Source organism: Thunnus albacares, chromosome 16, assembly GCF_914725855.1.
Source record: "Thunnus albacares chromosome 16, fThuAlb1.1, whole genome shotgun sequence".
NCBI lineage: Eukaryota > Metazoa > Chordata > Actinopteri > Scombriformes > Scombridae > Thunnus > Thunnus albacares.
Genome location: NC_058121.1, coordinates 21465582 through 21537670, shown reverse-complemented (window position 1 = coordinate 21537670; position 72089 = coordinate 21465582). Strand labels below are relative to the sequence as shown.

Below are 72089 nucleotides of genomic sequence, written 5' to 3'. Positions count from 1 at the left end.
ATAAAAACAAGATGGGAAACAGGGGAAGAAACTTCCAATGAAAATAATTCATGTGCTAGTTTGGTCATGGCACAGGAGTGGCACTGTGACTCCAGACCAAAGAGACTTTTATTTTTGCCACAACCAAATAAATAATTTTTAAAGGTGACTACACTGGGTGCAGTGTGTATGGCAATTACAGCATACTGCAAGGTGCTAAGGTAACAAACACAGGAGATAAATACAGCAAACATGGCTGCCTCCTGTCTTCTGGCTCTGAATTATTAAAGAACTGCAGGGAAAGAGCAGCTGGCGAGTCGAGTAAATGAAAAGCATTCAATGTGTATTTTCTGTAGCAGCTTTTGAACTCACCTCCTCCATATCTCTAACACACATCTGAGAATTCCTGTGTTTACCGTCTCCAGACAGAGTGAGTGTCGTCTCCTCTTCAGGGCAAACTGATTTGTGGTGAGATTTTGACACAAAATGGCTGCCACGAATCACCCAAGCAGACCGACAGGCTGCTGACGGATGAAGTGCCTCCACTCCTGTCTCACCTCCGCTTTCACATTCTCACATGCCTCACCTTGTGCAGACCACCGTTATGGTTCCAATCATAATGCAATCAGCTTCAGAATAACGTCCGTGGTTAGCACTACATCTTATCACAGCTTGAAAGAGAAAAGTCTTGCTACACGTCATAACTTACTGGCCGACCCTGTGAAATGTCACCATGTGTCACTGTGTAGAGGTTTTACCTTGAGGGATACAGAGTCATAGTACTGAGGCAGATTGTATTATTCTAAATAGTCCTGGTTCTCAATCACTTTTTTTTTTTTTTTTAATCTCTGCTTTCCTCTAGTGTCTACTTATGCTGAAATGACATTGAAGTATTTATTTTTTCTTTCTTTCTTTTTTTTTTTTTTTTCATAGGATGACATCAGGAGCGGAGAGGAGAAATGCCTGGCAGCTTTCTCTGAGGCTGCGGTCATGGCTGAGTGAAGTGCAGCTCTTCCTGAAATGTAGACTTGGAGCCAGGAGGCAGTAGGAGACACAAGAAATGGCACGTTTGACTCATTTTATCAAGTTATACTGTATGACTGATGAACAGACTTTTTTTTTCTGCTGGAACTATATGTTCTATGTGATACATGTGTACAGTAAATGTCCGGAGAGGGATATGAATGTCTGTACCAAATTTCATGGTAATCCATCCTGTAGTTGTTGAAATATTTCAGTCTGGACCAAAGTGGTGGATCAACAGACCGACATGGCTGTCCACGCTGCTAAAAATGCAACAGTACGACCAATTTATGCAAACTTAAACAGTTCCTGTGAGCTAAGTAACATTTTTTTTTAAACAAGTGATATTTAAACCTTTTTTTCTTGGGCTGCATATGTTTTGTCACAAAGCTTAAGCTGTACATATTGCATGGTAATTTAGCAAAATATTGGATTTTAACAGTACAGTAATATATTCTGCATTCTTTTAATTTCTGAAAAGCACTGGTATTTTAATAGGTCTTGACAACAATCTCTCAAGAGTCATTTGGAAATTTATGTTGTCCCTGGAACTGCAACTGTGTCCCAACCCAGCCACTGAAAAAACACTGTATTAGATAATCGCTGGGGTGCGTCTATTAAAGCCAAATGTGTAGAGAGACCCATGGGTGGAGATCAATTGGATAATTCAAGGGCAAACCCAGTTAAATATCTAAGAGTTATGTTTTTTTTTTAAGAGTTGGAAAATGAGAGCACCCTTAAAAGCTGAAAATAGATGATATTACACCGGATGTCAGCAAATGTCAGTACTTTGAGTGCAATGGGGGCCCAAGGCTATGCTTTTAGACTTTTCTTCAGCCAGGTTGAAAAGGAAGACAGACATTAACTCCTTCTTGCGTGCCGTAATATTACATATTCCCTCTCTTAACTGCCAAATATTAGGATGGAAATGACGGAATATTAAAAAAAAGCTTTTAAACATTTCATTCCTGTGTCATGACTGTGCAGTTCCTGATTTCCACACGGTGGTTAAGACTAAAGCAGAACAAAAATGTTAGTGGAGCACCGTAAGAGAAGTGGAAAAGTGGAACACTGTTTGTCAGAGGGATTAGCTTAACATAAACAAGGAAAATCGTGAGAGTGAGAAGCTGCTCACAAACGATTTGGCTGGCGGCTGAAGAATAAGAGTTGACCAGACCAATCAAATGCATAGCATTCAGTGGAGATGAGAAGGCTGGCCAGAGAAAGTAAATCTCTCAGGCTCATAGGATTTGACACTGATCCAGGTATGAAGATGCCAAACTATCAAAACACAGTGATTCAAAAAGCTTTTAAACATTAGAAGAAAACCACTGTTAAAAACTCAAAGTCCCCGACAGCTCATGGAAGAAATGACTCACTGCAGTGGGCTGTTTATCAGCTTTTTCTTAATTATATGCTCTTTTTTTTTCTATTTTCAAATAGCAACAAGAATCTACTCCTGAAATGCTCTTTGTTACTAACAGTAAAAATAAAAATCTATTGTAAATATTATTTCCTCGCATAAATTTGAAGCCCATGTTCATAAAAGGCTGATCCCTATTTCTTCCAACAGTTGCTACAACTTCCATCATGGCTCTGCTATCTTTTCTGCAGTTTATTACTACCAAGATGCTATAAAACTCTGCAGCCCTGTTGTCACCCAAGGTGACGATTAAAATCACACAACAGCTCTGTTGCTTATGATAGACAGTCAGATCTCACAAACAGTATCATAAACATTTTCTTATCAGGTCTTGTCATTGACAGCCTCGTTCAAAGAGCTTCAGCTGCCTCTTCACTTCATACACACATTTTCATAGATAATACTGTGTGCATTCTCCTTTTGGTCCTGCTGTTTGACAAATGACAGGTTTGTTTTTGCATTTACTACAGTCTATGTATAAGTGCATTGGAATGCATACTGAGCGTTGTGTGTGTGTGGTTGAGGAGGGCGGTTTCTGCCTGCATATGTGCATGCGGGTGAGTGCTTGGGAGTATTTCTCTGCAGGAGACGTATACAAATGTGTGTGTGTATGTGTGTGTGTCTGTGTGTGTATGGCACTCTGTTTCCTGTCAGGCTCTGCGGCTCCATGGAAGTCCATCAGGCAGGCAGGCAGGCAAGCAGGCAGGCAGTGCTGTGGGCTTACTGAATGTTGGTTCAGGCCTGCAGGGAGGGAGCGTTCTGGCTTCCTTAATCACAGCACAAATGCCTTTATTCATCTTCAGAACAGTGCAATTAATTTTGGTGCCGGTGTCAGAACCTTTGGGGAAATCTGACCTGTTATTGCCTCTCAGAGCTGTGCATGTTCTTTCTCTCACTCTAGGTGCCAGACAGGCATTCAAAACTAATTTTGAGGCTAATATTGTATTCACATTCACAGCTTCCAGAGACTTGCTAAAGTTTCATTGTGTATATGTACAATAGAGCTGTTCGTCCTCTGCTTTTGTATAAAAAGCCAAAACCAATATTAAAATACAATTTAAAGAACTGACTAATTGAAAAGGTATACTTATTGTAATTCCGGTAACACTCAAGTACTGCAACAATCACATTTAAAGGATAAAGTTGGTGATAAAGCTGATAAAGCTGGTGTTATACAACTATACATTTTTGTTATTTTCAAAAAAAAAAATTTAAATAGTAAAACATCTCCTAAAACATGTGGGCTCTGTAGGATTTAGCAAAATACCCAAACAAATGTAAATAGTGCATTTGTTGGGGATATTTTCCGTCTTGGATTAATACATATTTGTTGCACTATTAATTTTTTCTCAGCAGTAGTATATGTGGGACTATTAAGTAATAAGTAAGTTGTATATTGCAATAAAACTGTCAACAACTGGTTTCTAAATGTGTTCAGCATACTAAACATTTGTATATAACCAGGCAGCATTTTCGCTACTACACTAAGTAATACACAGTCAAGTATTTGCAGTTGATTAACACAATCTGAAAAATGCACATATTGCAAATGTATTATTTGGTCGAACAGCGTAACCCATGTTGTGTAAATGGCTTAAATGAGCATCATCTGGAGCCTCATAATAAATCATAAACTGATGTTTTCTATTTCTAACAGAGTACATGTGCTGTAAAATAAGAAAAGGAAGAAGATAAATAAATACAGCACTCTTGCTCTCTCTACAAGAATTCCAGTTATTTTAGGTCTATGTCTGACTGCTCATGCACCATCAAAAGAAGGCCAGCCTTTAGAAATCCCCGACTTTGCCACTGCAATAAAACAAGAATGTCTGATATAAAATATCTCCATGTAAAAGTCATCATTCTGGATACAATTAAACAAAACTTTCCAAGCTTGCAAAATTTTACAAGGTTGTACTTGTGATCTTCTGGCCGAGTAGAAGCGATTCTGATACACAAGCTCTGCGAGGACCTCCGAGCTGCCGTGCTGTTTCTCAGGGTGAATCATGACAGGGATTGATTTAAATCTGAGAGAAACCAGATGCAGCCACAGCAGTTATGAATAACTGGGAGTATTAGCGGGCCCAGATTTCTGTCCATACGGCTTCAATAACTGCTATAATCATCAGTGCTCTTAATATTAAAGTGGTTCCTGAGGGTCATACAAGGTTATTAAACATGGAACGTGTTATTTATAGAACATGATATGCTGGGATTTATCAGTGCTAGTGGACATGGTTAGTGTTACTGGTTTGAACAATGAAGAGCAGTATGGACATACACTGTGCCAAGGAACATTTTATTTATTTGTTATACAGTTGTGTTAAGTTGAGTATTGGGTTCACATGATCACTTTCCCTCTCTCTCTTTTCCTGCTGTTTCAACACAGGATCTGGCAAGTACAAGGCTTTCAGCTGTGGATCAACCTCTCCCTTAAAATATAGAGCCACTGAAAGCTACTGATCTGTCTAAAAGGACGGGTTCACAATCACATAAAAACAATGTCTCTGGTCTAGCTGGGGACCTTTGTTGTATGTCATGCACTTCCCTCTTCCCTCATTTCCTGTCTGCAACTTCAATGTTGGCAGAAAAGCACATTTGAAGAGGATCTTTTAATAGCCAGTATGAACAGGAGGAATGATTACAGAGAGGAAAAACTCTTTCAGTGTACATATGGACACCTGACTGTTGTTTTAAATCAGCAGCTCTCACAAATCACAATATCCAAAATAAGTTTGACTAAATTCGTTGACATTTAAAGTAGTCATCCGTATTAACAGTACACAAAGCCACCACAAGAGGCAACTTACCTACCCCGCCTAGCGCATAGGCTACTTAAAGTCAAAAACAAGCAACAGCAAAACCACAACAAAATTAAAACTACTTACCACAGAGATAAATACAAGTTTAATCCACTATCAAGCAAATACAATCCCCACAGGCAGTAAACAAACGGCTCAATGGACCTCCATGAAAGACGCACAGTCACTAGCAGGCTAATGGCAGCTAACACGCCTTGCCTTCAATCATTAAAACACCTCTATGGCTGCTACTCTAGCAATAACTACCTAAAATTACCCACACACAAGACGATTAGCACCAACAACTTCACTACCTCAGCAACTAGCAAAATATTAGACGTGCTAGCATAGTGTAAACCGAGCTGAAGGGTCCCCAAATATAGGCATCTGTTTTAGTGACACAGTCCAAACTCTGTACATTCGTCCCTCTAAACTAATACAACATACGATTCTTTGGTGACCTGAAGACATATCCGAGTATTGTATGTCACTAGCTAATTAGCTACTATAATGCAAAGCAAAAATCCCAAAATAATGTTACGAGAACAACACTACCACTACCAGGCAAGACACGTGCCAATAATACACAACCTAACAATCTTTGAAGGCTCCTTTATTAGCACAAAAATAAATTCAATCCTATTTCAAGATGTTAAATATTTGCAAGTGTTTTAAGTGTTTCGCTCAGGTCTGTTCAGGAGCCAGCAGTTGGTTTAGAGAGCTGACAGGACAAATATCAACAAGCAGGCAGGGAAAAAAAATGACTCTTCCCCCGGTGACTCCCACAGGATGTCAAGTGAGAGAGCCTGTGTGTGAGCTCGTGTGTGTAGATGTTATTGTGGATGTGCGGATTTGTGCGAGCATCTGTATGTGTGCACAAGCATGTGTGTGCATGCTGTTTATTAATGTGCACACATGTCTGCCAAACATCTGGCATCACCTCAGTGTTTGAACATTTACACAGTACACACAGGTCAAAACAACAACTGCCAAATAAGTCATTAGGAGTGAGTTTATGAAAGTAACAGCACATGTTCCCGAGAGCTAATCATTACTTACCTTCATGTGTTTCCTTCCTTCGTCTTTTACAAAAATAGCTTATGGATGACCCCATTTAGATCGACTCATCAAACAGATTTTACAGCCTCACTCCATGCGGTCGCATAATATTTACACTGTAATGGAGGGTGATCTGAAGTTTTTTGTCCAAACCCACTCTGTCTCTCTTTTCAGACAAATGATTTTCTTCACCATTGAGCACCCAAAGTGTATAAAAGAAAATTTCATCTTGCTGCTGTCATGGCACAGATCCCACTCATTCCCTCATCTCGTTCTAATTATGCCGCACTACGTATTTTAAATTGCTCCATAAAATGTGTTTCATGTAAAAAGTAAGGGCGCAGAACCCAATTAGTGCTGGAGCAAAGAGAAAGCATGCTGTTCCTGCTCAATAGAGTCAATTATAACTGGACGTGTAGGTGTATGTGTGTGTGTGTGTGTGTGTGTGTATGTGTGTAAGAGTGAAATGAGCCACGTGGGACTCATCTCCACCTGAATTGACAGAATCACACAGCCAGTGCCCAGGCCATATTTTCATGGGGCATTAGGAACTGGTATTTAATTGCAAGCAGATTCAGTAAATTGATTTTGATTTAAATTGACCTGCAAATGTGGCATTTAGTACTAGAGATGAGCATTAAAAAGCCCTTTAAACATACATATCTTGCTGTTGAAAGTCTTAAAGCTGTATTTCATTTTGGTTTTGTAATTTATTCCTTTCATTCTGAACCACACTGTTTTCTTTGAACTACTTTTATGTACAAGCGTTACGGTTTTGGCAATTATGTACGGGCGAAAAACATACTTGTTTATCTTTTTTGGCCATCATTTCTATCAGCAATAGTAAGACTATTGTACTCAACTTGATTGTTAATTACTGATGTCTGGACAAAATTGCTGAGAAGAAATTTGGGCAGGGGAAGAAACACAATCAGACAGGTTTTAAAGAAACCCGCAGGTTAGCCAAATTTATATGGAAGAGAAAACTGGAGAACTGGTAAAATTATTATCCAAACTGTTAGCATCCATCACAGTTTTCAAACCAACTTCCTGGTTCAGATTTGACCCACGATACTTTCTGTAGCTGTGCGCACTCTGTCAACAGGGTGATTATTACTGACATTTCAGGTATGCTTACTTTCTACTTTACCTCCAAACGAAACTAAACTCTGACCACTCATATTTCCTGATCTGTTGGAGGTTGTAGTGGTGATGTCGCCATGTTTCCAGATCTTACCAATTACTTTGTTGAGTGCATGTTATTACAAATTGTAATAAAATTTAATTTTGGCCATTTGGGGGACACAACAAGTTGTTAACAGCACAGTTTAGTTTCCAGGAGTGGATAATGTAAGGAAATGTATTAGCCAACAGAATGTAACTCTATTTTAATATAATTTTTTGGAGGAAATATGTTCAAACAGTCTTTCAAACAGTCTTACAAAAACTTTTCTCATGCAACAGACTGTAGCGATTTCGGATTGAAACACACACACACAGACACACACAGACCTAAACCTACAGCCACAGCCAGAAAAGTTGTAGTTAGCCATTCTCAGGCTGTGCGTTGTCAAGGACTGCTTTGGCTATTGATTTCCACTCTTCAATAACTAATGTGTCTCCTGACCTTGGCTACATATTAAGAGTTTCGCCCATTTAGAGTGGAGAAGGGGAATGAAGCATCAACAACTGATTTGGCACAAACTGCCTCACAGAAGCGATTAGAGCTCCAGATTTCAATGAGCCATTTAGCCCCTTTCTTAGCTTTCGGGTGGAGTGCTCAGTGTAAGATTAATTGTTTTATCTGAGCCAGAGTGCTGGAGATGACTACTTTCCTCTTTCTCACTCTGTAGCAGTGGAGACTACTACTTCTTATGAATTTGTGCACAAAACATGATTACCATAATAGTAGCCAAATTTCAATCATGTTATCGGCATACAAATTTGTTACTTTCTAGCCTGCCAACATATTTTCTGAGGTACAAGTGTTATTATGGTCTTCTGTATTTTAACATCATGCTATAAAGATTTAGCTTGGAATTGAAAAAGCCTGGCATCAAGCATAGCCATTAACAAAATATTTATTGATGTCAGTTCTTTTGTATTAAATAAAAAAATAAAGACAATTAATGCCTTCAGTTCCTTAACTCACCCTGATTGAGAGTACCTTCGCTGTTGTCCGTGAGACAGGAGCAGGTCAGTCGTGTTAATCATGTCCTTTCATTCTTTTTTCCATCTTCATTTCGCACCTCACTTCTCTCTGCCACTCCATTCGCAGGTCAACGGCACTATTGATTTACACCCCTCACCTAATCACTTAGGTAACATTTCCCTGGCGGCTGCTTTTTCCTCCCATGATTCATAGCCAAGCAGTGAAATCTCCCAGTTGCCACTAATTAAGAGTAAGGTCAGCCTTTAATCATCACCTGCTTGTGCAGTGTGAGCGACTGCCCTTGCTGATCTAACGCCTTGCTGAAAAGCTCCAATCTGCTGCAAGATGAGGCCTGTTGGTGGGGGGAAAAAAAGCATATTTTTACTTGAGCTGTGACAAATGATTATAAGTGCTGTCATTTCAGTGACTTGAAAGACATCCATTTTGTTATTGCAGGGAACGTGAGAAAAATGGAATAGAAGTACTAAGGAAAGTCTTCCTTGGATATTTTCAAGGCTTGATAATTGAAGTTGATGTGAGCAGATGCTTAACTGAATCATCTTTCTGTTTATAACCGTCTTTGCTTATTACACACACACACACACACACACACAGACACACACACACACATTCATCCGTATGCATATTACACTGGCTACCAAGGACCAACTCATTTCAACTGACGTTTATGTGCTATAAGTGCCACTTTGGTACTATGTGCAATGATTTAACCGCTTTCAACACAAGCCAAGAACCCCCTCTCCCCCTATACTCTGTCTCACACCCGCATGCACACACATATTAGCCTATCCGCACATGGAACTCTATAATGAGTTACTGTAGGCAGAGGTTTAACCTTTAGCTGTGTGCTTGAGGAGAGAAGAGAGTGAAAGAGTGGCCTTTTTGGAGATATTTTCTATTCCAAGTGGAAGTTCTCTCTTTGCTTTTTCCTGCTCCACAGGGAGGTCAGAGGTCAGAGGTGGCCAGAGAGCCGATTATTGTTGTTGGGGGATTATTGTCACTCTTGGGACTTCCAATAAAAGCTTTGTCTCCCTACTTACAGTACAGCTTATGAGGCCACAGCTGCTCCAGCACATGTCATTAACTCCAAAATAGAGCTTATTTCACCCACACAGCCATACGTGTTTGACATCTGACTGTACACAACTTGCTTTGTCGTTAAGAATCCATGCAGTGTGTTATCTCTTTTCAGATAAATCCAGGTGTCATTTGGGATGTTCTCCTCTATCATTTGCCATACACCATATTTGCAATTGCTCTTATTTACATTGTAGCATGCCTGGAAGTCTTCTCTTTAATAAACTGGACCTAAAATGAGAAACCATGCACTCTGAGGAAGATTCATGTTTCAGTATTTCCAAGCTTTGTATTTGGAGCTTTAAAAGTTGCTGGCAAATCCAGCTGTTTGATCCAAACAAAAATGTTTTGCTGCAAACTAGGTCTACTTCAAAGTCAGAGCAGTTCAGGGAGTTTGGTCAAAAATCTCACTTCACATGTCAAGAGACCAAATATGGAGCTTTATGGAGGAACCTTGTACCAAGGGAGCCTTTACAGCCACATACAGCTGGTGGTCACTGGTCATCAAAGTCAATTCCTGTATGCCAGAACAAAGAAAAAAATGGTCCACCAGTGTCCCAGTTGATCTATGCCTGTGCAGAGGGTTAATTGCAACAGGCAGAGGCAGATGACTGCAGTACACGGAGGCTGCATCCAGCTGAGGAAAGTGGCAGACATGCAGGCGGGAGAACAGGCGTGGAAGTGGTCCATCCGCTGGAGAGAGGACTTGTGATGGATGGGGTGCAGCAATGCCAGACTCCCTCCAAGAGATTGAGAGCAATTCTCTCAGTGCCAAAGTGGCAGAAACAAATGGCTGAGAGAGAGGTTGGGTCGCATTGTTATGAACTCCCAGACACTGATGCTTTTCAGGTCGTGTAGCCTCTCTGGGGGTTTTGGGAAACCTGGCTGACAGGGTAGATGGCCAGTTGGCAACCACTGTGAGTGCTGGTGGAGGCTCACATTTGCCTGTCGAGACACATCAAACCTTCCCGGCAAAGAAGAAGCCCAGACTGAGCCAATATTAAGTGCAATGGATGTCTTCATAATCAAGACCATTTGGCAATGGTTGTAGGGGAGTATTTTATTTTCCTTTCCTTTCCTTTTCCTAATTTCTTAAAGCAAAAAAAAAAAGTCATATTTAAACCAGTGTTCACATGTGTTTGTTCTATGATCTTAGGAAGTTCAGCCAATTTTAAATACAAGAACAAGCTTCCCCCTAATTCTAGAAACAGCAGAGGCAAAAGTCTAGTCTCTGAAGGCATCATATGACCCACATTGAAATCTGACTGAGAATGATTTTGTGGCTTCTGTGACAGCACCCATGGGTGACTGATGGGTGACTGCAATACATGTCTCAAGCTCAGGCCTCATAGAATCAAACAGAGTTGGTTGTAAAAGCTAAAATTACTCCTCAGAGTTAATTTTTAAATTAATATAAAACTACCATTTGACATTTTTGGTTCTTCTTACGCTTAAAGAGATTTATCCATTATTTCATTTAAAGTTATATTCCTTATGTTCTGGTTGATTTGGCAACGCTTAAAACATCTTAATAGTACCAGAGTTATAAAATATTTACCTTTCACTGTAGCTATACACAAATATGCTTCCTCTTCAAAATGCCTGCAACATACTGTAGGCAAAATTTGTAATTTAGTCCAGTTCATGCATGCATGAATCCCTTGTGCAAGTGCATGCCGTTTGAATCCAGAAGTAGTAAATTGCACTGATAATGCAAACTACTATGAAGACAGGTACCTAAGGAGTGCAAATACATTTAATGGCTATAGCAGAATAAATGCCAGTCATGAATAGTATCGAAATTAGGTGTGATGTGATGAAAATCATGAGGATTATAACTTTAACAACTATATTAATAAACATCAGAGGAATTTCAATTTTCAATCAAATTCAGTCCTTTAAAATGATGCAGGTTCTTAACCCCAAAGGACAAACCAATTCATTATCCCAAAAAATGAAAAATCTGAAATGTACTGTGACCATTTCCAGGTGATCATCTCCCTAGCATTTCCATATTGAAAACCTATTTTATCGGATTGATTTCCCTGGGAGACTTGTCAGTTCTCATTCATTTTTCAATTTGCAACTGCATCAGTGCAGGCCCCACAGCCTGTGTTGAATCATAAAAAGGCTGTTTTCTTGGCCACTACCCTGCATCTCCACTAGAAACCTATGATCTGGCTGCCAAATCAACCATGTGATATATTGATACGATAGAGAATTGTGACAACTTAGCGACAGATAGCAGGCTGTCCAAAAAGACTGTTGTCTCTGACATAATTGTGCCCTTGGTTGATTTCATCCTTTGGTGAATGTGGGTGCTGTTTAAAAGTCTGTCCCCATTTCTTCCCCCTCTTTCTTGCTCTCAAAGACCGACAGGCTCTGAACAGCCTTTGTCTTGATGTATTAATTACGTGGCACTTCTTCTTCTACCAACGTGAACCAAAGGGGGGAAGATGGAGGCTGTTTCTTCCTCTCATCACAGCGGCAGAAGGTGCAGCAGATTAGGTGTCAGATGATATTTAATGTGAAGAGGGCCTGTCTCTTTCCCTGACATCCTCTCCTGGGTGCACTGCTGCACGGCACCGATACTCCACCGCTCTCAATCCAGGTCTCATCAAATGGCACTCAAGTCAGAGGCAGAGAGAGAAAGGGAACATGTGGCTAGGAGGAAGAACAAAGAGTGGAGGACAGAGGAAGAGGCTGAAGAGAGGAGGAGATGCGAGATGGGGAAGAGAAGTCATTAAGAGAAAGTGAAAAGAGAGAAAAAGTGAAACAGGGAACGGGAGATGTGAAGGGAATGCACGCTGGGATGGCAGGCTGGAAAAAAAGCAGCAGGCACGGGATGGAGGCATGAAGAGAAAAGATGGAGGGGGAGAGAGGGGAAGAATCACAGTTTTTTCTGTGAAAAACACTGTATGCTCAGGCTCCTTGCTGAAGCCTACAGTAGCTGAATGGTTGTGACGCTGTGGAAGATAAGAGAATGGGAAGAGGATGGCCATGGAAGAGCTGTGAAATACCCTGAGATGAAAATACCTACCCTAGGAGAGTCAGAGGAGGAAAAGAGGATGGATCTCCTCAGATGTGCTCCCTGCATGGGAACAGCAGAGGACTGGAGCTGCAAGAAAGCGTGACAGGATGCAGGCCCGCAGGTCGTGGAATCAATTTAAATGGTATCACTCCACTCCTCCTCTTTCTACTTCTCCTCCTACTTCACCTCCTTTTTTCATCTTCCACTCTTTCAGCCTCACAGACTCTCTCTTCTCTCCCTCTGCTTGCTTTATTCCACTGTTTTGTAAAGCACTGTAAGAGAGGAAGAGAATACTCCATGGTAGCAAGGAGTACAGCTTTTATTTCAACGGCAAATTTGTGGTTTTTAAACATCTGAGTGCTCTTTTTCTGCATCAATTATATTTTAAATAGTCATCAAGGGTAGCCACACACATTGATAAAGTAGGTTGTTGGTGAGTTTCTTCCTCTCCAACTTATGATTTTCTGCCTTTTTTCATGCCAGTGAATAAATATTCAGAGGGAAATAGTGATATTTCACAAAGTGTGTTTATTAACCCCAAACCAAAAGTTTAATTTAAAGCAATGAATTCGATCCGTTCTCTGCATCAACTGATATTTACAGTTCAGTTGGTATTGACGGTGAAAAAGAAAATATCAATATAGCCATACACTGACAACTGCTGGATTCATCAAAAAGTCCAATGAACTGTGATGATGGCAGCTACATCTCCCTGAAAAATCAGCACAATTCCTACCACTGTGACTGAATATTACTTAGACAAAACAAATCTTCGGGGACCCACTTGTGAGTGATTAAGCAGGTCTGACTGAACCATCGACTGAGAAGTATGCTTTGGACTCATGGTTCTTTGGTGCCCACAGGTGTAAATTTAAGAGCTGATGAACAGAATTGCTCTGGAGATGGTGATGTTGTTCGCTCCAATGACTTTGGTGATCCCTTGATATTTCATCTAGCACCACTAGCAGGTCAGAAATTCCAGGTATGTAATTCTTTAGCTCATAACAGGATCACTCTAAACTGTATCCTTGTCAGCTTTAGCTATACTTTGAGACTAAAGCTAACATAGCATACTAGCATGTTAGTTACAGATAAAGCGAATGAAAAGTCGCTCATGTGCTAATATGCTAAATATTAGCATGTAACAATGCTTGGTGCAAGCATATTGATATGTCAACATGCAAAATATTTGTTATCACACTACCTTTGTTATCATACAGACTTTATCATGTCAGCATGGTAACAAGCTAACATGATGAACATTACAATACATATGCTCACTGAACTGGTGAGCTTATAAACATACTAACATGCTAATTGTTACAGTAAATCTTTAAAGTGTAACTTCAACCCCAGGTCTGAGCATAACTATATCCAGTTATTATAATAACATTAAAGATAAGAATAATAATAATGAGAGGAAGATAAAGAGTGCAACATTTAAACAAGCAAGAAAATACTAAAATCTCTCTGTCTGTGACTGTCCACAGGAGGAAATGCTGCTGGCAACCACAAAAACAACAGAAATCATCTTTGCATTTCATCCTGTAGCTCTTTAACTTTCAGTAACCGGTGCTCCACCATTACTGAACCTGTCCTCTTTAATATAAGCATGTTAACATTTATTAGTGTAACATAATGTTGACATCCTAACGTGCAGCATGCTAATGTGCTACAGTGAGCATTACAGACTCACAGGGCTGCCATAGACTTTAAATGAGTTTATTGTTTGTATTTTAATCACCTAGAAGGTGAAGTTCAGGAATGAGGATTAAACCAAATGAATTTAGTCAGGAATTGATTTATGAGTTGAGAAATACAGTACAAAATGTAAATAATTTGTTCCAGAAATGCTAACCCAGCCAAATGGTGCTACAATAAAATCTAGTTTTTATATAGGATTTACTAAAAGTGCATGTCATGGTACAGCTAAGCTTTAACTTTGTCAGAATCTTGCCACACGAGCCACACGCTTCCAGTCAGGAGATATTTCACAGGGGAATAACACCTTTGGTGTTACAAGTGATCTGGCAGATGGTCAACTCTGATTGAATTCTGCCCCATCTCTTTCCTGCCTCCAGAAGCTTCACTGTACGTCTCACATCTTTGCCAATGCTGTCCTTTTTGTCCCATGTGGGTGAAAGGCAAAGACGAGCTGATCTACACACAAGTCGATGCCCACTAACTCCCTGCAGTTTTGGGCACTGTCCTGAAACGAAGAAATAAAATCTTTGGACTTGATGCACCTTTATTCCCTCTGACAAATGGCCTCAGACAGCCCCCGCTCTCTCTCTGGCACAACTCTGCACTGAAGTAAAACAAAGGAGAAAGGCATATTTTTGTTATGTAGTACCCTACTACTTTTTGTTTACATATTACATTTTGCTTGCATATTATTTCTTTGATATGTATTACAGTTAACAGTTGGTATATCTTGAAATATGTGCTGGTTAAATTATCGCTGAAGTGTAATAACTTTTGCATTAATTTATAATTTGGTATGATGTTGAAATGTCCTCTGTTTAAAGTAGTCTTTGAACCTCTCAGGTTATTTTTCTTCTGATGTTTATTGGGTAGCCTGGTGCCAATCTGTTATTAACCAATTGGTGCCAATCAGGCACCAATTAGAGGGGTGGGACTAGAAAAAGCGAGAAACAGTCTGATACGTTTGAAACAGGTGGAAAACAGAGATAGGCTAAGTGCTGGTTTTAAGTTCAGTACAATCTGTTAAATTACTGTTGTTGATCCAAGTTAAGAGCCAGGGGTTTTATCTCAGTGTGTAACCCTGTTATAACGAGAGAGTGAGCCATGTATTAGAGCTGTTCTCAGTCAGTAATTCTACTAAACGCAACATGTGTGGACTGTTGCTGGTTAGCGATCGTCCTTGTGAGCTGGGATGAGAAGACACTGAGTGTATGTGAGAAACACATTTTGCACCAAGTATCTGAGTGAATATGGACGCTATCTGTGGACTGTAATGATATGGACATTTATAGTTAGGAGATAGGAAATTTATGAGTGTTTGTGAATTTCTGGATAGTACGCTTCGCATGCTGTCACACATGCACTCTTTGTGATTTTGTGCATCAGTATGTGGCCATTTCTTCATGCTTACGTATGTGCTAGTGTCATTTTGTGGGTGCTCGCTGATGTGTCTGTGCACTCATGCTGGCATCAAGAGCCAGAGTCTGCCAGCAGGGCGTAGCCCTGTCTGTCCATCTGTCAAGCCTGGAGAGGTCCCACTCTGCGACTCCTGTGGCTGTCAGGGCACTTTGCCCTCCACAGTGTGTTGCTCTCCTCCCATCCCTCCCTCTCTCTTCTTCCCCTCCCCGCCTCCCCTCCTACCACCTCTCCTCCTCCTCACAGCTGCCTCCTCAGCTGTGTCCACTGGCCATCGTCCCACTCCTCGGAGCATGTCCTGTTTATCTCATAAAGTCCCGCACACACGAGCAGCAGTCACACCCGCACGCTAACACACAAGATGCACACGAATACTGTATGCATGCCGACATACTCAAATGGGCATGCACTTAAAATGAAGTCACACAGGCGCACACACACACAACCACAGTCCACATGAAATCCACATGTATGTCTAAGAGATGCAGTTTAATCTTTTTTGTCTTTGCATGTCAACAACACTTAACTCTGTAGGTTCATCCCACCTGAAAGCAAATAACTATTCCTGTCAAACTGCTATCAACAAGACATCAGTCTCCTTCTTCCTCCATATAACTGCTGATTCTGCACTCTGACCGCTGTAGTTATGCTAAGTACAGGCGTCTCTGTTCTCAAGGCAATACACAAAGACAACAGATCAAGTTTAGCGGTGTGTAGTCTGGCACCAAACTTTGATTTTTACAATTTTTACTAATATTAAAGGGTCAGTTCGCCCCCCAAAACCATACAGTGGCTCTGGTTGTATTAGCCAAGGGATATACTGTATGTCTGAGATATTCTGCCTACGCACAACTGCACAATGGAGGTGAACAGAATAACATTTGTAGTGCTAACAGCATCTTTTTTTTTTGACAAACAAAACATATTAATTCAGTACTACAAATTAATGAAACATCTCATTATATAGTAAAGCACAACAAATACACAGCACAAAGGAGTGGTACAATTTGGGCACTACAGTGGCTTACTTGCACTTGTTTTCACTGAATTACCCATGATTAGCTAGAGAATTTATGGAACAGGTGATAGTGTGTTAAAACACTGTAGATCATCCAATAGTAACAAGATGTAAGTGAAATCAATCTCTCTAGGTGATTTTTTTTACTTGCTTCCATAAGGGATAGTTCACCTAAGTTACTCACTTGCCCGTAGTGATATCTAGTCTGCTGTTTTTGTCCTTTTTGTCCATGACTTATGATATTTATCTCTGAGATTTATTTTGTCACCCCTATACAATGGATATGGGTGACATTTTGTTTATAGTGCTTGGAGCACTGAAAAATGGCACCTAAAAACTCAACAGCAGCATGCCTTTCCAGAAACAGTGACCCTGTAACACACTGTTTTTGTAGGGACTATTTCTTCAGTAGAAAGTAGTTCTGTGGATAATCCTGAGTATCTGACATACTGTTTTTGGAAATTTGTGTTCAAAATAAATGAGTACAATCACCCAGATAGAGATGATTTCACTTGCAATTTTATGGACATTTGAATAAAATAATTATTATTGGATGATCTACATTACTTGAACACATTGTCACTTGTTTAAACAAATGTTAATTAAAACAAATGTTACAATGCATTTTTACTGGCAAACTGAACCTTCTTATTTAGCAGTAATGTGAGACCCATTGTTGAAGTTTGTGCAGCGTAATTGCTGAGCTGAGATGTTTCATCAATTGGAAAAACAGCCTATTTAAAATATTGATTTCATCAGACTCAATGAGGCATGCACATCAATTTGAGCACACATTACTGTAATGATCACTGGCACCAAACATGGAATCATAAGTATGAACACACAAGCCGAAGGATCACTTCAATTTGGAGGAGTAGCACTGCAAGGGAAAAGCAGGCAGCGAGAGTAAAACAGGTTTAATAAAGGTAGACTGACTCTGCTTTGCTTTTTTCCTTCTGTATTTAGAAAGCTCATCTCCTCCACAGCCCCAAGTAAGGAGAGCTCAGCCCCGGGCCGGAGGGAGTTTCGGTGCATTCATCTCCAAGGTAAATAAACACCCAGTGGAAAAAAAAAGGGGGGGGGGTTAATATATGGACTTACTTGCCTTAAGCATTCTTATCATTACAACAACACTATTTCCCATGGTCAGAAATCTGCGTCCCAAGCTGTGTTGTTCTGCTTAAATGAAATTTATTTCAGGGTGGAGATGCAGAGAGACGCAGTGAGGGGAAGTACACCAGCCAAATTTAACATGTCATAAATTACACACATATTCTTCGCTCAGCTTGCTTTGATTAGCAGCCTTGGCAAATATATTACATTTTCCAGCAGAGGCAAATTGGGAGACTAGTCGCTGCATTGACACAATCTCACTCCCAGCGTGTTAAGAAAGCACTTCGTTAAGCTAGACTTCCCTTTGTGACGAATAGATGATGACAGGAAATTAGAATGTATGAAAACAAATTCAAATCCACAACTTTAATCTTGGTAAATACAAGACTGTTCTGTGTATTTGAGATGCATTCCTTTAATTAAGAAATTTATTGACTTCTCTATGCGCAGCGGCAGCCAAAAACTGGGCCGGGGCTGGTGTGTTTTCAGGAACGATAGCAGACTTTGAAATGCTACACTGGCTTGTCGAGATTCGCCAATCATACTGACGTCTTTCTGGCTCTGTTTCCCGACCGCAGCGTGATCATGAATCTGAGCCGGAAAACGCAGCTGGATTTGGCAGATGAAAAACTTTGAAATTGAGTTTGACAGTGTTGGAGTAGCAGTGAGTGATACTTAATACCACGGAGAGGAAAGAGAGGACAGAAGATGAGGTGAGTGATGCTGCGGCTCTAGATTGTTTGTGCCTCCATGCTGGGAGGCATTTCTGCCAGATAGAAATAAACACAAGGCTAAATGCAATGTGCACACGTACATACATGAACACTGACACACATACTATATACATGGCATGGATGGATTACTGCACAGGCCTACTTAGGACAGGTCCGGGGGCCCAAGTGGTGAGGGGTCCCCAAACCAGAACCTCTGTTTAAAGTGACTGTTATTTACTGTAATTGTCTTGTTGGAAAGTCAAAAAGCTCTGTCAAAAGTAGGGATGTCCTTATATATTGTGAATATATTTGCTCCTGATCCATGTAATATTGAGTGTCTCCTAATCCTGTTTTGAAAATACAAAATGTATCTCTGGTTTCCTATAATATTATGTATAGTGTCCTATAGTTTGTTCAGCTTCAGAAACATTGGATCCTACTATTCCCATAATGGGACTGAACAGCATCTTTCATTTGACCTTCCCTAACTGTGAAATGCCCTCATCTTTCAAACTCCATCCCAGTTATATAATACAGGTGTTTGGCCAAATATTTGATGGCCTAAACTGAGATACCACTGATGACATAATTAGGATCATTATCTCCCTCGAGAGCCATAGAAGACATTATACAACAGCAGTATTCTCCATGACGAGTAAACTGACCTTTCTGTGTAAAAGGGGTGGAGGGCCCCTTGAAATTATTCGAATACAACAATCTGAGAAGGAAGAAACCATCTATGTTCACAAGCACACCTTTGTATTTTTCTAAGCATACATACAGAAAATAATCACTCATTCTGATTGATAACACTCATTACACATACTTAAATGAGCCACTGTACATAAGCACGCACACACACACACACGCAAACAGTATGAGTCAGTATCAAACAGACACACGTGTATTTTAAAAAAGAAAAGGAAGAACAAAAGGAAACTGGAAAATGCATTTTTCTGCACGAAATGCATGTGAATGCTGACAGCTGAAATAAATCGCAAAGCATTGCTGAAAATGCTGAAATCTGAAATGAATTTTGCGTGAAAAAGCTGAAAGCTCAAATGCACTGCACTGCAGCTGAAAAACCTGGAAGCTGAAAAAATGTAAAACTGGCAGAACTGGAAGCTGTACTGCATTATCTTAAGAAGCTTAGAGTTTAAATAAATTGCTAGAAAAGCTGGAAGCTAAACTTTAATACTGTCAAAGCTGGAAGTTGAAATAAATTGCCTGAAAAGGCTGAAAGAATTATTATTAGATCTATTTTATTGTTTTTTATGTTTATTCTTTTTATACTGTTTACATTTGTCATGTCTTATTATTGACTTGCCAGTCATCTGTAAACCTGTACAAAAGGCGCCATATAAATAAAGTTTGATTGATTGAGTTTATATGACTTAATTGGTAGTTTGTTGGTAATTATTTCTTGTGACACTATAATTAATTTTTAAAACAAAATAATAATCTAATTTTACAAAAAACTAAAAATATCATTAATAAAGTCATCTGTCTAAAACATTGAAACCAATGAATCCACAGAAGACCTATTTCAATACATTTCAATTCAATTTCCAGATGTGATATGAAGTATGAGCTGAAGTTAACTGGAAAAATTACATGAGACAAGGTAAGTCAAAAAGTTGAAAGAGCCGCTGCAACTGCTGCTCCAGCAGCAATTTTTCAAATCTATATTGTATCAAATGCCACAGACTTATATGATATGAGATATGAGATATGGCAGTTAGTAAGTAGTATGGTGGTGTTTCACTAATGGCCACAAGGTGGGGCTATTGGTGCCATACTTCAATATGTCGTACACATTCTCATGAAGAACTTGTGTACCAAGTTTTATTTTATTCAAGACAATAGAAATGTAGAAATATCAGGTTATAATGTTATTGTAGCGTCCCCTGTAGATACATTGGATCAAATGGTACATACTCCTGCAGTGTGGCCGTATGTACAACATTCCCAGATTCAGCTGCAATCGAATTTAGCATTGAAGAGTTATGGCCTGATAAGTGCATTAAGCCACGCCTTCAAAAGTTTGGTAACCAATTACAGAAAAACAGTAAGTGATACCCAAAAACAAACTCATAAGTTTTATTCGGGGTTATCTAAATAGAAAATAACTAAAATAACTTGTCATGTATCAAATTTGGTAAAGACTGAATGAAATATGTGCCAACAGAAAATCCCAAATGGCTGAAGTTTTTTTCAGGTGCAAATGGGCGTGGCCTATATGAGCCGAATCGGTGTTGTCCAAGGAACACATTGTGTATTGTTTTGTTTTGAAAATTATATAAAATCAGTGGAATATGCTAGAAAGAAGAAAACAGTCATAGCATAAATGACCTTGAAGACTTGAACATTTTGATATTTGCATGGTTTCTGTAGCTGAAAGTGTGCAGAAGTAGTTAGCGATCAAAAAAACGGACGGAAGAATAATAATAAGGATTTGAAGAACAAAAGTGTGAATGTTTCAGCATTCACACTAATAAATAAAGCTTTGAAGAATAAAAGTGTGAATGCTTGTCAGAATTCACATTAATTAATTAAACATCAAGCAGAGTGAAAAAGACGTCACGCTCTACCTTTCAGCTTGAGTGAAGACATTTTGTGTCACTTTCCTGCTAACTTTCATCTCCAGATTCACACATCTATACACACTGCCGCAGACACACACACAAGCACACACACACACCACACGCATACACATGACTTCTTGTAATTTCTGCTCTTTTGTATTTCTATCCACTTGAGTGTTACTAATAGAAAGAAAATGAGTAGCAAGTCGAAAGAGCTTTGAAGTTTGCCAGCAATAATTGAGATGATTGATAGTTAGGTTTCTAAATAGCAGGATATTGCATCTAGAGCGTAGAATAACAATGTGAAACAGCATTAGGGAGAAAACGCAATCATGGTTTTCCTCACTGTTCAGATGCTGTGAAGGCTGCACAGACACATGTACAGATGCATATGCTTGTAAAGTCCTCTGCACAGCAACATGCAAGCCCTGACAAACACTCAAGACATACACATATAAACACAAGTAAATAAACTGGAAAGAATAGGAGAAGCCACAAAGTGCATAGATAACTAAATCAGTAAATAATAGAATACATTTGTTCCTGGTGAGATGGGTTCTTTGGAGGATAAGGCTCACAGTGGTTGCCATCTGAGAGATGAGAAAAAAGGGAGTGAGAGAAAAAAAAAAAAGTCTGAAGGGAGAGAATAAGCACAGCTCATCAGCTCGGTTGAGATTGTAGCTTGGAGGGGAGAGATAAAGCCATTTTGGCACAGTAAAATCATGCATCCATCACAATGCTTATCGGTCACTTGGGAAAGGTGCCTAAAATAAATCGTCAACTGCAGCGTCAATAGCTCAGAGCCAGACAACGGGAGGCAGTGGAGCAGTGCTCTCTGCTTGTTTGAACAGTGTGACTTATTTGGAGGGCAATCAAACAGAATGGAGATATTTATAATGTGAGCTCACTTCATATCTAGCCAGATATGAGATATGAAGGAGCAGTGATGGCTTCCAGATTCTTAAGGAGTGAGCAGGGGAAAAGGTGAAGAAGATTGCCATTTCTATAAGACAACTGACAACCTCTTCATCTTGTCTGCTCATCCCGCTGAGACCACGTGTTGGTCAAAGGTTCAGCTACATCTGAGATTGTCTACACACAGTAATAAATAGGAGACCTGCTGCTCTACAGCATTCACAGCTGTTGATGTCAGGTTTCAGTTCAGTTCAGCTAAACGTGTTCAGCTCAGGTGAAAGGGTCAGTTTAGGGACTGCTTTCAGCCCAGTAGCCAGAATAAAATGTTGGCATTGTATGTTTCTGCAAACCACAGATACATTGAATCTCTGTGTTTCAATACGTTTAATATGTAGCATATCAACATTTCTACAATACGTAGCACAGGGAAAGTGACGTAGTTCAGATGACATCTATATGAGCTGACTTTCTTATGAGGAGGAGGAGGGGTTGTGTAGTTGGCTAGAGACTTAAATGAAAGAAAGTTAGAAAAGCAAAGTTGGAAGACCACTGTTTGAGACCACTGCCCGCTTCATGTTTCAACTGACAAAACTGGGTATTTTTAGCATGACGTTGGGACATTTGCAGCCGTTTTTCTGGCGGCAAAACTGGGTATTTTAACCCAAACCATGATCTTTTCCTTACCCTAACTAAGTGGTTTTTGTGCCTCAACCTAACCAGACCTTAACCACAGTGTTGTCACATCATAAAACATAAGTATTCAACTGATAATGGCCATTTAATGCAGTGTTGATCATGATCAACGTATCCGTGGTTTGCAGGAATGTACAAAGCCAATGTTTTATTCTGGAGATTGGGTTGCTGCTTTAGACCAAATACGGTGAAGGGGAATAGAATTTACATTATAAAAATATATATTGAAAACTAAGCAGTAAGTTGTTTTTTCTAGACGCAATGTACTGGTTGGTCAGGATAATCTACAGATTACAGAACAAACTGTTTTTGGCATTTTCTACCTTCATTTGACAATAATCTGTTGAAAACTGTCCACAAGACGTCTTAAACAAAAAGCATGAAAGAATCTTTGGGCTAAATGTTGAAATTGTCAATCATCGTCACTGACCAATTCAGTGACTTTTAGCAATTTAGCCTCCCATAGTGAGTGAAAGCACTGTTGTCAGCTCATTCGTTATTCACAGTATGATAATTTAAAGCTCAAAGCTCATTAAAAGACAGTGAAAGCTACAGAAACAGCCATGATGTTATAACTCAGTTTCAAATAGGTGGCTGCTGGCCAGATAAACCGTGTTTGTATTGACCAGGTTTTGTAGTGAACTGAACATAACAAGTTGAACCAGCAACTGACAGAATTTATGTCTGAACTGTCAGAATCAACGCACATCACACCATTAACAGCGGTGATGTGTTCACGTACTGAGATGCATTTGAATGGTGACGCAGAAGTTTAAGTTAGAAATAAGGTGAGCAAAGTGCATAGTGACTACGAATCTATGAAATTATTTGTAATTTTCACCTGTTAGTTGTCCTCATTAGAGTCTTATCAAGGACATTTCCAGTTTATTACAATTTAGGTCTTTGTTTTTGTAATTTTGGACATCATTCCTATCGGTAATAATAAAAATGCACTGGACATGTCAAAGATCCCCTCCAGACATTTTTTTCAGACATAAAAATCCTCTTCTTGTAAGTGTCTGATAAGGTTTTTCCTCAAAAAAGATCAATAGCCTCATTAAAAATTCTTAAAATAAGGTCTCCTCCTTCACCCCCATTGAAAAATCTATTGAATCTATGAAAATGAAAACATTTCAAGTTTTAAAAGTCCAAGAAACATGAGCCATCAGATGATCATACAGGACCCTGGTTAAACATTTTACCTGCATACTTTTACCAGCCAACATTTCATGTGCACTTCCTTTCACTTGTACTGTGTTTCCATTTTTGTGAATCACAGTAAAATGGTTCAGATAATCTAGGTAAACTGTTGGTTTGTTTAAACCAGGTCTCAAATCTCTTGTGTTCCTTCCCCCACTGAAGCACCACATTTGCAAACGCAGTTATTACTTTGGTGAGAAAAACATTGTTATAGCTGATAGAAATTGTGACCCAAGGTGTATGAAACAAGAATTTTCTTGTGAGCTCAGTGGATAAGAGATTGTTCCCTTCCTTTGTATTGGGTTTGTAAAAAAGTGTTTTAGCAGTGGATATCCAAAAAGCTTTGCCAATAAACTGAAACTATGCAAGATACCATTAAGGCTAACTGCAAATAATATTTTTTATAGTAATTTAGGGGGTCGGACCCTTTAAATACAAAAACAAGAATCTATTTCAGCCATGATTAAATGACAACGTCTATCAAATGTTAATACCATTTTTTATCTCTCATATTACGAATGCAGGTCAGAGTTGATGCAATAGCTTAAGCATCACCACAGAGATGAAAATAGTACATTGTTTGCTGTCTCTTGGCCTGTGGATTTTGCTGCACACACACAACCCATCACACCAAGTGCTTTTTTTTTTTTTTTTGTTTAGTACACATGCTGCCTTCTATTTTCATATTGGCAGTGGGAGCAAATCTGCTCTGTGGGGATTGAAACATTGGCCTTGGAGAGCTGCGCTAGCTACGAAGACAGACGGTAATCCTCCGGCAAACCCCAGCTCATCCCAGTCCATCATTACATCTCTGTGACCTAGAGCGCTGCTTCCGACGTGCTCCCCCTACCCTCCCCCCCCACCCTCTTCCTTTGCCCTCTCAGAGAGAGAGATGAGGCTTCCCTCAACCTTATTACCATTTCAAAGATCTCCCACAAAATCAGTCCACATGGCCCCGCATTAGACTAGTGGCAGGGGGCACAGCGCTCTCCGATTCCAAATGTCTCTGAAAGTTAAGACACTGGGAGGCGAAGCAATATTTTGTTGCTATCCAGCCAAACACGGACAAGTATTCCTGACCCGACTTCAAAGTTACAGTGGGGAGTGAGGCAAGGCTGAACCGTCACGCCCTGACTATACTGCAATCTGGGCCAATAAAGAAACACATATACAGATTGACTGAAAGGAAAGGGTTTAATGATTTGCTCTTTCCATGATTCAGTACTTTGTTGTTGCAGCACTCCGTTCTCTATAGTGGCCTCTATAGAAGTAATTTTGTTGGCTATGAATGCACATTAAATGTAAGTTAATTTGTTGGCGCTCACTTTAACTTTAATTTAAGCTGTTATCCCATTGACAGTGTAAGTGGTTACATCGTGTCTGGCCTGCATTTTGATCAGGAAGAAATGCGATTTTCCCCTACAGAACTAGCACTTTAATGACATTTAGGGAAGATTGCTCTATTCTCAGTTGTCACAAACAGCGCCGCAGTGACTGATCTGTTTTCAGAGCCGAGCTGAAACGTGAAAATAAAAACTCGACAATGACTGAAACTCTCCTGTGAAACTACAGCCATCAAGGTGAAGTTCTGAGAATTTCTTCCAAAAAATACAAAAAGCTCCCCAAAAAACCCACTAAAAAAGTTCACCTTGTTACTTCAAAAGCACCTCTCTCAACACACTGCGGCGATGTGATTTCATATTAAAGAAATACCACAAAAACGTGTCCATTTATTTTTCAATTCCAAAGGCATGAAACATTGGTGAGGGGATAAATAATGCTGACGCTTCTTTGCTTTGTGCAAGGGCATTCTTTCCATCTGGAGTGTGATTGAAAAGCCCCAGTGCCCCAGGTTCAAAGCACTATTACATGGCACTGTGTCTGGGTTTTTCATCTCAGATGGGTATCTGGGGGCTGACACTGAGACAGATAGGATATCAGAGCCAAGGATGATACAAGGATCGCCTCTGAAAATCAATCGGCAGACAGTCCTACATTGGTCTCGCCTATTTATTTCTGCATTGCTCTGTGCGAGGCCCTTCATCAGTGCGGGCTTCTGCAGAAAGTCCAACATATAAAACGAGTTCTGATCCCACAGAGACAGACGGAGAGAGAGAGAGAGAGAGAGAGAGGCATGTGACATCCTATTTTTTACCACCATATTGCCAGCACCTCAAGCCATGATCACTACACAGAGAAAAATAGATATGCACATGCAGAATACAGTATTATAGTAATGGCTGTATCAGGATAACTTCTTATGCAGAGATCATTCCTATATATTTCGTATATTCAGCTACTCATATTTTCACTTTGGAGAAAACCTTTTCTGAATTTTACACATGAATGGTGACAGCTACTTTCTAATGCAGGGAATATGATGATTTTGTGTTTCTATATTCTTATTGAGCTGAAAGGTCCACATGAACTCTATAGGGCTTACAGACGTCTATATCAGTGGTTCCCAACCTGCGGTTGGGACACCCCAAGGGGTTGCAAGATTAATCAGAGGGGACACATGATAATTACCAAAACAGGACAGAATTCCTCATATTTCTTTTATACAAATTAGTATTTTTCAGACTTCTTCTATAACTATTTAAACAATCTGAGAAGGAAGCATCACTCTTTCCTTGACAAGGGGTTGCGAGTTGACACTGCTTTGCTTTAAAAGGAGTAGTAAAAAGTACTTTCTTTATAGCTTATGTTGTTCATGGTACATATTCTTAAGCATTATCAGTCTAATGAAATCCACTCATCTTTTATCATGAACTCAATGTGATTAGTTAAGTTTGTCAATTCCAAATCAGGTCAAATTAAATCATCAAGTTATCACATTTAGAACCATTGTAACACTTATAATCATAATTTCAGTATTTTTAAGTATTGTAAAATATTGTTGATCATGTAGAGTAATGTAACCTGACATGGTTAGTTAATTGAAACAAATTATTATTCTCTTAAGTCATAAAAATAAAGCGAGACTATGTAACTTTTGAAAGAAGAAATTCTTCCTCTTACAAATGTAAAGATGAATTAATATGAAATAAAACACACTCTTGCTCACCTCATTACACACTGAGGTGTTGCTGCTACAGCATTTTTTTAACCTGGTATGACCAGTAATGTATGGTTGCTAATGTCGGCTACTGTTGTGTTACCGCTGTGTTAGAGACATTATTGAGTCAGTTCACTGATGTGTTGACTCTACTTGTATATTGATATACTGTGTTTTAGCATTTACCATTGGTGTCATTTGGGACCACAGTAGCAAAAGTTACACACTATAGTCTCAAGTTGGTTAAAAACATTATTAGCTTCTTTGCATTGTTCTCAGCATGCACTAATTAAATTCTCCAGAATTGTATTATTTGATGACAGTTACATGATTGAGGTTTGTAACCAGTATGTGTCCTTTACGACAAGTATCTCAAGTATTTTATACATGCGTTATAAATCATCCGTGTGGAACACATGGGATCAGACTAGATTTATAAAATATTTAAAAAACAAACAATAATGCTTATCAGTATAACTAAACATTGGTTGGATTTAATTTCTTAAGTTTGTTTAGCTTATTTTAATTTTTAAGTTCAGTTTGACAAAGACGACTGATTCTCTACAGCTGCAGTATACAGTAACAGAATACAACGAGGTTACACCTCCTTTCTTTTGGTTGCTGGAGGTCACTAGTGGAGATAACTGAGGCAGACTGAAGGATGCAACAAAAATATTAGGCTTTTTGCTACCTTTATTCAGGAGCGTGATCTTTCAATTTGAGAGCATCAGTTATTGATTTCACGTCTAGATATTGTAATCCTTTGCCTCAAAACCCTTCCCTTGCACTCAAATAGCCCCTGCTTGCGTGCAAATTTGCTCTGCTTCTGCACAAACTGTATGCTTGCACTCAGATATATTGTTGCTTGCACAGATTTCCTTCTCCAGCTTTAGCCCTTCTCCTCACAAACAGGCTGCTTCTGTGCGCTCGTGAAACGTCTGTTCTCAGAACAACAAAAGTAACCAGCAAACACATTAAGACAGTAGAAAACAAAATTAACTTCAATGAGCTACTACATTTGTAAAACGCAATTGGTGAGGTTGTGTATTGTGCAGTTATATCAGGTGTCTTCCTTCTCCTCAGATGCTGTTTACTGTTGTTTATTTAAAGTTACTTTTGTTTTCTGCTGCCTTAATATGTTAGCTGGTTACTTTTGCTGTTGGAACTTTTCCCATTCCTAAACAATGAAATAGAGATTTTAAAAAAAAAGAGACACAGCGGCATCCATTTTGTTGTTAGTTGCCTAGCAACAGTGTTCAAATAATGTGCTGCAAATATGACTTAATCAATTCAATTTGAAGGAAAATATATCACCTTTAAAATAAAAACGACTCCCACTAGACTCTCGCTCCTGAGTCATGAAGGTAACGTTGTTTTCTCCTCTAGCACACTGATGGGATGCTGGTGTGCTATACGGCTACTATTATATGTAGCTATTATAGTAAAAGAAAAAGGGCGCTGGTATATATATTAACTGTCCAGGGACCTGTTTCAGAAGTCGTACAAGAAAGCAAGGGAAGTACATTTAATAAAGTCCTGAAGGGCAGTAGTGGATGAACCCATTTAAAGAGTGACTGCCCGAATGGGACGCTCTAAGAGGTAAAATGAACACGCCCGCAAGGAGGCAGGGATCATTTCATTGGTCAACACTAAGGATGGGAATCAAGAACCAGTTCCAGTTGAGAACTGATTCCAAATTGTCCACTTCCCTGGAATTATTTGCCTCCGAGCTTATCAGTTCCTCTTATCGATGCCCAGGCATGTGATGTTGATGGAATGAAAAAGGCAGAACCAAACTGCGAAAACATTGCAGCCTCCAGACTGTTTACAGAGCACACACGCTAGAGTTATCTTCGGTTATCTTGTAATTCATCTTCAAAACAAGCAGCGGTTGCAAGCATTTTTTGATTAATTGAGTAAATAATTACCTTTGCAAGACGAACATGAAGTACACTGTGAACTTTAGACGCCGTCACTCAGAGACTAACATTAGCAGAGATCAGCAGTAACAAACGAGACCGGCTGACCAACACACACTGCAGTATTAAACAACTTAAACCAACTCTGAGGTGAGAAAAAGAAGAGAATAGAAAATAAGAAGAAAATAAATCCGTGCTCAGTCTGTTTCACCACAAATACCCTGCGACCGTTCATCGTCTTGGACAATGATTGCTTTCCCCTGTGCTAATGGTGCAGCAGAGAGGCTGCCCTCCACTGCTGGAGACATGATGTTAACACAGAAGAGCGCTCCCCCTCCCCTTCATTTTGTTATTCTCATGCAGGCAGAAGACCGTAAGATGCTTTCAAATTAATCAATTCATTAATTAATGCAGTTAACCTTTGGTTGCGGACTATTTATCTTATCTACCAGTTAGGTTTCATATATTCATCAGCATGCAAGACCATTGATAAACAGTGGCGATAATGAAACAGTTGCGTTGACACTGAAACCCTGTGTAGGCCTACTTTTTTCCACACAGAAAAATGAGCAGGAATCGATAAAGGAATTGATAAAGAATCGGACCAATGAGCATAATCGATAATGGCACCGGTATCGATAAGATCTTAACAGTTCCCATCCCTAGTCAACACGACACCTGGCCTTCTACTGGTTGGAGAATTTCGACAGGGTTGTTGCACAAAAAAATCCAAGAGCAGAGCAGAGAAGCAGCCTGAGTGCAAGGAGAAGGGCTGAAGCTGGAGCAGGAAATCTGTGCAAGCAACAATATACCTGAGAGCAAACACACAGTTTGAGCAGAAGCACAGCAAATCTGCATGCAAGCAGGCGCTATTTGAGTGCAAGGGCAGGGTTTTCAGGGAAAGAATTACGAAATCTGAACATGCAAATCAATTACTCATGCTCTCAAATTAAAAGACCAAGCTGTTGAGTCAAGATAGGGAAAAAAACCTGTACAAAAACTCTTACATCACTTCATTATACTGTAAATGATAATACTGCAAGCTTTATGACAGTGTAATGCTGTTCAATGGTGAATACTTGACTAATTTTAGGAGCCTTTTTGTGGGGATTCTAGCTCTGCAGGTCAACAGCAGTTTTTCTTAGACTTCCACCTTTACGCCCCTTTTGGAAGAAAGCTGTCTGTAAAGCAAGGATGTAAAGCCTTCGCTGCTGACAATGTGACCTTTAAAATTTCAGGAAAAAATTGCGGAAATATTCTTCACTCTGCAACGCATTACATCTAAAGGTTAACGACAGCACACTCCATCTATTCGTCCCACAAGCTCTCCTTCCATCTCTACGCTTGGCGGTGGTCCAAGCAGAAAAAAAACTGAAGTCGGCATTGCAAACTAAACACTTCAACTTGTGGAGAATTAACAGGATTAATCATCTTCCAGACAACTCAGGCAAATGAATAAATAGGAAAAAGCGTCTTGGCAGGTGCTTATGAGTGAGGAGAAACGTAACAGGTTGCTGAACCTCGTTAACTGCCTTGAAACACAACACCAACAAACAGACTTGTGTAGGTTAATTGAGAAGCTTGGAGAAGCTATAGGCACACAGCAGAAAAATGGATGGATTAGCCGCTTACACTTGGTGTGTTAAAACCCTTATTTCTCCTCTAATACCCATTTCAGGCTCAAGCTTTGCTCAACAAGGTCTTTCCTGTTAATAACTCTTTAGCATGACGGAAGAGTAGTCATTGTGGTTTAGATAGTACAGAGAAGACAAGATTGATCAGAATAAATTATAGTTTATTTTGAATCAGAGGAAGAATGCAGACAAAATACATGTATGACCAGTTATTTTCTTTTCTTTCTTTTTTATAATATATAAATAATATACAACTTTACATAATCTAATAAAAAAAAACATTCTCCAAATGGTATGTTAATGCAATTCAGGTTTATTTTATAATGCAATTATAATATTGACTAAATTTAATTCAAAGACTCATTATTTCATAAACTATTCTGCTTGTGTGGTCATTCATTTAAAAGATAATTTTTTTCCTCTCACAGTTTTATTTTTTAATCATGAATAATAGAGACATTCTAAGGGAAAACAAATCTATTCTTTCCTTTTTAATCAATGGTTCAGTAATAATATTTTATTGGTTAGTCAAACTTTTTAAACAAGATGGTCAACTTTACAACTATGTTGGATTTATTTAACATTATAAGATCCACGTTTCCCTGCAGGAATTTTTATGTATTATGTATCGAGTTTTTTATGTTGTCCCCTCAGGTCTTGTTTCAGTTTTTTAATATTGTAAGGCAAATGGAAATCACTATCTATTGTTTTGTGCAATTGAAACAGCTTGATCTGTCAGTTCTCTCAGCAAGATAGTGTATTATGAGTACAACTTCTGTCCTATTCAAATGGTCCAATTTTCTTGTGAAAATATACTGGGACAGAGTTTGGTTTGTTGCCTCAAGTTTATCTTGACTAACAAAGACAAACGTGATGTTAATGTGAATTGTACTTTTTTGTGGAGAACTCAGAGAAACAGTTGCAGTAGTTTTGGTCTGGCCTACAATCAACACAGCTCCGGGGACAAACCGTTGCTTATCTCATCTACCTTCAGCTTACATCACTAGAAAATTGTGTTGTTTGGATTTATGAAAGAATCCTTGCATTTAATTTACCTTTTAAAGCAAATTTTGCATTCATAAGTCAGAATTTACGAAGAAGAAGCCCTTTTGAGCTGAGTATATACATCAAACACTACGTTTCATCTACAGCTAAATGTATGAACAAAACAGCTCTTTTAACACCTGTAAGCTTCTCAATGTTTTCATTTAATTATTATTATTTTCTTTCTTTATTTTATCATGCTAATCCGCCTGGTTAGTTTATATGCACAAGTTGTCTATTGAAGTTATATTGTTGTTTACTTGCTATACAGCTGTTATATTTATTTCAATATAATTAAATGAAAATTCTAAACACCTTTTGTGTCTACCACTAGTTAACTGAGATAATTTAATTTTATTTATCCCCATGTGACTTCTTTTTTTTCGACTTAAATCCAGCATTTTGCAAATGGAATGATGACTATGAGGGCTGATTTTCCATCTGTAAGGGTGTTTGAGGGTGTTACACATCATTACCAGTGGTAACCAACGTACGTCAAACATACAAAAAAATGCAACAAACAAGCTTTTTATGGTCAAACAGTTGATTGCTACATCACTTTAATCCAACTGACCACGTCTTTAAACTAGATGAAGACCTCAATTAAGGCACAACCGCAAATTAAAGCTGAACGTTGGCACATTAACCTTATAGTCAGTGTTTCATTTCAAATCCAGTGTGCTGGTTAGCAGAGCCAAAACAACAACCATGTGTCAGTTATGTCAATAAATGTCAGTGGTAAAACTGAAACAGAGCCTTGACAGTATATAACTGCGCACACGCCTCTTGTGTATCCGTTATGACAAAGTCAATAGCAGCGTTTACATGAACATGTGATGTCCTGTCTGCTGGGTCTTGTTCAGGCTCCAGTCTTATTGGGGTTAAACCGTCTACATGAACCAATGATACCTCCAAACGCCCCTCCCTCTTAGCATCAATAAACCGGATAACAGAATGCTCCTTTATAGGCGTCCTATTCAAAAAGGTAAAAAGAAAAGCACATTTGTTGCCCTTTGATTGTTTTACTTGTCTAATCTTGTGGTAAATTTGTGTATGTCTGTATGAAAATAATTGTGTGAACTTTTACCAGAGTGGACCATAAAAAGTTTAAGCCCCATATTTAGCATTTAGCAGGAGTATATAAACAGGTAGGAAATGGTTTATAAAATACTATAATGTGGTTGTAAGCAGATATGAAGACAATTTTAAGTATTTATTAATGTATTTGTGACCAACTGAAATATTAGATAAGAAGATGGATGTTTGATAATATAAACATGAAATTGAAGTATTACTACGTGTATTATTGAAGCACTTATTACACAATTTCTATTTACAACTGAAGAAACTATTTATTTTAAAAGTCCTTCTTCACTCTCTATGACAACTGAGCAAATATCCACTGATAAAAGCCATGAAATGTGGCTGAAAGCCCTTGGAGAAATCAGTAAATGGGGTTAAAGTAAAGTGCTACACCAAAAGAATTTCACTGACAAGAAGGACATTGTGTTTTGTGGTTTATTGTGAAAGTGAATAGTTTTAATGGGAAACTGCTACTTTACGTGATAAGATTTTGTTTTTAATGCTTTTTCAAAAATTGATTTAATGGATACAAATTCAGTCTGACACTATTCTTTATGGGAATATGCAATCCAATCAGCATTTTCTTGTTTTCTTTCTTGTTTATCTGGACAACAGTTAATTAGACTGTGAGGTATGAAACAAAGAGAAACCTGCGGTGGGTTTGATCCTAAAGGGCTCGCATGTGTTCCCAGATGCAGGGAAATGTATCTGGGTGGAGATAATGATTGTTTATGTGAAATTTATATTATATAGTATATGAAGCAATAACAGGAAAGACTGACTTCAGCTGACTCTGCCATTACATATGCTTTTGACTGTGGTCTCTCATCACTCACTCTAAGAAAGTACTGGCGGTCGGCTTTAAAGGCTAACTCAGCATGATATGACTGCCATATTATACAGACCCTGGAACAGCTTGGTGGATTGTATTGCCTTACACTGAAAATTCCCTTTGACCTTGAGAGGATCTGGGATAGGCTGATAGGTATGCATCTGTCAGTGGATGGTATAGTATGCCCAAAATTTCACTGCTTCTGCTTATATTGGAGGACATTTCTTTCCCTTTATGGAGTAAAGCATTATAGGTGAAATGATACCACACTACTGACATAAGTAGTAAAACTCTGCATTCATGGTTCTTTCTTCTCTTTCTCAGACTCATGCAGTGTTCTCCCAACCACACCGTACAGACAAAAACCACACACACAATTATTATCACAGCTTTGCAGAGACAGCAAAGCAGCTGCAGTTTCACTTGATCTTTTATAATGGGAACAGCAGCACAAAGTGAGCAATGACATCTCAGCTCACAACGCCATTTCAACACTTCCCGTAGCATGACCCCAGAGTTGCTGAGAAAACTCTAACTCTGGTTTTTAGTGGAAAAAATGTTTAAAGATTAAATTATACACCGCCAATTACAGACGCAGTAGGGGATTCTGTTGAGCAGTGATTGACATTTACAGAATGTGACCATCTTGCCAGCTGTAGATTTTGTATCACAGAGGATCCAAAAGACCGCAACCTGATCATGGTTCATTTGCTACCAGGCTGCTTAAACACAGGATGAGACTATATAGTGTCTAAATGCTGCAATACAAATTATTCTTACATTTACAATGTGTAGAATTTTAATGTGACGTTGAATCTTTATAGCAGTGTTAACAGTTTTACAGTGTTCATTTACTAACTAAAGAGTAACTTTTGAAATGAGGACTATATGTTGTGAAGTGCCCCAGAAGTGTATTTCCCCTTTCTGTTTTCCCATTTCCAATTTTTCTTTAAATTATGTCGTCAATATTACTTAACATAGAGACACAGGAACCTCCTGGATAATGTAATGATTCTATAGGTTTATGTTCCAATGATTTCAACTTTGTTTCTAAAAGATAATGTTTTGTCCATCATTTTCACATGATAGACGGCTAAAAATACTACAATATCCACTGGCCTCACCCACCATTGCTATGGAGCCAGTCAGAGGTACAAATCAAAGTGGTAATGATTTCTAAAACACTTTGTTGTTACAGTTGGAGACAAAACGCAGCACCATAGTTGCTGAATTCACTCAAAAGTGACCCAGAACTTAAAAGTGAACTGTTTTACACTGTTTATTGTAAATTAATACAATAATCATTAGCTTCTGCCCTTCGTTAGCAGTACCCCTCAAAGAATTTAAAGGTCTGTGATTGGATGTTCAAATTTTTGTCAGCAAATATAAACTGTTGATCTGTTGCTCTCAAGCCCCCAGGAAGAGCGGCAGGCTGTGAAGCCGATTTGACATAGTAGCCAAATCGTGTAATTACAACTTCTGGGACCATCATGTGATACACTCTGGCTCAAAAAACATTTTTCACGCACACAATCATTTAAAAAGGAGCAATTATAAAAAAGTGAACACACTTTTTTGAATGTCACAACCCCCCGTGTAATGACTTGTTTTACTATCAGAATTGGATCCATTCGGTCCAATAACATTTAGAAAGTCTAGAATAGCAGCATGATTTAATTATTTTATCCCCAGTCAAGTGAGCGGAGAGCCAACCGGAAGTCAACCGGCTTGACCAGTGGAAGTCTCTGTATATGCTCTATGGGCCCAAATATCCACATCCACATAATTTCTTTACAGCAGGAAGTTGATTTTTTTGGCTTCACTTTTGCCATTGGGCAACTTTCATGGGAATGAACAGTGTATCCAGTATCCAGTTCTCTTTAATACATCCATGATTGTTCTCATAAGAAACATTTTGCATTTCAGTAAGGTTATGTCTGTGCCCATAATGTCTGCTCAAGTTACAGGTTCTTGGAGGGAAAAGCAGTAACAGAGATTTGGATTAAATGCATTCATAACACCACTGAAAATTAAACAAGAAGCAGCAACAAGACAGCTGGTAGTCAAATGACTAAAATGTGACAAAAACTAATACACATTTTCTTCAAAAGACTAAGATCAAAGCTAAATTGAAATCAGGTACAAAAATGAGTCGTTCTGATGGAATACATTTTTTTTTTTAAGAAAACAGAAACATTCTTGCAAAACAACTTGTGAATACTTTTGTTTTCAGCTCATTCATTTCAGTGACCCTGGGTTATTTTTGATACTATTACAGCATTATCACCAGAAAGCACTGAGAAAATACTTGTCATGTCTATAGCCGCTTTAAAACTCAATGTTATTCATCAGACCTTCAGCTCATTTCTTTGTTGTTATTGTCATATTTTGTCCTGCATTTTTCTCTTGTTTAAATGTTTTATATAAAAATACATTTTCTCCAACTAGACAGTAGTTCAACAACAATTTTTCATTATATATATGTTTTTTTTCACATTCATACACTGCTATATGTTGCTTGTAAAGGGAAGGGAGACCAAACACAAAAATTGCGTTGAGTATTTGCAGTATGATTAGTGCAATAAAAGAGTAATAATCTTCTAACAGCAGCAGCAGAATAGATACCCACACAGTGACAGATTAGAGCAGATGATGGAAAGACTTAAGAGATTTCATTTTAAAATTTAATTTAATGTTTTAATTTATTTATCAATCTGTTCAGAAGTAATAGACTAAGTGTTGATCAAAACCCTACCTGATAATGACCATACAGGTATGGTCTCTGTTTTGGACATTAGCATGGTTGACCAACAACTAGTAAAATGCAAATCATCCAAAGTGCCTTCCTCCCAGTGACCACGGTGCCAATACAATGCCATGCCATTATTCATGTGAGTGATGTTTTGATTAAATCTTTAAGAGGCATGTTTGACAGACAACATTGATTTGTCCGACATCCTTATGTGAGAGGTGATTTATACATTTATTTTACTCAGTTAATAATGGCTGATGTCATTTCATTATGTATGTTTAAATCCGCTCTCCCTGAACAGTGTTCCACTCATATTCTTTGTTGAGCAGGAGAGGGGGAATGAGCTCTGCAGAGTTCCTGTGGAACAGTTAAGAACCATTACATTATGTTGTCAGGGTCAGTAACAAGCAGGAAAACCAAACCTCTAGAGTGTATGGGAGTCAGGAGGAACCACCGGACAGTCACTTCATGCGCCACAGCAGTTTCAGAATGATATATGATTATTGCTCAACATAAATTCCATTATCATAGGCCTGTTTTTACAAACTGGAGCCAGATCAGTAGACCCACTGAGAGAGGTTAAATGCAGAAAGCTCAACATTATCATTTGACGATGTAAAGTAGAAACCTACAAAGACAAGACAAACCACAGATGTTTCCACCAACACAGAGATTTTTTTACACTTGGCAACCAGAGAGAAGCACATATCGAGCGACTAAGCTGATACAAAGACAACACACTGGGTGATAGGCATCCTCTGAAATTCCACGAAAACACAAATTCTCAAGCTCTCCCTCTCAAGCTGTCCTTTTTCATTCTTTACAAAACTATTTCTGCAACACTATTAATGCCTTCCAGGAGAGACTGAAAATGTGTGCAGCTATAGCCATATTCAAAGAGTTATTGTGTCTCTCCTTTCTATATGACAGACAGCTTTTCACCCCGCCTTTGAGCGTGGCCATTCGGAACAACTATAAATACTTTGACGAACTGTCGCACAAAATACTTCTTTTCAAGCATAACCTGACATTAAAAGTCAAGGGTCAGGGTAGTAAGGGATTTTTCTCCTTTTCCTCCCGAAGTCATCTTGTAGAGCTGAAAAAAGAAGAGCTGCAACTAATTATTATTTACATTATCAATCAAGCTGCTAATTATTTTCTCTGTTTATCTTTTAGTCAATGAAATGCCAAAAAAAAATTGTCAAAAGTGGCATTCACAATTTGTCAGAGCCCACTGTGATGTCTCCAATTTTCTTGTTTTGTCTAACAGTCCAAAACATTAAGATATTCAATTTACTGTCATATACAACAAACAAAAACAAAAAATTGTCACATTTGAGAAGCTGAAACCAATAAACACATTAGTCAATTAATCAACTAATCATTGCAGCTCTAGGTGTGTCCAAAACAGTCAACATATCACAGGACCAATTAAACCATCATAAACAAACTCAAAGTAATCAAACACTAACAAGTTGCTGTTAACAGTATACCCGATAGGTGCAAAGAATTATTATGTTGTTGAACAAAGATATGGAATGGTGTTGTCTTTTGAAACCATTACTGCATATAATACAAAGTAACATAAATGCAACTGTCCTTTTGGAGCCCCTACAGAAAAAAAAAAAATCAAAATGCCTGTTGAAAAATACCAACAATGGATTAAAAAGTACAGTACACTGCTATTTGCAACACACTCAAACTCAGTGCTCATGTAGCACTAGTGTTTGCCTCTCCAACTCCTTGTTCCAAACCGGCATTTTTCTTTCGCTGAAGCTGCTTGACTCTTCACTCTTGTTGTTGCCTGCTTTGAAAAACTCCTCATCAGTTCATTCATTCAAGTATGGCTAAAGTGTGATGAAACGTGGTTGAAAATAATGGCTGGCCATTTTTATAAAGTTTATTTTTTACTAGGTATTCATCTCTATGAGGAAGCTTTTGTGCACCGCGAAAAAACAGCCCTCATCGCTGAATTGTTGTACTTTTTTAAATCACTGAGATACTTTTCATGCATAAATGGTGAACACAATCAAAAGCACCTGAACACTATACCCTGCAGTGTTACCATCACACGCTGCTATTGTTTGACAATTGTTTATGACTTAAATCTAAGGTGACTTCACCTTTAAGACCCGATGATGGTCAATAAAGATCAGGACATTAACTCTGAGAGGAAATTCAAATGTCTTTGAGTCTTAAACAAGGTTATGTAGAAGGCATGTTTCTCACAGGAGAGAAGTAAATTCATCTTCCTGGCAGTTTCAAAGGTCCCTGCGTTATTTCCTTCTGTTCTCTGCATAACAGGGGGTAATATCACTCTCCCCTCACAGTGCATATGTCAAACATGAAATAGTATAACTCCCAACATTGCAACATTGCGTGCAGTTTACAGTTATTTGATCAGACCGACCTTAAGTGAAAATGTTGTTGTAGGAAACACAAAGAAGGAAAATGACCAAGAGAGAAAATGAAATGAAAAAGGCACTTGGCAGGGATGCCATGTCTATTTTGCTGCATTCCTATTCAGTCAGCTTGCCCATACTTTGTGCCTGTGCATTAATAGTCTGTGCATTAAAGGTCTGAATATTTGGCTTTGATACCCCGTGGCTGATTTTTTGGTTGGGTTATTAGGGTAATGCTCTTTGACAGAGCCGTAACACAATGCTGGTGGATCAAAAGGCATTTTGTTTTCTTTTCATCTCTCATACTCTCAGCCAAGACTTCATTGAGCGAGAAAGAAAGCAAGCGAGCAGCAGAGACAGAAAGGAGACAGAAATAGACAGACTAGGAGACAGACAGGTATTGGAACAGCCTGCAGCCCTGAATCTGGCCTGTAAATATCTGGGACATTGCTCATCAACACATTAATTTCTGTCCTCATGCTGGAGGAGTTCTTCCATTAGCTCATACATAAGTATTTTGGATAGTGAGTTGCTGATGATTAATTCACTCGCATCAGTTGGTCGCCTGTGATAGTATGAGTGTTCCTCTCCTGTGAAGTCACATTTCTGTATTATCTTTCATCTTGCAACACTGCATTGTGATGGATATAGGGTGTAAGTGCCTGTGTGTGTGTGTGTGTGTGTGTGTGTGTGTGTGTGTGTGTGTGTGTGTGTGTGTGTTTGTGGTGATCCTGCTAGCAAATATTAATGTATGTAACAGCAATTCCATTGTGGCCTTGCTGTCAGAAAGAGGCAGAAAATATGAGATATAAGTGTGTGTGTTGTGCACATTCTGTATGTAGCATCAGTGCTGTGCATTATGTGGTTCCAGTATGTATACAAATTCTCTAATCTCATTTTAAAGGGCAATTCTGCTTTATTTCAATCAGTATTTTGTTAATCTTTACTTTACAGGAAAATGTACACAGTTTCACACCTGGAAGCTGCCCAGTGCAACCACAGTCTTAGCCGCTGGCCATTGAGCAGCTCCACTGGAGCAAAATTACTAGTCCAAACTTTTTTTGGAAGTGAAAGTGCTTCTGTTGCAAACATCCATCAGAGTTTACAGAGTGATAATGTAGTTAAACTGCTGGCTTATTTACAGCCTCTTGTGTTCCTTGCACTCACAGACTGCTGTGGAGATGCTGCCATGTTTCTCAGCAATTACTCTGGTGATTACAGTTTTACCATATACGATTTGAATTATGGTAGAATCTATCAAAATATCATACATGTTGTAATGAACCCGATTATCCTTCTATATGAGGAGTAGGCATTACATCTGCAATGATTAGTTGATTAATTGATTAGTCATTCAACAGAAAATTAATTAGCAACTATTTTGATAACAGAACAATCGTTTCAGTCATTTTTCAAGCAGAAATGCCAAATGTGAGACTTTGCAGCTTCTCCTTGACTTTACATTATAGTAAATTGAATATCTTTGGGTATAGCTGTTGGTCTGACAAAACAAGACATTTGAAAGTGTCACCTTGGAGTCAGGGAAACTGGGATAGAAATTTTAGTTTTCTGATGCTTAATAGACCAAATGGTTAATCACTAATGAAAATCATCATTAGTTGCAACCCTACATTTTATATCATATTTATCATGATATAAAATTCAGTTAACAAAACATTGAAAATATCAACATTAGTATGGATATTGTTTCTAATACAGAGAATTAAATACCTGAAAACTTAAAGTACTTTGTCATTTCAATACTAAAGTCTGGTTAATCCAATGTTGCAAAGAAATAATGTAGTGTCCTCGAGGAAAACGATGATGAGATGGTATCTGGCCTTGCTGATAATTTATTAGCTAACAGTACACAGGCTACTGTGGGCCATAGCACAATGCCAAAACAAGAAAAACTGTCAATGTGCTGTTAACTCTGAATGAGCCTCTCACTTAGACTTTTTTATAAACTAACTCCCACATCACCATAATAGATAGCTGAAATCACTGACAACCTTCAGAGTGGTTACTGACACCCTGGAAATCTCAGTAGCTGCACTTAAACTGTCAGTTTTATCCTTAGTTTTTTAACAAAACTAACATCTCTTAACAGTAACTAACTATAAACATGTCTTGCAGTCCATTATAATGATATTATTGTGGATTTAAGGTTCTAACTGGAGCCACAAACCACCAAGAAATAACAGTTGCAATCAATTGTCTGGTTTATTTATCCAGAGAATGATGTGAATGTTGATTGCTATGATGATTGCCATGGTTCTAAACAAAGAAACAAATTACAATATCTTGCCCAAACAAATCTTAAATCCATCCTTTAAACCATGTTAAATATTTGCACATTAAAGTACCATAAATATTTCAAATAATGATTAGCCAAATGCATACTTCATCGTAACAAATTAGATAAAAGATTATCCATTAACCTTGATGTCAGTTCTTAAGCACACCATAATCCCAATCAATTGAAAGAAACTGCTACTTACATTGAAGGTTATTCAAAAGACACATGACAAACACCTACAAACGCTCAATCAAGGTGAAAGTGTTTGGAGACAAAGAGGAAGAAGTCCTTACCCAGGCCTCTATTTATAAAGTGGGAGGTACTACCACACATACACCGAACCACCACTTGATTTCTCCTTGTTGCGATGAGGGGAAATGCATTTGCAGTTTCTAACAGCCCCTGGATTTGTGCAGTTAATACATTTCATTTAATTTCTTCATCAGTGATTTCAGGGAGTGGGATTAATCTGGAAACAGGGCATATGTATTCTCTACTTCGAATAATGACCTTAGTGGACCTTTCCATCCTTTCCAGGGTAGGTTTAAGTTTTCCTTCCTATAGGCCATGATGCTCGAGGATACTGGGGGTCAACTATCATCATAATCTGACCTGAATCCAAGTTCTCCCCGTCAGTCTCCCATTTTGCCTGGTTTAGAGGTTTGGAAGGTAATAACGAATGAAGGCTGTCCAGAAATGATCCGATAAGATCCGTGACACCATCTTCTCCTGCCAAGGAGTTCACTTGCACAGTAGATTTCCTGAGGAAGAGAGGAGTTGGGCCACCCCATCAGCAACATATTTAGTGTGACTGGGTCTGGATCACCAAGGTCAGAGGAGATATATCCGAGAGGTTTTGAATTCAGAATAACTTCAGTTTCAATAAGGACTGTGTGTAGGACTGTTTCTGTTGTTGGTTGGTTTCTCAATGCAACATGGAAGACCATTTTTATTGATTTTATCTCTCATTCCCAGCTTCCACCGAAATGTGGGGCAGATGGAAGATTGAATTGGAAGTTCACTTGACTGTGGGCCAATTGCTGCTTTAGGTCTGGTGCCATGGCCTGGAAGGCATTTTGTAGCTCTGCCTCTCCTGCGCTGAAATTAGTCCCACAGTCAGAGAGTTCAAAGGGTTTCCCTCTGTGTGAGACAAATCTTCTGAAGGCCATTAAGAATGTATCTACATCCATACTATCAAGCAGCTCAAGATGTATTCAGCATGTTGTTAAGCATTTAAAGAGTATGCCCCACCTTTTCTTGGTGCAGCGGCCAACCGTGAAAGTCCCAAAACAGTCTATGCTTGTGGACCAGAAGGGGGGCTTTAACAGTTTAAGACAGGCTGGAGGAATGTCTGCCAATTTGGGAAAGACTGGATTGGCTCTCCATCTCTGACAGTCTTGACACTGGTGCTGATGTTGGCAAATGGCTTGGCGACCAGTCAGGATCCAGTACCAGTACCTCATTTCCTCCAGGACATGCTCAGGGCCTGGGTGGAGCAGTTTCTCATCATAATGCTTGATAATGAGTTTAGTTATGGACTGTTTTGGATCTAATATAATTGGATAGATCTTGTCATGGTCAAGGGTCTTCTCTTTGAATTCGACCTCCAACTCTGATGAGACTGAGATCAGGGTCATATTCAAGAGACAGGGAGAGTAGGTTGCTACCTTTTGATAAGGATTTATCAGTTTTGGGGGCAATAAATTCCTGGGAAGCACTCTGATTTGGCCCTTTGCAGAAGATGCCTCTGTGAGCTTATATAGCATTGGACTATGTTTGATTTGTAATCCACCACCCCATAAAGCACATTTTTTGTTTCTTTTATCAGATCATCCAGCTGCTGTACTTGTACCGATCAGGGAGGTATGTGTCATCTGACATCATCGCACCAAAAAACATGATTTTCTGAGTTCCTCAACAGTCTCTGATTCAGCTGGCACACATAGATTGGCTGGCCAGCAGCCAATCAGGAATTCTGCAAGAGAAATGGAGGGCTTTGACTCCATCTGTGTTGCTGAGAAAGCTCTAGGACGGTTTTGCCCCATGTTATGTCATTGGCTGGATTATTCTTTGAGTCAACATATCTCCAGCTCTTCATGTCAGTCAGAGTCTGAATCTCAGCTGTTCTTGTCCCAACGAATACCTTGTAGCAACAGGAGTCAGATGTTAACTGTGGGTCACTGACTGTAGTGGAGTAGTGAGTTCAGAACTGAGACGGTTAGCCAGCTGGGCACCGGATAGGGCTGCACATAGTTCAAGGCAAGGGATAGATAGCTGGCATAGAGGGGCTATATGAGACCTAACCATGATGAAGCTGTTTGTCTTTAGTCGGAAGGTGCGCAAAAGCACCATACACATGCTCAGAGGCATCACAGAATACATGCATACGGGATTCTGAGGTGGCTGTGTTGGGCCAGGCAAAAGACATTTGTTCAGGCTTTGTCCAATGTATTCAAAGGAGTAGTCAAATACAACTCTGTATTTGTTGGTGTGTTCAACAATGTGATGTGGGAAATAAGTTTCCTGTGGTTGGTCTACCTGCTCACTGGGAATCATTTGAACATAGCCAGACTGCACAAGCTTATTCAGTTCCTCTTGGTATTTATCAGACAGCTTGGATCTTTGGATCTTTGGGCCATCAGGTGCCCCATGAGTATTGGCCCTGTGGCTGTGATGAGATGGGCATAGTCTGAGCCAATGAGGACGAGAGGGCATGCATGATCAACAGACTTCAATGAAATAGCTCTGAGATGGTGATACTGCTCTTGTAGCTGCTTCACAGGGTATGTGTGCTCTGACAGTCCAAGATTCTCTGCAGTGAATGCTCCATTGTTAATATGCCTTTCAGTTGGCTGGTTGATAGGGGAAATTTCAAAGGATACAGATGCTCCATTCAAATGCACTATATAACCTGTCTCACTGTGCATAGTGAAATGGTTTCAGCCTGAATTGTGAGGCCCAAACACTGGACAGCTTGGGGGAGCAGAATAGATCTACAAGGATCAGCTAGGACAGCAGTAGTTGCAAGGGTCCTTTCCCTATTGTGGAGACATACATATATTGACAACTTTCAGCATGACTTTATGAGACTGGTTGCGTTTGTCTATGTAAAGGAGATCTGAGGGAGAGGAATTAAACATCACAGTGGCTGATTTGTTTGCACTGACATCATGGAGAATGGTCAGGTGAAGCTCCCAGATGTTACATAGCCTCTTTAAGGTGCATTTGTTTTGTGCTATGTGTATTCTCCCACATTTACTGCATCTCTCCTTCTCTTTGATCCATTTTACAATGTAATTTTTGAAGAGCTTTTTTTAAATTCTGTGTATGAACCAAGGAAATGGTCTCTGACATTACAGTAGGGACAGTAAGGCTTAGGCTTATTAACACTAACCTTTTCTTTGGTGTAGGCTCTTGGTGAATTGTCTTTCTTAGATGTTGTTGACAAGTAGAGAGAGGAGCCTTGTCTGGAGGGTTGGTGTTCCTTTCCAGTTCATGGAATTTCCTGTTTGTGAAGCTCAACAGCTCTCTCTCAACTTTGACTGTAGCCAGGTTGAAAGGTCAAGGAGGGAGTAGGTTTGGTTTGCCTGCCCAGTCAGAATGCCATGATTAATACAGTGCTCAACAAATCCAACTCTGTACTGTACAGGGAGTTTACTGCAGTGTGTCAGCACGAGAGCTACATCTTAATTCAGACCCATTAGGGACTTCTAGGGACAGCAAAATTAGCACCAGAGCATGGACAGAAAAGGAAAAATCATCAAAGGCCTCTACATCACCTATGCGAATAATGGGGGAATTCAATATTGTTCCAATTTCACTCTGAACCAGCAGCCTTGGGTGAGCGTATTTCTCTTGAAGTGCTAGGAGAGTGGTGCAATATGGTCTTGCATCATGCATGCTGGATCTGGCCAATTTATTAGCTCCCGGGTGCTGAAGATGTTCTAAGAGGATCTGATATTTATACTGCTCAGTAAGATGGGAGTGATTGTCAAGGAGGTTATTCAGAGTCAATTTAAGGAGGGCAAAATCACTCTCTTGACCACTCTTAAACACAGGAAGTGAGGGCCTTTGTATTCCATATGCGGAGGCTATGAACAGATCCAGAACACGTGGAGTTTGAACATGTGAGTAAACAGATTGTGGCTCCTGGGATGATATGGCTTGCATTGGTAGTAGGCTACCGGTGAAATTGGGCTGTCCAGAACCAGGCGTGGATGCAGTATAATTAGGGGATTGGGACAGTGACTGGAGGGGCAGGTACATTGTGAATAGAAAGGGCAGAGAGTTTTACCTTGGCAGATGCATAGTGACTGGATGAGGGTATAGGCTGGGCAGACACATGGGGAATGGACAACAGTGCAGTTTGAGCAGTAGCTACAGAGGGCAAAGACGGAGCCTGAACAGGAGATAAGCTTTGCTGTATTGGTTGAGGCATGGGAAGGGTTTGGTCAGTTCAATGAAATACTGTTCCATCATCTGCTTACATAGCTGGTGTCCTTAATTCGACACAGCTGACCGAATCTTGCATAATGCAATAATGTGTCATTCTATCATAGGGCAGATTGGTCACACTGAGCCTGATAGCATCCTGCTACGCAACACAAGAACCACAGACCCTGAACAATAACCAACATTAGCTTACCTGCTAAACTCTCCTTATCTAATTTATTAATATAAGCACGTCTTGTTCTGCAACTTAGCTTGTTGAATGAACCACCAAACAAACATTCAGTGGGGAAAAGTGCACCGCTGATGTCAGTTAGCAGGCTAGGTAGCTAATTAGCTACTCAGCTGCAGCACATTAAACAGCATGTTAACATACCTGCAAATGTCACTTAGGCTCCGTTAGATGCTAGTTTGGTCATTGCTCTTCAAAAATTCCCATTAGTAACACACTGTCTGTCCATTATTTGTAGCTATAGCAGTTTGTTTACTTTATGTTCATTCCGTACATGTAAAATTGGTAGCTTGCCCAGCCGGCTGAGACAAAAAGAGGCATTTGTGATATTTCCCTAAAGACCTTTTTTCTTCATTCTAATAATATAAAACTATTAACAATACATTTAAAAAACATGTTGACATTATTTTTAACTGCAAATAGGGATAATTAAGTTTTCATTTTGGTTGGACTTTAAGTACTGCTCCACGGTTACTATGTTTAATTTAAAACAACCAATCTGACTGACCTGTAGCTGTGTCCTGCAGTTGCAGCTTCCAGATGTTTATGATCAGGGGACTTAACAATAATAAAAGCACCTTGTAAGTGGCTTCTGTTTCAGAAGCCTAAGACCCTCCACCACCCACTGACCTTCCTGAAAGACCCCATGAGGTTAATCCCCAGACAAATAATTGAATCTTGACCTGGCTATTATTATCTCCCTCTAACCGTTCCACTCTGCAGGAAGCTAACCTCGTAAAAGCCCCAGGGCCTCCCTCTGGTTCCCCCCACACTAATGGACAGACACACACATGTGCACAAACACTTTTGTCCTTGTACAACCAGGCAGATACACACAGCCACAAACATGTGTTTTTTTCCACATATGAGACACTTGAACACACACAATCACCTACAGGCAGATCGAACACAGGATGTAATACAAACCAAATTGCACAGTCACAAGGTGACAATGACACACACACACACACACACACACACAGATGATATACTGTACACTGACACCCATGCATGCACACACTTTGTCTGGGAAGGAGGAGCGCACCATCGTCTGCTGGTGGGTGGTAAAAGTTGTGTCTAAAGCGATCCCACAGACCCGTGACTGCTAGAAGAATGAAATCACACCTGGCACAGCCCGCCAACTGTTCAGGATCTGACACACACACACACACACACACACACACACACACACACACCCACAGATGCTTTCTTATACAATTGAGAAGTACACTTGAGTAGTCAAAGAACACTTTGACCACACTTGCCCAACCTAAGTCTGACACACACACTCACACAAATTATAGACCATATGCACATGTCCTCTGGTGGTCTTGGTCTTCATGGTCTCTTGGCTTTTGTAATTAATTTGAATTCTCATCACTCCTGAGGGAGAAGAAGAGGTGAATGTTTGAGGTCTCTGAAGAAACATAAAATAAGAAAAGAAACAAGCGTGAGAAAAGTGCAGCTCAGGCCTCACACGCAGCCTGTGAACACATTAACATGAACACACAAACACACCCAATTCTATTTATTCACACTCCACACACGACACTAACACAACACCTGCCAACTCGAGCGAACACATTTGTAATGAGGATTATCATCTCACATCATTTGTTGATAGAGGCAGTTTGCATTCTTACTCAATCGATCAACTGCAAACACACTGTAGCTCCATGCAATGACATTGAACAATACAAATGCATTATGGTTGAAAAAAGCAACCTGGCTTTATATGAGCACTGAAATACTTCTTCAGAATTGATCCCAGCATGATGTTTATACAGACTTACTCACAGTCGCAGCAGCACAGTCATAGAAGTCATTACTTACTATGCTGCAGTTCATTTATGGCAAATGTTTACCTACATTCTGTGTTTAACAGGAACTAATCTTGTTGAGACTGACCTGCCAATATAAATGGAACACCTGCATGAAGTTGGTTAAGTGGGTGAAAGGTCACTATTACTGATGGTGTTCAGTGTACCATTTTTTTACTGTTATGTTTATGTTATTGACGGGGAAAATTAGCAAATATGTGGCTGTGCTTTTGTCTGTGCTCACAGAATCCTTAAATGGCTGCTCTTGCCCTTTGAGTAGGGGCACTGGATTAAGTTGGCGGCTCAAAATAACTTTGAATGAGCTGCTGCTGCTGACCTCCTGCTCCAAGGCGTGGTGAGGCTAAACCTTGCCAGGAAACAAGAACCACACCTGTGTAAGCTATACAGTGACTCAATAATCAACCACATTGAGTTTTTTTCACATTTTGTGGCTTTACACCGGAAATTAAAATGGATTTAATTTGTTGTAAGCTGCACGCTAAAGCTCTGTTACAAAACCCAATGGTCATGACCATAAAATAATTTCTCTGCTGACATACATCAAGATGTGGAAACCCTGAGGAGCAAGTAAGAAAAAAAATCTGGTGATCCATTTTCTAAGTCTCATGTAAATTGTTTTCTCTCCCGTGTTTATGACTTAAGGACAGGTGAAAAAAAGGTTTTGCCAGGATAATCTTTCTAAGTTCCTTAATTTTTTTTTTCCATCTATAAAACAAGTGGAAAAAAAAATTTGCCAAGTGATAAAAAAGTTTTGCAAGGATCATTTTTGTAAGTCATCACTTTTTTCACCTGTTTTCACAGGTGAAAAAAGAGTTTGGCAGATGTTTTTTTTTGTCTGGATGATTTTCTCAAGTGTTTTTTGTTGTAATATTCACTTTAGCCACAAGAGGCCAAAGTGCACCACTACTCCATGTTCTTAATAGGACTATAAACATTCATTTTTTTTCGTTTTCTTCCAGGTGAATTTTAGTTTCTTCATGCACTCTAAACACAAGGTACATACTATATATTGTTTGTTAGCAAGTTATGGAACATTACTGTCATGTCTCTCTTTTGGCTAGAAATGTATTTAAATTGGTGCTAATCTGCTGTTAGCATTAGCTATACAGACATTAGCCATTGACCCGTTAGCTAGTGAGTGAAAAACATATTGTTCATAGCTAACCAACAGCTACAACCTAGGTTAAGTTGACTGCATAGCTAACATTAGTTTACTGTAACATTACTCATGGTAACGGCGCAACTTCACCCCTTATGAGTGGGATGTTTTACAAATAAAGATAAGAGAACCCCAAAAAGCTTATGAGTGGGATATTTGGACACTTGCTTTTGATTGGCTTGATTTTGGCAATTTAAATTATTATGGTTATTATTCATATTTATGATATATAATTGGATGTTGTTTATCGAATATTGCAATTATAGTGCAATTCTTACCCTTAATCAGTCCTTCAGTTGACAGTTGAATCATTGGTACTTAGACAATTGGCAAAGATAGTTATTAGATATGATTTAGAGGAGAATTCCATAACTGTCTATACTGTAGGTGAGGAGATAACCGTGGAGAGAGTGAAACCTCTGATCAGTATAGTCATTGTTAAACACTGTGCTAACTTGTAGTGAATAGAATATTAGTAAAATTGAACTACCCACCATTTTTATGGGGACCCTGTGGAACCCCCTCAAGGACCCCTGGGGGTAACTGGAGCCCACTTTGAGAACTTAGACCAATCTAAATCACTCTTGAGGCCAGTCAGCTCATTTATGTTTGTTTAATATTCCAGAGGGAAGTCCAACATTTGACTTGTGGGTCCAACAATTTCATCCTAGAGGTGTAAGCCACATCAGTGAAGGAGGAGGTCATATAAGATTAATAAGCTTTGTTTATTTATTTAATTAATAAAATACTTAAGTAATAGCAACTATGACTCTGCGTGATGTTGTCTTGTTTCACAGAAAGCAGAATGAGACCTACACACAGTTGAGGAGAAATTAAAATGTGATCAGCTGTGTGTAGGTAAGGTGTTATAAAGTATGACCCAAGCTATCCAAGCATATTGGAGCAGTGAGCTAAACTTAATTTTGTTGGCAGATGAAAGTGCTCAGAGAGAAAATAAGAATGTGTTGTTGGTTTTACCTCATGAATACTTTTATGCGAATCACAGTAATGAATGTACAATGTGCAGTGCATTAAAAATACCCAATTTCAGCTCACTCTCTCAATACATTATAATTATGCTTCTCAATTTAAGTAGTGGATTTTCCCCTCCCCTCTCTTTTTTTGACTTTTAGACACTTCCCTTTGCTGGCCATGATATATGATAAAAGATTATTACTGATTGGAGTAGAGTCATTTCATTTAGATGAATCATTCTTTCTCTTGATAAAATTTGTGAGAAAAATACAGTGTGCACAGCCCAAATGTCCAAGCTGTCCAAGTATTGAAGGTTCCATTGTTGGCCAAGTAGCTGAACCTGATCAAATGAGGACATTACAAGTTTCCAGTTTTTCAACCTGATTAACTTCACTGTATGCAATCTCCACTCAGTTCGGCTTTTACTCATGCACCACCCAGTGTACCAAAGTACACCCCCATTCATTATTATGGAGGGTGTGGTTCAGTAGACAATAGTTCCTGTATGAAACTGCTCACAAGAAGGCCTGTGGATCATCTTAAATAGCTGGGTTATGATTTCTGTAAAGAGACATTGCTTTGAGTTTTTCAAATGTATTTCTTTTGGTGCTCTGAGCACCATGAACCAAGTGCCATTCAGCTACATTGTATTGGGGTGATGGCAGATATCTCTGTGGCAGATATCTCCAAAACTAGGTGAATCACACTGAAACAATCTAGATGGATAGATAGATTTTTTTCAATTTTGGGTGAACTGCCCCTTTAAGGTGATAGAAAAGTTCTGAAAGATGGATCAAGTAAAAGACTATGGTTTATGCTCAAATGTTTGGTAAACTGGTATTATAATATATACCTTGCTTGATATTTTACTTGCCATGGGTGCCATTAATTCTGGAGCAGTAAATAGATAATGTATTTGAGATATATTAATCTTTTCTAAAATCAACAGTGAGGATGCATGGTAACCAGAGACCACTGGGTGGTGCATGTGTAAAAGCCGAACTGAGTGGAAACATTTTTCTATCAAAGAAATGTCTTCGTAACAAAATTTACTTGGATACTGAAGATAGGGGTCTTTTAAGTCCTCAGCTTACTGCCTGGCTGGTATTACCAATATGGAACCGACTTGCCATTAAAAAGACTTTGGTTTAATTATGTAATGTCTTCTCTACAAGAGATTGCGTACAGTGAAATTAATCAGGCTGTGTAAATGTCTGATTATGTCCTCCAAAAATATAGGTACAACTCTGACACAATACTGAAAAGCTGGAAACTTGTCATCCCCTCATCTGATCAGGTTCAGGTACTTGGCCAACGATGGAATCTTCAATACTTGGACTGCTCGGACCTTTGAGTTGTACACACTGTATTTTTCCTACAGATTTCATCAAGAGAAAGAATGATTCATTTAAATGAAATGACTCTACTCCAATCAGCAATAATCTTATATCATATATCATGGCCAGCAAAGGGAAGGGTAAAAAATGTAAAGTAAAAAATGAAAGGGGAGGGGAAAACCCACTACTTAAAGTGAGAAGCATAATTATAATGTATTGAGAGAGTGAGCTGAAATTGGATCTTTTAATGCACTGCCCGTTGTACATTCATTACTGTGATTCACATAAAAGTATTCATGAGGTAAAACCAACAACACACTCTTATTTTTTCTCTGAGCACTTTCATCTGCCAACAAAATCAAGTTTATCTCACTGCTCCAATATGCTTGGATAGATTTCTCCCCAACCATGTGTAGGTCTCCTTCTGTTTTTTGTGAAACACAGCAAAATTCAGAGTCATGGTTGCTGTTACTTAAGTATTTTATTTATTAAATAAATAAACAAAGCCAAACCTTACATGGCCTCTTCCTTCACCGATGTGGCTTACGCTTCTAGGATGGAACTGTTGGACCCAAAAGTGAAATGTTGGACTTCCCTCTGGAATATTAAACAACAAAAATGAGTTGGCCTCAAGGGTGATTTAGATCGATCTGAGTCATTGGTTCTCACAGTTGGCTCCAGGGACCTCCAGGTGTCCTTCATGGGGTTCCAGGGGGTTCCCATAAAAATTATCCTGGCAAAACTTCTTTTTCACCTGGAAAATCTTTTTTTCCACCTGTCTCACAGATGAAAAAAATTAGGGAACATAGAAAGATTGTCCTGGCAAAACCTTTTTTCACCTGTTCTTAAGTCATAAACACAGGAGTGAAAACAATTTAGATCAGATTTAGAAAATGGATCACCAGGTGTTTTTTTTCTAACTTGCCTCTCAGGGCCTCCGTAGTAAGATCCAACAGACCATAAAGAGAATTTATACAATGAAGCCAAATGATAGTTTACTTCAGAGATAGAATTCCAGCTGCTATTCTGTGTCAGTGGCTCAGATAACCCAGCGGTATTAGACATTTGGAAATGGAAAAAAGAAAACACGGAACTACCCAGACTCTTCCTGATAATCCATCCAATCCTGAGCAGCCAGCCAAGAAAGACCTGGATCAGAGGGGTAACCCAAGAACCCAAGGGGCTCTCTGACAGAACTACAGAGTGAGTGCATCACTTTATAAATCTAGGCTGTACTGCAAAGCAGACAGAAGGAAGCCACTCCCTGATACAGAGGTATGACAGCAGCCTGGACTTGGTAAAGAGAGTCAAACGAGAGACTCTTGAAGAGCACAAGAGGCAGAAGAGACTGTTCTGATGAAATGGAAACTGAACTCTCAGCCATAAAACAAAGCTCTCTGTCAGGCGGAAACTGGGCACAGCTCATTACCCGTCTAATAGCACCCCTGCCGTGAAGCATGGTGGTGGCAATGTCATGCTGTGGAGGGGCTTTTCAGCAGAAGGGACTGGGAGACTTGTAAGGATGGAAGGAACAATGAATGGAACCAAATGAACAAATTTTCTCGGAGAACTTGCCTTAGAGTGCCAAAAACCATAGATGAGGGACGGCCACTTGTGTTCTGACAGCCAAATCAGCACTGGAATGGCTTCAGAAAAGGACTGTTGAAGTCCTGTAGCTGCCCAGTAAAAGGCTAGAACTGAAGTCCATTGAAAATTCTGCTAAATGACTTGACATTGATGTTAATATCCAGCTTCCGACAGGGAATTGAGACAACTCTAAAATCCGTACATTCTATTCAATCTTGTACATAGTATTTAATTAGGAGTGAATACTTATTCAAATTAAATAGGCCAACTTCTTTATTCTATTCCCAATTCATTTGATTTTTTTTTTAGAAAATCTAAAAAGAATTCCCTTTTTTAATTAAAGGATTTTTTTTCACCTTGTTAGCTGCGTAGCTCAAGGCATGATAATGTTGGTTGATTTATAAGTATGCTGGTCTACCACATTTTTCCAGATTGCCATATGTCTGTATTTGATGGATTGCTGTGAAATTTTGTATAGACATTCATGTCATGGTTCTGTCCCAGTCTAGCTCTATTTTCCATGGTTGCCATTATCCACCAGTCCACCAGATGCTGTTGGACTGAGTGGGAGATGGACATATAAGATAGGTTGCAGATTATATTAAAGGACCAAGATACTGTTGCTCATTTTATTGAAACATTGTTCAGCCATTTAACTGCCTAGTTCATATAGATTAGGAGAGCTAATAGAGCTAAGTGTAATCTGTAATACTTTTGCCTTCATCTGGTTAAGAATGAGAAAGTTTGTTAAATAGCCAGATTATTTTTGTGGTTGCATTTGGCCTGCTGACATTTTAGGCTTTCTTGAACCTACTTAATGTGTTTTCTGGGTTTTTAGTTTCTGTTTGCTCTGTGTTTCCCCCCTTTGTTCATGTAGTCCTCCTAAGCCTGCTTTTCCCTTCACACCTGCATCAGTCTCATTAGCCCTGCCCTGCTCCCTGTGTCTTCCCCAGCCAATCAGCTCCCAGCCTGCCCTGGTGTCTTGCCACCTGTTCCTTGTTGTTTTATTAGTTCAGTTTGTATTTAAGTCCTGCTTTTAATTCAGTGTTGGTGGATCCTTTGTTCTGCTCAGTTTGTCTGCTTTTGTGAATCCTGTGACATTCATGGTTCCCAGAGGTTAAATTCTAATGACTTTGGTGATCCTTTGACTTTTCGACTAGCACCACCAGCAGGTTGACATTTATGGCTCAGAGTAAAAAGTCTTGACAACTGTTGTACGGATTACCTTGTAATTTGGTGCAGAAATTCACAGTCTTTTTTTAAAAAATTTTTTTTTTACAATGACATAACAGCCTCACAGACGCTCTAGTGTGGCGGTTTGAACACATTCCACAAAGCCTCCGTTTAGTCCTTTCTGTATTCAGGCTGCAACATCATGAAATGCAAAAAAAAAAAAAAAAAAAAAAAATGATAGAGGTTGAATACTGAAACCGCAGGCTCTGACAGTTACCCGTAGAAATAGAAGCAAACCGGCAGGGGTGTCTTTTGTCTGAGCTAAGATCAAATCAGACAGTGAAAGAAGATGTCAGCTTTCTACTGGAGATGCAGAGCACACAAAGTCATTAATGTGCAAATACACACACTCAAATAATGATTCATACGCATTCATAGGACAGATTCACTACCAATATAAGGTATGCATAAGCACATGCATAAAATCACCATGCTTCATACAGGTATAGTAAGCTCTTTATTGCCATTAGAGTGAAAGGAAGACATTACACTGATAGCTATTTGTTTCACTAAATGGTGACAGTTGTTTTACATGATTTATGGGGTAAACCTATAACCCAGTGCACCAATAAACCATTCAAATAGAAACAGAAGCAAATTCAACTGACCAACTGAGTAAAATGAAAAAACAATATACTATATATCATTATCAGCCCTTATCATTAATCATTCATTATTACAGTATTCCCCCCAGGAATCATCAGAGATGAGCAGATGTAGAAAACAAATTAGACTACCCAGGAAGGAATAAAACAAAATGTGCTCAGTGCATCACCATTTTCTATCCTCTCTTCATCCTAATTGCAATAAATGGCTTACTAACCCCTATAAATATTTAAAGACTATTATTTGTTGCAACCTTAGAGTAGGGCATCAAATGTGAGCCAGCGATTTATGAATACATTTACAGCACATTTACAAAGGATTAGAAATATCCTTCAAAGTCGACGCTGAAAGCTAGTTTAGAAAAGCTTAATGGATGTTAGCACATGATGGAGAGTTTCCATTTTAGAGTATAGGTTGAGAAATTATAAACAACTGTACAATACACATTAAACTAATAGACCAACAAATCAATGTACTATGAAACAAGAGTGCAGTTCAGAGCAGATAATTCATTAACAATTCCCTCAAGCATTTAAGCATAGTTTGTTAATGACCAACAAATAATAACTGCTAATAATTTCACTGTTTATGACCAACCTGATTATACATTAGGAATGTAAACTAACTAACTTAGAAATACATTATTCGGGCATTAAGTGATAACATGCTCTGAACAGATAGAATTTCTGCAGTAGTATTTTTTGCATCCGGTCACATAATTTTCCCAAATGTTGCACAACTTTCTCTTCTATCCTCAGTGTCTGATTTCTATTGAGCTTAAATCCAAAATGAATTTAGAAATCATAGAAAGGCTCTTCTTATAACTTCAGATCTTGCCAGTGGTTATTGTCTGGACAGTGTGTGAACAGGAAGTGCCAGTATGACTTTCCTTGTTGCAGATTTGCCAAACTGTAAAACATGTAGGTAAAGGCTAAAAACACAGAGTTGTGGATAGATAGTTGTGGAAGTTTATTTTTTCAGACATGAAGTGAAGTTCGTCCTCAACGATGTTTTACCACTTTTCACCAGATTAGTTTGGTATTTCAGGATAAAGCTTTTTGTTATTTTGCCTCATGATCCAATATTGAACCCTTTAAAATCTTGTTAAGGATCATCTCAAAAGTGCAAAATGGCCAAGAGAGCTTTTCAGCTTTTTGTCCACAGATTTCTCTCTTTTTTTCATAGACTTATCAGATAAATGAAGGCAGAACTTGATTTTTATCAGGACTTCCTCTCATTGAATACACAACCTTCATTTTTCTTTTTTTTTTTAAATTATGCCGCATGCCACAATGAGCTATTATGACCTTTTTTTCTGTCAATAGCTTTTCTCTTTTTCATCATAGAAAATGAATCATAGACACTTGAGACCAGCTTTACATTCATCTTGACCTCCTCCAGTTTTTAAAGAAAAATAATGAAATATTGGCCAATGAAAATCTGGCTGTTAAAACCTCCTCGTTCTATTTCCACTATTCATTTCCACCCAGACCACAAAGAGTTACACAACTTACACAGTTTACTGTTTTGAATATGTAATTATTAAATTATGCTTTATTATTTGATGAACTTGGATAGTTTAAAATATTATGTTATCTTGCATATTATTTTATGAGCAGCTAACAGCACTTAGTTATACTACTACCTGTTACATATTCAGTACCAGTCAAAAGTTTAGACACACCTTCTCATGCCCTTGAATGAGAAAGTGTGTCCAAACTTTTGACTGGTACTTTATATACTTTATATACTATGAGTAGAAAACAATTTAACACAGAAAATGAAGCTGTCTAGATGATTCCTAAAAATGTAGGCTACCCCTCCGGTATAAATCTGATTACAGATATTTTTATAAAATGCACAGGCACATATAGTAGCTTTGCATTACACACTTATTAATAACATGAAAAGTAATAAAAATAAGTGGTTAAAAATACAAAGTACAAAATTATAATTATATGCCATTCATCGTATATATATATATATATATATATATATATATATATATATATATATATATATATATATATATATATATATATATATATATATATATATACACACACACACACACGCACACACACACAAACATATATGTATATGTATATACACATAATATACATGTAGTGAATGGAATCTCTTTTCTGTATTCTCCTGTGACCTCTACTGAAGCCTCCTTTAGATGTGCAGTGCTTACAGTATTTCATTATTCTCAACCCACAGATGGGGTTAGCCTTATATAGTGAGAACCTGAAAATATTAGTCACATGGGATCATCAGTGACATCAATGACATGTGATTCCCACACAGTATATTCAGATCAGAACAATAAGTACATTTCACACATAATGTAGCCTAACATTTGTCATAAAATTGTAGCACACACACACATTAATGCCCTTCAATTTAAACATTTAAATATCCTCTAAATCTTCTAAAAATAGCCTATAATAATAATAATACTAATAATAATTGCCTTTCCAAGAAAAATGATTAGAACTACAGTAGCATTAGTGGACCGATATTGCATTTGAATTACGTGGGTAGGGATGATATTATATTTCTTTTGTGAGGGATGAGTCACTTAATTCGCACTGGCTGCTGGTCACTGTATTCAGACTGCGGATAAAGGAAATTACGTATATCATTATTTTAAAAAAATTATGGCACATGAACTGAAATGATTTCAGGAATAATTCCAGGAAGACAGGGCCATTACTTTTACCCTTCAGATAGCATGAAAATGTGTATTATTTATTGCTGTGGGAAAAAAAAGAAAAGAAAAAAGAGTGCTATACTGTCCATAAAGAATGATACCCAGCACCATTGGGACCCCCTGCAGAAGTCAGTGGACACATTATCTCCCATAATTCATAAAACTCTCATGCTTTGAAGTGCTGCCACCTGTTTTCTCCCCCCAGTGCTCTTCCCTACCCCTCGTCCTCATCCTCCTCCTTCCTCTTAGGACTGTAGCTTTAATGTCCTGTCTCATCTCTCAGGGTTTGAATGGGCTTTACATTTGGTATTCACTATGAAACTGATCGCCCACGTGTGCCGACCTTGCAGCGGACCTGCTCTGCCTGGTAAGGGAGTCTGGCCTCGCCTAGAATGCCAAATGTTGCAAGCAACGTCTGACCCCGGGGGGAGTCATTTTAGGGAAAAGCAAAAATATTATCCGCATGTATTTGTGATTGCCCGCCCCAAATGTCACTGTCACTGAACTGTGTGTCACGGTTCATCATTTTGGCACGACTCAAATATTAAATATTGGACAGTGCTGGGATTTCGATCAGCTTATTAGCATCACAGCCGCAGACCATAACAGCAGAAAAGCTGAAAATAATTGCTCTCTTAAATGTCACTGCAGTTGTAGTATCAGAATTAGATGGTCTAGGTAACCTATTTCTCAATTCAATATAAATAATCAGATATTAAAGTCTACAGTGTGAAAATATGCACCCACCACAGTGTTAGTGAGTGATGTAATGGGTCAATAACACTTCAAGGATCCTCAACGATCAGTGAATCCAGCACTGATTCATTTATTACACATGAAATTACTAGATGCACATACACACGTACTAGGTTTTTAGCTAGCTAGGGTCATGGCTCTAAGGATTGGAATATTGGTTTGTCTGTCGGCCAGAGCACCACTTTGATCAAGACTGAAATATCTCAACAAGTATTGGATGGATTGCCATAAAATTTTCGAGCCTCATGTACCCCTCAGGATGAATTATAATCACTTTGGTGATCCCTTAAGTTTTTATCTAGTGCCACCATCAGATCAAAAATGTACTATGTCACATATTTTGGGTTATGACCAACTACCTGCAGAACTAATGACACATTCACATCAGCCTCAGCTCTACTTTGTGCATTTCTTATATGTTATCATGCTAATACCTTCAACTAAGATAGAGAACATGATAAATATTACCTGCTTAAAATCGCACTCCAGAGATTCAGTACAGCCCTTCACTAACAAAAAAGGTCAAACTTAAAGCAGCAAAAGCCCCAGGTTTTATTGTCAAGCTCAAAAAACAGCTTCAGTTTTCAAAATTCAGCTCAATATTATGTTATCTTGCATCTCATAAATAGTGACCTCTTTTGAACTGCACACCTCCAGTTTGTAATATTGGCTTTTTGTTAAAAATTTAAAGTTTCACAGCCAAGCTGAGGAACACCCTAATTACATCATCAGGGCTTTTTTTAAACTTTGGAAAGCTCCTTCTAGAGCCAAAAAAATGATACAACTGTTTCACAGACAGACTAGAACTTAATATGAGCAATTGGTGGAGCCCCTCCTTTAGCATCAGCCCATTAGCATTGTCATTCTGAGCAATGTTAGCATGGTGATTTTAGCATTTAGCTCAAAGCACAGCTGTGCATCAACTACAGCCTTATTGCACTGCTAGCTCGGCTGCAGAGTCTCAGCTATTGTTGCTATTTGGCCTTCGCTACATCAGCCAGTCAACTGTTTGCTTTCAAGATGGAACCAACAGCAAGACACCTCGCCACACTGCAGCTCCATTACCAGCTATTTTGGGCCGACCACCAAACACCTCATCATTGTCTGTGCCTTAACTGTGATTAATGTGCTTTGCCCTGCTGGGGTTAAAACAACCGCAGCGCGCGCCATTTATTGGCTTCCCCTATGTGTTTGTTGACAAGCTGTCCAGGACACACTTAACATATCATCCAGCATGAAGAGAAGGTTGCATGGCAGCTACTTTGGGGTCAAGAGGTCAACTTATTACATTACCATCTGTTAACAAAGGAGCTTCCTCTGACAGACAAATAGACATATGGATGGACGGGCATGGGAAGCTTCATCATGCTTCATGTGTTGTGGCTTCATGGGATACCGCACCATCGCCAGCCGTTGCAGAGAGACGTGATGCTACGGCAGCCAATCGCAGAGAGGGAGAGGAATGCAGGATTGTAATCAAAAACACATGCTGGTGAGTGAGAGGGCCCTGTCTGTTGAGGGAGGATACCAAGAGACAGACGCACATACACTCAGACACACACAAAGGGCTTTGTGAAAACATACCTAAACAGGGAGATGTAGGACATGTCATTTATTTTACCTCACTCCTGCTCCCTCCTCAGCAGGATTTCGAACTCAGTCTGAAAGGGGGAAAGGGTAGCACAGCCGGCCTGCTAAAGATTTAACAATAAGGAGCAGTCAAAAATGATAAAGTATGGTTACATGTTCATTTGACATTAAGAATAGTAGCTCGCTCACTGTAGCCGCAGCTACAGCTATCCTCGCCCTCAACAAACCGCCAGGCCTGTGCTATATATACAGTCAGGAGAAACCTTGCAAAAGGGCCTGGTCATTTCCCTGTGATGGGCCTTTTGGCATGTGTAACATAGTTGAGACTGTGCTTTACATGCTGGCTTTATGTGCTGACAACAAAAGCAAATTGCCTGAATAATGCACAAGCAATAAAAGTTTAATTATTATATCACAATGGTAGATTGTATAAGTAAATGCCACTCAATAAATACACAAAAACACACATAAATAAAATGGGTAAAGTTGTATTTCTTTTTTTAATTCCATTTTTGCTCATTTATCACCTACTGTAAATTGTTATTTATAGTGTTAGGCGGCCCTTTCCAAAATTGGACACAGCTAATTTTATTTCCTGGGCTACTAAGCTTAACGATAAAGTGGGCCTGGAATTTATGGTAGCTTCCACTGGCTAACCAGACCAGTCCAATAGCAGTATCAATCAGGGAGGAAACTGCTGCAAGGCCAGTGCTTTGTGGAATTAAAGCTCTGCTCTCGACTGCACAGCTCCCCAGTGTAGAGCTGCAATTACATCCTAGCCATTCTGTTAGCTATGCCTCTGCCATGCTTTTGGGAGCAACTTTCTCTGCACCAGATCCAAAAAAAATTACATTTTTAAAATCTGTTTCAGTAGCATGTCACATTATTTGACTCTCTCCCACCCCCCTCCACACTATGAATTCAATTTGACCTTGAATAGCTCTACTAGTTGCACATGTTTCGGATAAGTGAATTAGACTATGTGGTATTTAATTGTTGTGCTTAGGTGGGCTGAGAGTACTGTGTTAAAAGCCCTTTTCAGACATGAAATACCGTACGTAACATTGCTGCATCAAGCTCTAATAGTAATGACTTTTATCTAACTGTTCTTTACATTTTTATTCAGACATTATAATTACAGAGAAAGTTGTGTGCTTGGTATCACTGCTGGAGCCTTGAAAAGTTTAACATATATATTAATATAAAGTGAGTTTTCTCTTTTCTCTCACGCTACACCCCCTACACCCTTAGCCCCCGCTTCTCCTAATGAAGTTTCTCATCAATTTCATCATTTCACATTATTAGTTAGAGAATTCTGCAGCTTGTTTTATAACATCTGACAGTGCACAAGCACAGAATGAGAAGACATTAAGTTGGAACTCTGGGTTAATTCCTCTTTGACCACATGCTGCATATAAAACATATTGCTGGATATTTCATCCATGTTGGTATGGTGATTTAAGGATAGATGATGACTTACGTGACACGTTTATTACAGTGATGTCAGTCAGGTGAAAAGTTATTATCTCTCTGGGTAGCCTATTCAATCTTATGTTTTTGTATGCTTTTGTATTAACTCTACAGTATTCATATTCAGACTTGTGCCTTATTAAAAGTGCTACCAGTTAAACTTCACTAGGTTCAACCTTGTAAGATTGCCATTGACTGCTAACACATTTATATAAAGTGCATGTTTATTACTCTTTCTCTTAAATCGAAGCAACGGTACAAAACTGAAATTCTTTGTGTATGCTCATGCACGTTTTTTAGTTTACAAGAGCATTAATATATCTTCAAACAAGATTTTTTATTTTTTATTGATGATTGAGGGAAAAGAAAAAGAAGTAAGGTCATGCTGTACTTTAAATGTTATTTTATCAAGATATTTCATGCTTTCGTTTGGTTTGTTCTGTCTCCTCTGTTGGACACTGCTTTTATGGCTAAAATAGCCTTTCCGCTTTTGAAAAGAAAGAGAGCCAGTGCTGTTTTCTCAAAGATGTTGTCCTGACCCTTACCCTGAAATTAGCCCCACAGTGACCAGTGGGCCGGTGAAGGCGCTTCTGTAGACTTGCAAAGTGAGCTGGCTTTTGTTCTGCTTCACTGTGACCAGACTGGGCACAGAAGTGTAGCCAGACAAATAACCAGATCCAGATTTGGTACTTAATGAGGTGTGATGTAGCGCTATGTTGAGACTGTGGACATGAATTGGGTCTGAGGGTGAAATAAAATAAACAGACCATGCTCGAGCGCTGTGATAACATGATCTATTACATTAGAGCAATCCAAAGTAGATTGGCTTGTACATAAGGGTTCATGGTGATTTTTTTTTTGATTATTACTTTATAAGATTGTCTCAAAGATCTCATATTAGCACTTGATAAAATTATTTTTTCTCCGCAGGGGTTCCCTTTGTGGAAGTGGAGGGTGAAGTGTAGCTGCAAGCTGAATTCATCCCCCAGGCAAACTCTGTATGACAAGAAGACACATATTTGTTGTACACCACAGGGCCTGTGGTACTATTGCAAATTGGTTACATCTCTTACTGCACTTACTCCTCTGGGAGCTTTTCAACTATTGAACAGAGAGGAAGTTCTTATTGCATTATTGAAATACTGTCTCATTGGTATCCATTCATCAGCATGCTCCCCATTCTTGTTAACAGTATGGAAAATGTTAAGCTCTTTCTTTAAATGTAAGACTTTAAATGATGAAGAGATTCATCATCAAAAATTGGCACAACTGAGCATTCGCTACACTCGTCCCCCAAACAGTGATTGTCCAATCATTTCCAAAACCAAAACCACAAAAGCAAAAGTGTAATGTGCAATTGCTAGCATACTAAGTAGCCTACCACTTAATTACAGTAGTAACCGGGCATTACCTCCAAAGCCAAAGAGCACATCATGAACTACCTACACTAGTATGTAGGGTTGGTGCATACCAAACTAGTACATCCACTACATAGTATTTCCCCACTGTAAGGAAGCTGGTCCCCAGCGACCCCAGTGACCCCAGTAATGAGTAACTGAGATGGCATCACATTTGCCAAACACCTAAAATCTGTACTGTTGTGAAGGCTAAAAGTGAAAAATACAGGTTGAAACTACAAGGTATGTAATCTGAAAAGCCAAACAGGGTTATGTTATAACAAAATGACAATCTGATCTTACATTTTTCCTTGTCATAGTACTTGTCTTGTACTACTACATTGCAGTACTAGAATAATGCTATTTTTGTTGTCTTACCTGGGTCATCAGCTGGTGAATGCTGACTTTTTACCTTGGACATAGAGCTTTCATTTGTCACAATATCATGTTTATAGCCACCAAATGCAGATTTAAGGACAACTTCAACAGGAATACGTTTTTAAAACAAGTTAGCCAGAAAATGTAAAAAGTCAGCTGGAGAAAACTTTTTTTAACCAAATCATAGAGCTAATGTTAGCTTAACTACATAGCTAACTAGAGCTAATAATATGCTAGTGACGGTTGTCATTTCAGCGAAATTGACGGTTGACAGCTAAAAGCTGCTTTTGTCTTTCACTGTCTGAAATCAAGAATATATTCTTTTAAAAATTACTAAGAATTTCAAATGCAGCATGTGAGAATGGAAAGACAAAGACTGGAATTAGGTTCTCAGAGACTTTAATGTGTATCTTTTCCAAAAAGCATAATTTCAGTTCAAGCAACAGTAACTATTGGAGGAGGGGGTTAGGAAACAGTCGCTTGGCTTAAGAGGGAAGGATACATGCAAGTGGTTTTGACTAAAATGTTCTATTCAAATAAAGGTAAATGCATGTGCTGTTTTCACTTAAAGATTGAGGCCAATGTTCGAGCATTCAGGCTGTTCACCAACTGTCTCACCAATTAAGTGTCCTGTTCTTTATCTGTAGAGCTCTGATGATAACAACGTCAAGGGGAGCGAGAAGCAGAAGAGGGAGTAAGCCAAGAGTCTGAGTGACTTTCTGAGACAGACCAAAGAGGAGAGGCATCCTTGAGGTTGACATCGATGTGGAGAACTAATCTGCCTGCAGGCTGTGATTCAGACCCAAGGTGAGCCCTGTGACATTTTGAGCTGATTAGGAATTTCACCAGCCTTAGCCTTTTGTGTCGTGTCAACTGTTCTGACATTGCATTACGCCATTTCATTATCATGCAGTCACATCTAATAAGGGCACTGTCCCCCAACCTGGTGAGGAGTGTAAAAAAATGGCCTCTTTAATGCGTGGTGGTCTGAGAGGAAGGGTAAAAAGACAAATCAAGCCTGTAACTGTTAGATAAGTGTGACTGGGCTTTTGGCCCAGAACAAATTACATTACTGTCACATTATGTCCCTGGTATGCATGAATTAAGCACTGACTGGGTGACTCTCAGCCCTCCCTGACTAACTTCCTCCCAAAATCTACCCTGAATTTTTATTATTTATTTCCCATCAGGATGGAGAGACAGGCCCATTCACAGACTTTCTTTTCCTCTTTCCATCCTATTTGCATGGGGAACAATCTGACACTTTCACTGCTCAGCTGTTGGAATGTGAGAATTGCACTGGGAGAGGAGTGTGGTTAGTTGATGGCCTTTCTGTGCTGATTCAGACATTGCAAGAAGATGAGAGGGTTCTATAGTCAGAGTGGCTCCTCAGCCAATACTGCAGCTCTGAGACCAGATATGCAGTTTAATTCAGGTCAAATGTCAGCCTTTTTGGCTCTAAGAATAGTGTGTGTTGCTCAAAAAAAGGTCGCTCTACCCCCTGACTGAAACAGACAAAGGCCAAAGACATTTGGGACTTTGATTTCTCTCCCACTGGCAAATCTAAGAGCCCTTGTCAGGCTTTCCCGAGCCTTGAAGTTGAGCGATGTGTCATGCTTAGACTGACATCTCGTCCAAACAGATTAATGGTAAGATACGTCCATATCGTCACCCTGGAAAAAGGACCATCTGAGTGGACAAAAGCAGAATGGCCTGGAGGGACTAAGCTGTCTCTCCCCGTTTCGTCGTTACAGCCTGTGTGTGTGTGCCCTCATGATGCAGACTTGGCTGCTGATGAAGTAGACACATTTAGGTAGACAAACAATCCCTCTGTATACCTCAGAGTTCACAAAAGTCACATCCTGCAGAAGAATGTGTGTATGAGATATAAATTTGGCTGAGCAGAATTTGGCTGACCAAGTGGCAAGAAGGAAAGGACAGAACAATGCCATGAGTCAAAAAATGATTTTGACTCATCTATATGTAATTGTTTGTATCCTGAGTGATAAGGCCCAGCAATGACACAATGAGACAGGAAAGAGGGTGGAGATGGGTTCAGTTTAGCTCTTCTCTTTTCTATTTAAAAAGGGGAAACATGACCTACTGGCTCTCTTTGTACGATGAATAAAAATAATGGAACATGCAGGCTACCATATAGCACCAAAATATACTGCACTACAGTATGCACTGTACCCATATCCTTTCCACGTCATGTCATCTCTCTCTTCTCAGTCTCTCTGTGTCTCTCCCTCTCCTGCCATAAGCACATAAAGACAGCTATTCTTAGCTGACTCCCCCACAGGTGAATTATGGATGAGATGAAAAGCTCATAATGATATTTGGCTGATCAAGTATCATGCTAAAATGCCACTTAAAGTGTGATACAGCTCGCTGGGAGAGAGAGCTTTCTTCCCCTCCTCGCCCCAAAAATGTGCGACAGCACAGACAGCGAGGGAGGGAGAGTTGTATCATCGAAGCGGCTGAACAGACGAGATATGAGACAGACAGTGAGGGTGACAGACAAACAGCCATGGTCATTGGGGGCAACCAGTAGGGAGAAACACTGTCTGGGGCGCAGATAATAAGCTACTGCCTCACTTGGTTATTGCAGCAAGTCCAATGGCAAATCCCACGGAGACCTCAATTCACTGTCACTTAAAGGTATGAACAGCTTGTCTGTGCCTGACATGTGACTCAGCCAGGTGTGTCTTATTAATGTTGGAATTTACGACTTTGACTTTTCCCTGATTTTTAAATGTGTCCCCGTGAGGACTGGCTTATAGCCTTATAGAATGGGTGCATGTCATATGTCATACAGTTGGGGGTAAATGCCTGTTCATGCATGTGATGTCTCATGTGCTTGTATGAATTATCCCACACCTACATGTACGTCACCTTTACAAGGTTACACGCCCAGCCAGATCAGTATATGCATTATCTATAAGGGGGACATGATGTATTTCTATAGATTTTGCATCTTAAGTCATGACCTTGAAACATAACAGGATGAAGATGGTGGGTCTAGGTGGTTTTGTCAGATTCTCTATACAAGTGTTGTTAGGTTTACATTCCCATATACTGTATATCTGAGCTTTAAGGTGGTACTCAGTGCACTGCAACTCAATTAAACACATGACAAAAAACTGAAGAAAACATCTTTGCAAATATGACAACACATGTGCAATTTGACCATTTAACAGATACAAAACTAATATATACCAAACATGGAAATGTGCTGCAAATTGAGAAACGCAACCAAATACAGAAACATGCTCATATTTGGTGTTCTTATATTTGATTGTGGTTATTTTAATCTAATTTGTGTTTGTTATGCTTGTTATGTGTTTTGCAATGTGTTGAGCTCTCAGGGTCATCATAGTTTGTTTTTGTTTTTTTTTATTCTGGAAATCTTGTATATTTGCAGGCAGAGGCAAAACAGTTCTTTGTACTGTCTAATTGATTTGCACAACACTGAATGTTGTGCTTGCATCCATTCAGAGAGAAAAATTAGCAAGGTGTCCAAATATAACCGGCAGTGAAATAATGTGTCAGTAGCCTTGGAACGAGGGAAAACAGAAGCGGATTAAATGTACATGTTGCAAGAGTCAGGCACTTGATGTCAACAAACAGACAGACCACAAGAACTCAGGGACATAAAAGACACTGAGAGTGTGAGTTGCGAGTTGTTGTCCAAAGTAAGCCATTTATAGTGTTCTCATGCCTCGGATAATTTTCAGTGGCAGCTCCCTACTAAAACTACTGCATATGTGTGAATTTAATTACCTCTCAAGGGAATTACCATAGCGGTGATTGCCACTTTCAAAGCCTCCTTGATGCCAAACACAACATGACCCATGCAGGTGTGGCCCTAGTGTTCACAAGGAACTGTCTCGCTGAGCGGAAAGTGTTTAAGCGCTTCCTGCAGGGGTGCTAAAGGAAATCATCTCAACCATGAATACTAAATGACCCGGGGTGTACATTGGTACATCTCAAATATGTGCTTGGCCCTGGTCCAGCGGAAGGGAAATATGACTTCTGCTGCATAATTTATAGAAAATAAAAGGCTAAGCTGTAATGGTATTGACACTGGATTTGTGAGGTGTCTTTAGCGTCGCCGGAATTTGTTTTTGATTCTGGATGTCTGTAAAATTCTCCCTTTTTCGCTGGAAAGAAACGGATTTGCGGAAACTCCATGGGGGCTGCTAGATCACTGTCAGATGTGACACTGTAAGCTGCTGTTTGTTTTCACAGCTTCTTTTCATAGTCGATGAGTATGCTACGACATGACAGATACCAGGGAGAACATCAGGCTGGTGTGCCCTTCAGAGATGTCCCTTGGAAATAAGTGTTTGTACGATACACAGAGACAAACAGAGCTCCTCTGAGCTTGCTCCTACTGCGCTTTAATGTTTTCTCCATGCTACATGTGTTTTTTTTCCCCCCTCCTGAAATAAATCACACATTTATACTGTAAATATGCTACACTCGCCCAGGTAGTACCCGAGTGCATTGGGACCACTTATTCATACAGCTTATAAGTTACTACCACAGGGCATGATGAAATTTAACCTCTAAAAACTAATAATATAAACACACAGGCCACAGTAGAAGTCATAGGATCTAAATGAATTTGTGAGGAAAAAATTTCCAGCCACCGAGCTATGTAAATGTATCCTCAGCCAAAATCGCTTCGGCCCTTGCCATCCAGGTTATTTACGAGCTCTCATTAGCAAATGACTTTCACACAGGGCTGTATACTGTATCCTCTCCGCCTTCACTTCATACTGTAAAAAAGAAAATCCACAGAATTAATGTTCTGGAAAATATAGTCGTAATAAAAAGCGTTGCGAGCTCTCGTGCACCGCCAAAAACGTTCCCCCTGTTCACTCAAATCAGCGCAATTAACCTGCATGAGAGAACATGGTGTTTTAATTCATTACCGCCCACAGCACGACAATGGGCATCTGTTCAGTGAAGCTGCATTCAGGAGCTGCAGACTGACAGCGATTCTTGTACTGTACTGTTGCTTTGGCTTGACTTGAAACCAACTCTTGGTGCTGGCTCACAAACACTGCCAGTAAAATATAAGCATATGTACAGTGAGCGCTTTATTTCAGCTTGAAAATTCTGCTTTAAGTTTGTTTACATATCATCCCAAAGCCCCAAACTTTCTAGTGTATCAGCCTTATCATAGGTGATACCATCTGGTGTGCAAGAGCAAATGATTGAATGACTGCTGTGTGTATGGCATATTGCCACCTGGCAGGTGGATACATTAAAGCTGTCCCGGGAGAGTCAGCGGTTGCAGGCATGCTGAACACTCCCTCCGCCGCCACTGACATCCTCAGGACGCTCCAATCGAGCATGCATCATTTCTGAAGCAGACTCCACGTCGTCTTCTATGCACAGTTGTTGTGGGAAAACATGCTGTCATACATGATGCAGACGCAGCATGCTGTCTAAGAGACAATAGCAGGGCTCATACGGGGAGGACAGTGAGTTATGACATCTGCATGCTGGCATCATAAAGTGGCAGGGTCTGGGGTTGCACTGGATGGTACTGTGGAGATAACACACCAGTGATGTAGAATGGCCTCTTGAATCAACTTGGGTTGGGGAATAAATTGACCAATCATGTGGCCTTGATTGGATGTGAGAACACGCTTTACATTTTACAATTCTTCTGAATTACTGCCTTCAGCCTCTGGTAGGCCTGATCTCACTTTAGAAAAAAGCTCACTTCAACTTTGGTCTTGAGTTTTTTCTTTTGAATTTTTTTATCTCAGGACTTACATTATCTGTAAATCAGGGCTGCAACTTCTGATTAAACAATTGATTTATTATAACAATAGTTGCATATGAATTTTCTGTGCATTGACTAATTGATTTATCAACTAATTGTTCCAGCTCTACTGTAAATTCAAAACTGCCACGTTAAAAGCAAGTATATTAAAGTACAAGTCAAGAGATTTTTTTCCTATTTTTCTGTTTATGTAAGTAAAAGTAGTAATACGTGAATGTAAAAACACTCCATTACTAATAAAAGTACTGCATTCAGAATCTTACTTAAGTAAAAGTACAGAAGTATTATGAGCAAAATCTACTTAGATCAAAAGCAAAAGTACTAATTATGCAGAGACATTTGCGTTATATTATTTTACTATACAGTGTTACTGTATCATTAATACTGATGTGTTCATGTGTAATTAGCATTTTACTGTTGTAGCTGGTCAAGGTGAAGCCAATTGTATTACTATACTATTTGGATTGTTTTTAATCTATAAAAATGTTTTGTATTTTATACATTTATCATATGTTTTGTATGTAAAATGTATTATTTGCAAAGATACTAGAAACTATAGCTGTCAGTTAAAATGTAGTTTAGTAAAATATTTGCCTATGAAATGCAGAGAAGTAAAAATGTGAAATAGCATAAAATGGAAACACTGAAGTATACCTCAAAACTTTACTTACTGTAAGTGCAGTACTTGAGTCAGTGTACTCAGCTGCATTCAACCACTGCTGTTTATACTTTCTAATCCTTTAAAGGATAAGGCTGCCATTATTCTCTGTGTGGGTCACAGCTCTGAGGTCATTGGTCCCTACTTAACATGTCAATTTTTAATAAACAGGTCACAAATATATATTATAGTTTCATTTTTAAAAGGCCAAGTAACAGCTGGACACTGTCAATTTTAGCAAATACTACTCAAACATGTGTAAATAGTCCATTTATTGGGCACAGCTGTGGATTTGTGTGCTAGCAAGTATTTCCAGTAAGTATTTCAAAATGAACTACAGTACCCGTGTTCACAGTAATGCAGGAATATGCCACCCAGTGATGCGTTTTTAATAGTTCTGGGGAACATTGGTGCTCAAGCCCAGCTAACACAGCCAATACTTGTTAGTAGGATCATTTCATTGTTTGCTTTGGTCTTTTCATGGGATTTAGTGACAATAAGAACAGTATAAAATATCACCAGGCCTATCTTTTAATGCTTGTTCCAAAATGCATGCACCGCAAAGTTTACTTCTGCTGTATTTTTCAGGCTCACATTACATATTGGAAGCGCTTCCATTCACTGTTTCATATGCCTGCATGCAGGAATTCAGTCTGTGTGGTTAAATTACGACATGCCTTCCTTTTACAGCCTGTCCAAACCAACAGACAAACCAAAGCAAAGCCACTGCAGCCAGCTGAAGTCTATGAAATAGCACTGAAATGAATTAAAAATAGATTTTTATAAAATCATACTGTAAAAGTGCCCTTTATTGAAAGTAATATGAGATATTTTGACAGCATTTTGCTGTGTCAGAACTTTCATCATGAAAAACAGAGACGAAAAAGTAAAAATGGCAACTACCCATAAAATGGAAACAATGTACGGTGACGTAAACAGTAAAGGAATGCAGGAAATTAGTGAAAACTCAAAGGCTGCTGGAATTTTTCTTTACACTTGGTTATCTCCTAAAACAACTGACTGTAAAAGAGAAATTTGACGCAAAAGAAACGCTGAACAATACATTTACATACAGAATTGAAGGTCCAGTTTGTGTGGAAGGATAATTTATGGATTAAGTCTATTATATTTCCAGATCTCCACAGGTAAGGGACAGGCTTCATTTACATTCCTTTGGCCTGCGGCACACCGACTGCGAATGTCCCTACAGAGATGAAGCAGGGGTTTTCCTGCTGCCTGTTGATGTCATATCCCTGTAGAGAATAAACCAAGTGTTTCCTGTTGATGTTAGGATGTCAGCTTCCATCTGTTTGTGCAATCATACTGAAAGGCAGACATACAAAAAGAGTTGACCTCCTCCACCGGGACATATCCTGACCTGGCAACTGCTATACTCTCACTGACCGCACCTTCAGTCTCCCATTAAGCCTCCTATTCCCCAACTCTATACAATGATACGGACGCTCACAAGCACAACACACACAGTCAACTGCCCATCCACCTCTGTAGAGCTCAGATTTCCACAGCTCCCAGTATGCTGTCCAATATTTCCTGTAGTATAATTCAAAATAAATCATGTGCAGAAATATGGAGCCTGTAACCACACGGAGTAGATGGTGGGCATGTGAGTTACAGTATGAGTAAATTCTCCAGTTTAAAGCTTGAATGAGTCATGAATCTTAAGCATTTACATTTGCATTTGTATTTTACTGCATGTACACGTGCTGTTTAGAACAATATATTCATGCTCTGGGATTTGAAGCCACACCGCAGCAGGTACTATTAGTTATGTACCTGGAATAGGCCGTATATTCAGCATGGGAAGAGAGGGAGAAAAAAAAAAAAAAAAACGCAACATCTAAAAGAGCCCAAAGGTGATGAGAACCAAGGTTACCACGGTTATAAATAAGCACAGAGACATGGAGAGAAGTGTAAAAAAAAAAAAAAAAAAAAAAAGCTCCCAACTAATATAAACGTCAGCTCTGCGCTCACAGTTTAAAACTTTAAGGAAATACTGAATAAACGGCAATACTCTCATGGTTAACAACAACAGAGGTTGTAAAGCAGAGAAGTGTTTGCTCTAAATCAAGCGCTGTTGATGATCATTCCCGCACCTTCTGATTAATAGAATCTGCACAAGGGCAGGAAGCCTTTACATGAAGGCACATAAAACCACCACGGAGACTATTTCCTCTACTCCTGCAGTTTGAATTGCCCTCTGTAGTGTTTGTTGATCGGTAGCAGCTCAGAGGAAATGGAGCTGTGTGCACAGATGGGAGCCCGCAGCCCCACCTCTGACTGAAACGTTGGTAAAATACTATGTGTGTGTGTGTCTGTGTGTTTATGTGTGCAGCCCTCTCTTTGCGCTTGCATTTGTCACAGTCTGTATTTAGGTATGGAAGGTCATCCATGCATGTGCCTAATTTGTGTGTGTGTGTGTGTGTGTGTGTCTGTGTGGGAGAACACAGCTTGACTCCTGCTGTTGACACTGGCTCGGTGACAGTCTGAACACTCGGCTGTGTTGACGAGTGGGAGTCCCGCCCTGCCTGCCCCTTTGTGGAGAATGAATATTAATAATTCAACATGATCTCAATCCCGGCTGCCTCTGAGGCTGTTACCCATTACCACGGGATGAACTGATATTGCTGTTGCATGAAAAGGCCACCGACAGGCAAAAGTTAGAGGAGGAAAACTGTGATGCGCTGCTAAAAGGCACCCCTGAGGTTTCTGCTATCAGCTCAACTGGGGTGAAAGAAACATATTCCTTTGAGAAGACAGACAAAAAACACAAGTCCCCCCCACTCTCCTCAGTCCTGGCTTAGACATGCATAAACAAAGCTGTCTCTATTAGAAAGCTAAATGTGTATGCAGAAGACTGACTTCTGAAACTATCAGCAACCCTGAAAATGATACTGATCTGTATTAATGGCAGTGCAAAGTGTCTCTGCAATTTAAA

The 72089-nt window shown here is 39.2% G+C and overlaps 2 long non-coding RNA genes across 2 annotated transcripts; both read left to right on the top strand.

Annotated features, from left to right (window-relative positions):
* The first annotated feature begins 13206 nt into the window (after positions 1-13206).
* Positions 13207-19848, top strand: LOC122965378. The gene is made up of 3 exons (XR_006398213.1): positions 13207-13548; positions 17671-17750; positions 18396-19848. It is a non-coding gene; the product is annotated as an uncharacterized LOC122965378 (long non-coding RNA).
* Positions 19849-35633: 15785 nt separating this feature from the next.
* On the top strand, positions 35634-45714 carry LOC122999308. Its single transcript, XR_006407682.1, has 3 exons — positions 35634-35644; positions 35942-35944; positions 45628-45714. It is a non-coding gene; the product is annotated as an uncharacterized LOC122999308 (long non-coding RNA).
* The last annotated feature ends 26375 nt before the right edge of the window (positions 45715-72089 follow it).